The sequence below is a fragment of the Lactuca virosa genome, chromosome 7 (assembly GCF_052849685.1).
Source record: "Lactuca virosa cultivar CGN04683 chromosome 7, Lactuca_virosa_CGN04683_v6, whole genome shotgun sequence".
Lineage (NCBI taxonomy): Eukaryota > Viridiplantae > Streptophyta > Magnoliopsida > Asterales > Asteraceae > Lactuca > Lactuca virosa.
In genome coordinates, this window is record NC_136432.1 from 210,707,532 (window position 1) to 210,779,620 (window position 72,089).

Sequence of the window (72,089 nt, forward strand, 5' to 3'; positions counted from 1 at the left end):
CTACAACAAAAGCTATCATTCCAGCATTGACGCCCCGCGTTTCGAGCTGTTGTATGGGCGGATATGTCGCACCCCGGTTTGTTGGGGTGAGGTCGGACACAAGGTGATGGGACGGACGGAGGTAGTCTTGCAGACTACCGAGAAGATTCAACAGATTAGGCAGCGACTGTAGACTGCTCAGAGTCGGCATAAGAGTTACGCCGACAGACGCCGATCTGAGTTAGAGTTCCAGGTGGGTGATATGGTACTCCTGAAGGTCTCACCCTGGAAGGGTGTGATCCGCTTCAGGAAGAGGGGAAAATTGGGTCCCCGTTACATTGGGCCGTTCAGGATCGTTGCCAGGGTTGGCAAGGTGGCATACAGGGTAGAGCTACCGGAGGAGCTTAGTCGGATCCACAACACTTTCCACGTCTCGCAATTGCGAAATTGCATTATGGATCAGGAGGCAGTGGTGTCTTTGGATGATATTTAGGTCGATGATCGCCTGAATTATGTGGAGATGCATGTGGCCATACTAGAGAGGAAGAAGAAGGTTCTACAGAACAAGGAGATACCTTTGGTGAAGGTACAGTGGGAACATCGGAGGGGATCCGAGTGGACGTGGGAGCCCGAGTATGAGATGCGGGAGCATTACCCGGATCTTTTTGCCGCAACAGACTTCGAGGAAGAAGTCTAAGTCAAGTGGGGGAGAATTGTAACATCCCGAGAATTGGCAGGTATTCCCGAACCCTCTTTTATCATTAACTTGTCATTTATAGTCCTTGGGGTTGGAAGTGAAGAGCCAAGATAAGTTTAAAGGTCAAGTTTGCAAATTTGGGCCAAGAGGGAGTACGTTGCGCGTACATAAGAGTACACTAAGCGTATTAAGGTCTGCCTTAGTACGCTGGGCATACTAATGTCAGGGTGAAACCCTAATATTTAGGGTTTGGGGCCTATATAAGCAACATTATGAGCACCAAAACCTCTCTTACCTCAGCCTCCACAGATTACATTCGTCCTCCCCAAACCCTAGCCTTTCCTTTGTGTGTTTAAGCTTATTTGGTGTGTTCTTGAGTGCTTTAAGAGGAAGGTATTGTTGGATAAGGTGTCTAAGTCCATAACTATATTTAGTATGTACTGGACCCGATTTGGCATGGTCCACTTGGGTTGCATGGCATCATAATAATTGGATAGACAAAATGAGAAAAGGACACTTATGGTTTGTTAATATATTATAAGTTCTAATATATTAATATGAAATCATATTATTTAATTAGTATTGATCAAGAATTAATTTGGAATTAATTTTGTGATAAAAAAGAGACTAATTAAATATATGGGGTTTGATTTGTAAATCACTCATTCTTATATAGTGGGTTTATGGTCCATGATTCACTAGATTGGGCTAGGACCCATTGGGTGCTCCATGGAGGTTAAAACCCATGGATCATGGGGGAAATGAAAAGCCATGCACATTTAGTATTGATCAAGAATTAATTTGGAATTAATTTTGTGATAAAAAAGAGACTAATTAAATATATGGGGTTTGATTTGTAAATCACTCATTCTTATATAGTGGGCTTATGGTCCATGATTCACTAGATTTGGCTAGGACCCATTGGGTGCTCCATGGATGCTCCATGGAGGTTAAAACCCATGGATCATGGGGGAAATGAAAAGCCATCACATTAGGGTTTACATGGTGTAACCCTACATGTGACACACTATATAAGCAACCTCATAAGGAGCAAAATCGGCCACCAAGACAAGAACAAGAGGGCTAGCCGATTTTGTGATCAAAGTGTTCCTCTCTCAAGTTATTCCAAGAGTTGTGGTGTTGTGTGAAACATTTGAGGCATCACATTTGGGGTGCTAGGCTCACAAAGTTCTTAAGGAATCCAAGCAACTACAAAGGTATGTCATTCTACTAGTTTTTATATTACAAGTACCCCATGCCATGCTAGTTAGGATGAGAACCTTGGAAAATTCTTATTTGCATGAATAGTAGAGAAAACATAGATCCAAGGTTTCTAGGGTTGCATCTACACCATAGGAGTGTTAGAATGCTCAAAACCCTTCAGTGGTATCAGAGCCTAGGCTTGTTTTCTTGATATTTGATGCAAACTGCTTGAAAAAATCGTTTTTTCTGTCCACTGTTCAGTGGACTCGCCGAGTCCATGGGGGGACTCGACGAGTCCAAGTGAAAAAGCATCCTACTCGTCGAGTAGGTTCTTGCACTCGGCGAGTAGGAGCCCCTGTGTGAAGAATTTCGAGTTTTGCTGCTGGAAATGGACTAGAATCATTAACCTAAACTGTTTTGGACTTGTAAAACCTGTTTTTGGTTTGGTAATGATTATGCTAATCAATTTTCAATGATTATTATCAAAATTTCAACTTTTATATGTGTTTATATGATTCTTGAAATTGTTTATATGAATGTTCATACACTTATGAGTTTGGTAGATCATAGGAATTATTTGCAAATTGTTTGTTAGTTTAATTCTTGATCTAAATGTTTTAATGGAGTCCATAATTTGTCCTCAAGTTATGAATTACTAAAAGTCTTTTATTTTAAAGTCCATTAAAGAAAACGTAGGTTACATAAAATGAAGAGTCTTCATTTTAATAAACCATTAACTCATAAGTTATGAAGTTGAAAAGTTTTGAATAGTTACAAAACTTGACCTCAAGTTTTGGAACATGAAAAGTCACTTTAGAAAACTTTAGTTCTAACCCCTAGAATTTTAAAAGTTAAAATTCAACCCATATACTTTATAGTATTATAAGTTAATAATATATATGTATAAGATCAAGTCGTTTTACCGTTAGTAGGCCTCATTCACGAAGCCGGTCTATAAGGGGGTATAAGGTTGTTGCCTATAAAATGACAGCTTAATGGGTGTCCACTCTCACCCACCGCTTCCTTGACTGGTGGAGGGTCGTTAGCCGAACGGGTAGGACAATGACTTCAATTCTCATTAAAAGTATAATGATTTTTATAAAGTAACTAAATGTTTTATAAATTCCCAATCTTAGTTACTTTAGGAAAATGTGAATTTGGTGCTAACCCATGAAATTACACTTTGCACATTGCTTAAGTCGTTAGTGGAGCGTGTGTGGTTAACCGGCACACTAACTTGGATTTAACAAGGTTGGCAAAGGGTGGCTTAAGGTTTATCATAGATCGGTGGAGCGTGTGTGGTTAACCGGCACATCGATTAGGTGATAAAATTAAGAGTACCAAGTAAATTTGCATGGTTATTCACACCTTGTTTGTGATCCTCGGCATCCCAGTCACAAACTTGAGAGGGAACAATCGAGATTTAAACATGCAATTGAAAAGTTCAATGAATCTCAAAAGATCTAGGAGTTTCAATCCAATTAAAACCTAATTCCCTTTTCGTTTTTCATGGTGGAAACTGGTGAATCGTCATTCGCCTACTTTCAAATATTTTATAGCTTGGATTACGACATCCCTCTTCCAAGTTATAAAATATTGTGTTGGGTCCTATCCTTAATATTTCATATTGGGTGTTGTATTAAGGACTTAAATCAACTAACTTGAATTTCTCCCATTGTAGATGTCTAGATCGGACAACTATGGTCTTCCCAAATCTCTTGGAACAAGCTTTCCTAAAGAAGATGATGTCCCGCGATTGGATCATGGAAATCATAATTCTCTTCCTCCACCTTCTCAAATTATTCTCCCTGACCCACAAGCTCAAAGACTTGAAAAATTCAAGGTCACTCAAGCCCTACTTGCAATGAAACATGAATATGGAAGGCCTGTATGTTCTCACGTCTTAGAGATGAAGTCACATATCGATAGGATGAGAGTGTTGGGTGTCGAAGTCTCAAGGAAATTGGCTGTTGACTGGGTTCTTCAATCACTTCCAGAGTCATATAGTGAGTTCATTAAGAACTACTATGTGACAGACCACGACATGACCCTTATTGATCTTACTTATTTGCTTGTTGCTGCTGAATCAGAAATGTTTTGGCGCACTGGAAAAGTAAAATTGGGTGGAAGATCTACTTCTCAAACTTCCATGGACATTGACAATGGTAACATTGGAAGTCCGGAAAAGCTTTCTCTTCCCAATGGAAAAGGATCGGCCTTAGTCAACCCGGTTGACCAAAAGGTAAAGGGAAAGGCTAAGTCTGTGATAGTCCCGTGTACCATTCCCAAAGAGTCTATATGTTTTTATTGTAAAGAGAAAGGGCATTTGTTGCGAAGCTGCCCTGACTAACTGAAAGATCTGAGAGAAGGAAGAATCAAAAAGTTTGACTCTGCTTCAGGTAAGTACACTATCTAACTCTGTTAAGTTTCTAATTGTTGATTCTTAATACATGATATGACTAGGTTGCATTTTGATGTTTGGCAGGATCAAGCAAAGGGACGAAACTTAAATAAAGAGTATGCTGAATCTGATCGCGAAGATGGATTTCAATCGCAAGGTTCGAAGATCGGATTTTTGAGCTGCTGCTTAGGAATTATGATAGATTGTTAGGAAATATGTAATAGCAAATTTTTCATTTAAAGTTGCATTGTAAGGAAAAAGTTTTTTCCGCATTTTATAAATAAATAAAATTTTGTTTTATTTTATTATATCTCCTTGCAATGGCATTTATGAAAAATTAATGTTTGTATGTTTCTAGCAATATTGGAAATATGAATTTGATTCTTTCTTTTATGGTAGTGTCTAAATTTACCAAATAAGGAAAGATTCTCGTCACCCAAGTTTCAATTGGACAGAAACTTGGAATCATGCAAGTTGTATTGTATGATGAATGAGAATTTTCATCTTTGAAAATTAAGACTAATTCCTTGTTCACATGTATATGTGAGTCAAGTGAAGGACTAAGTGACCGAGTACACATTCTTGTGCACTGGTCAAGTCCACCACAAAGATCGATAAGACTATTCGTCATGATTTACTAAAGTTTAGTAAATATGGTTATACTTACAAGTTTAAATATAATTCTGAAATATTGGAGAAGTTTCAATGTATGGCAGAACGAATGAGAAGAATCAAATTAGGCAGAAAGATAAAAGTTTCTCAAATCTAAAAAGATGGGAGAGTACTTTAGTATCATGTTTTATGATCATCTTAATGATTATGAAACCATATCACAATTGATCCTCTAAGGACATCTTAGTGCATTCTTATGGCTAAGAAGAGGAGTCATGAATTATTGAAATGGTTAAATCAAGAAGATGAGTCATACTTCGTTCCAAAACAATTCTTAGAGTCATACTCTAAGATTGTAACTTGAGTGACATATTTTAAAGAAGGTTTATAGCACTTGACAAATGTAGAGTAAAATATTTTCTGCTCTTGTACATTTGAAATTGGTAAGTTGTGATGTTTTGGATAAAACAGAGACCAACTAAGGCCAATTATGTGAAGTGTTTGTCGTGATAAGAATCCGCACTATCTATTGAATATTTGTTTGTCAAGGATTGGTTCTTGGCAAGAGAGTCTTATATGTCAAGAGGACAGTGGGAGTCTTAAAGATCCTGAAAGAGTTTCAAGAACTAATCAAGAATAAAACCTGTAGTTTATCACTAGCACACGACTTGAGGTTTATAGCCTATCGTGTTGACATATTCTAGTTTTGTGCCCTTTACAGTTAAAAGTTGACTTTGCATATGAGTTCTGAGAGTTCTCAATTGGTTACATAACAACCTAGAAGCAATGGTAGGCCTTGTGCTGCCAGGTGACAAGAAATTAAGAATGAACAAGTTCAGTCCATATGAGTTTCAATTTGTCACTAACCTTGTCTTGTGATTATGGTTTTGACAAATTCACATGGATAGGAACACATACACCATAAAATCTAAGTGTCATTAGGTTTCACTCCGATTCATGAAAATGATGGTGAGGAAACGCTTTCACTAAGTAGATTTTAAGCAGATAGCAATTGTGATATTTGCATTCTCAAAGTCGTTAGTAGAGCGTGTGTGGTTAACCGGCACACTAACATGGACTTGTGAGAAATGGCAAAGGTCTAAAGAATTGAGACTATAATTACGACATCCCTTTTCATAGTTCTAAAATTGCTTAGACACACATGTGAGCTATTTAAGGAAAGGTGTATGATTTTGATAAAGTTTTATCAAAACATCTTGTATCAGAAATCTGAACTTTGGTAAGAAAGTCAATAAAGTATTGATTTGTAGAAGTCCAGCTAATTTCTGAGTACATGTCAAAGCTAGTGGGAGCATAATTGTTATTCTAGTAATTATTATGCTAGTGGGAGCATAATCAATTATGATAAGTGTTGCAAGTTAGCAATGTTAGTTATAGAAAAAAAAGGTTTCAATTGGGAAAAGATGTTTTGCTATAATTAAGGGAGAGGAAATTATACTTCATTTCAATTCTAAAAGCTTAGATTTAGATTTTAATCATATTTAGTCAAGAATATATATATATATATATATATATATATATATATATATATATATATATATATATATATATATATATATATATATATATGAATTTTATGTTGGAATGGTTCAACATAAGGAAATGTATATATATTGTGTTCTCAAAAGTCGATTATGATTACGGCATCCCTCTTCATAGTCGAATTTTGAAAACATGGCAAATAAAAAATATTGTAGCAAAAGGCTGGTCTAGGATCATGTCTTTATGTGAGACATCATGAATCATGTCCCATATGCTTCAGATATAGGATCGATTACATGTGCTATAATATTCATCCGTTCTAAATCTTCCAAATGCCTAGAGCATTAAAAGGGAAAAAGTACTAGAACTGGATATGACTAAAATGATTAAGCAATTGTCAAGGACAATACGAGGTTTACCAAAGATTGGTTGCTCATGGACAGTTGGAAGTATAGTATTGATTGTTGAAAGGACCATATTGACAGATTCTGAAAGGAGGCAACTCTTGTTTAGAAGTGATCGTCAAAATGGAATATGGAAATGTTTCCCATAGGTGGAAGTTATTCATTAAATCTGTGTAAGATTAGAGAAACTTAAAGCAGGAAGGATGTTCAAAGGAATGTACTTTGAATTTGAGACTTCATTTCCATGGAATTGATCTCCATTGGAATACTTTGTAATGTATATTGACAAGTCTTTGTGACTTTGTGCATAGTCATTACAAGAGGATCAATGCATATAAGTTTAGAATCTAACAGATTTCAGTAAATGGTAGGAATTTGGAATTCTTACATTTACGATAAGGATTTGGATTGTGAAATGAGCATCATTGGAATCATGTTCAATTGGTCTATTTCACAAAGTAAGGATCATGGACAAACATAGTGTGCATAGTTGGAGTATGGCATAACTATTGTTTGGACAACCATAGTGTGCATGCTTGGAGCATGGCATGACTATTGTTTTAATTCAAGTATTAGATTGATGAATCGAAACATTATACAATGAATAATGTGTAATTAATATGGTGTTTAAATAAAAGCTGTTTTATGTACTCTCAAAGGTGCTTGGGGCCATATAGGATTAATATTATTCTTGTGTTTCACTTTGCATGTTTTGACTTCCCGAATAACTAGATTATTCAAACTCTCCACAGTCAGTCATATGTTGGCAGTAGGTATGAATCAAGACTGTCATGAATTGGGCTTGTAGAGGTCTAAGATGTTAGACATAGCAAAAGTTGCTACAACATTCATGAGTGCTCATAAGTTCTGAGTATTGGATTCAACCCACGCTCACTTGTATCACTTCATGGAATTTATCTCGAGTGATCGTGAGACGGTAATATCATATAAGTCTTCAAACCTAGAGATATGAGTTGTTGATTATGAGTTGGTTGTGCATTGATTGTACGAAACCGCATCAGTAACTCGATGTTAGAAAACGTACTTTTGTGTATGATTCAACAAGTAGTTAGTACAAGCATATGAGTCGAAGTTTATCTATTCCTTCTAGTCCTTGGAGGATTAGAAGCGATATCTGGGCCCCTCGATGATTTTGTTTTGACCTATGTACCGGGCCCGATCAGAAGCAAATTGATGTGTTCAGTTTAGTTCTATGTCAAACAAATCGGAAATCGGGAAACAAACTGCTGGACAATAAGTACGACATTATTCCATGTATCTGTCCGGCTGATATCTAGAACAGAGGATTATATGATCACTTATCTTAAATGGCGCATCATCATCTTAGTTCCGCGAGACTTTGAAAGAGTTACGATTGCTGGTCGGTTCTTGAAGTCATACCTATAGTTATTAGACTTATCCAAGTGGGAGACTGTTGGATAAGGTGTCTAAGTCCATAAGTATATTTAGTATGTACTTAACCCGATTTGGCATGGTCCATTTGGGTTGCATGACATCATAACAACTGGATAGATAAAATGAGAAAAGGACACTTATGGTTTGTTAATATATTATAAGTTCTAATATATTAATATGAAATAATATTATTTAATTAGTATTGATCAAGAATTAATTTGGAATTAATTTTGTGATAAAAAAGAGACTAATTAAATAAATGGGGTTTGATTTGTAAATCACTCATTCTTATATAGTGGGCTTATTGTCCATGATTCACTAGATTGGGCTAGGACCCATTGGGTGCTCCATGGAGGTTAAAACCCATGGATCATGGGGGAAATGAAAAGCCATGCAAATTAGGGTTTACATGGTGTAACCCTACATGTGGCACACTATATAAGCAACCTCATTAGGAGCAAAATCGGCCACTAAGACAAGAACAAAAGGGCTAGCCGATTTTGTGATCAAAGTGTTCTTCTCTCAAGTTATTCCAAGAGTTGTGGTGTTGTGTGAAACATTTGAGGCATCACATTTGGGGTGCTAGGCTCACGAAGTTCTTAAGGAATCCAAGCAACTACAAAGGTATGTCATTCTACTAGTTTTTATATTACAAGTACCCCATGCCATGCTAGTTAGGATGAGAACCTTGGAAAATTATTATTTGCATGAATATTAGAGAAAACATAGATCCAAGGTTTCTAGGGTTGCATGTACACCATAGGAGTGTTAGAATGCTCAAAACCCTTCAGATGTATTGCATCAAAGTGTTGGAGAAGAAGATCTAGCTTGTAGATCTGAAGTTAGCTTGTGCTCAAGAAGCTCAAGAAGGTATAAAGTTCCAAACTTTATGCATATATGCATAGATCTCATCATTTTACTTTATTAGAAGCATTTCTTGTCCCAAAAGCCATAAGGTGGTGCATGTTGTGATCTGGACGAAAAGGGCTGTCCTTCTAGACTCTTGAAGGGGCCTTGAGTGATAAAAATTAGGTCCCATTAGCTGTATGTGTCCCATGCTTGGAGAAATAAGGTCTTAATGGATTAAGACGAAGCATTAAGAACTTTATGGACGTCCAAAGTGATAAAGTTCATGACTTTATGGATCCTAGTGTCACACCCCCAAACCAAACGGCGGAGACGTCCGGGGGTGGATGACTTTATTTGTAGTATCACAACACATGCATAATAGTAATCAAAGTACAAACAACCACTGTATTTAAAAAGTATAAGTATTTACATGTGTTTCATCATTTTACATATATTGAAACCAAAATAGTTATACACAAGAAGACAAGACTCAAATAGCTCCATCTTCTCAAAGGCTCGAGGAGTACCTGTTTAGTGATTCCCTGAGAATACAAGTAATTTGAAAAGAGAGTATCAACATAAAGTTGAGTGAGCGCATAAGTACTTATGTTTGAAAGTATATTTCTGTTTCTTGAATATGTATACTGTTCTAGAAAATCCTATATTTTCTGCTATATATATGAAAGTAGTTTTAATCTCATAAAACCGTTCTGTTTATATACCAATGTTCTGTATTTGTATTCCTTTATGTAAAACTTGTATCTATGTGTGTGCCTGGTTCCACCAACTGTTATTGTATACTGTAATGTAATACTGTAAATTGTATCTTGTAAAACTAGTACTTTGGATATGTACTTAAGTTTAGTTAATTATACACTAACGTATTGTTAATATCTTTTTAATGAGTTATTATAACCATACTGAGACTAGATGGCCTGACCCAACGCATTGAAGGCGTTGAAAGCTGTTGATAACAACTGTCACTCATAGGCATGTATGCCTGACTGTAGCTAGCAGTCTGAGTGCGGGGTTGTCAATCCCAATATAGATCTATACACACATTGTTTCGATCCCCGGCTGGAGATTCTGGTTATAATGTCAGGACTTTAACTATGTTGTTTAAATGAATTAAACAACCTGTATCAAATGACTCATAAAAAGCATATAAACGTTACATGTATAATAGTTACGAAAACCCAATCATTCTGAAATAAATGATTGACAGTATGTTCTTGAATTAGTATTCTTAACATGTATATGAAAGATGTATACTCTTGATTAGTTTTGAATCAAACCTTTGTTCTTGTAAACACAATGTACTTTAGTATACTTGAATCGTGAATTCATGTTCTGTGAATCGTAAATTATACCTATTATAATTTATATGTACTTTCTGAATTGATGCTGAGTATTCATGAATGCAACCCCTTGCTCAACATGTTACAAAGGGTATTTGAACTGAATGAAATAACTTTTATACTTATATACATATACAATTATATATAAGTGAAATTTAAATGACATTTGGACAAATAACCGATACTTATAATCCCACATCCAAACAAGGAAAAGGAACCAAAGTGGATTATCAGTCCTAAACCTTTTAAATAATATATATATATATATATATATATATATATATATATATATATATATATATATGTGATTTCTGGAGGAAAGTATAAGTTTATAAAACATTTAAAAGAAATTTAATATTTTGAAATACTTTTGGTGACTTGAAGTCATTTTATCACAATCTCTGAAAAACCATTTGGTTTGATGATAATTGAAATTCATTTTGATAAGATATTTGAAACGATTTGTTTATAACACAATTTCTTTGTGTTAGACTTGTAATCCCCCCTTAAAACAGTAAAAACTATGAAAATACGGGGTTATGAACTCACCTGTAGTGAGTGATTCGAGTGAAAGATTGATATAGGATGCTAAGTGTCAAGCGAAGTCTCGAGCACAAACGGATCCTATTAAGCATATAAAGACACATATATGGATATAATTAGTGTATAAAACAACTAATCATGAATTGGAACCACCATAGGGACTAGGAAACACTTGGAATGAAGTGTTACAATCACATGTGATTGTTGTAAAGGGGTTAACGGCCACACACAAGGGTGTGTTTACGACTTAGGGTGTTAACGGCCATGATGTTTACGGCCATGGAGTATACGGCCAAGGAGTATGCAGCCGTACACTCCTGGAAGAAACATGAAAAAGAGGTGTTTTACGACCCTATCTAGCATCCATTAAGTGTTCATGATCCTATGTTGGGTCATAAGATGAGTTTGAGGCCAAGACATGCACCAAACAAGGGTTTACGGCCAAGCGAGATGCTCATGGCCATAAAATCTTGGAGTTCTTGCATTAGATGATGATTCAAGGCTATGAATCAAGTGTTTCTCAAGCTTAACTAGAAGATAGAAGAGATACTCACACTTTTGAGGGTTCCTATGGAGTTCACGGCCCAAGAACTAGTGGGTGTTCTTGGTGTTCTTGAAGATCTAATCAAAAGAGATGATTTCATGGATGAAATCATAGGGTTTCACTAGATTAAGAAGGTTATCAAGTAACAAATGGAAGAATCACTTACACTTTGGAAGATTAGGATGAAAAACCTTGATGATACTTGAGAGAGAGTTGACTTTCTTGACTTGGATGGGTTAGAAATGAAGGAAAATGAATGAATATCATATATGTGGGCATGAGTTCACGGCCAACTTGAGTTTACGGCCGTACACTCATGTTTACGGCCGTAAACTCCTCTTGATGGAGTTCTTGGCTCGAAAACAACACGATGAACTTATGTTGACTCATGCCTAAACCCAAACCTTGAATGTACTAGGCATAGAACACTCAAACAGACCCTAAACAATGCTAAAAGATAGCAGAAACGAGTCTGACTTTGATTGAATTGAATGGTTTTACAAGATAGAAATTTCGGGTTGTCACACCTAGGCATGTTAGGTCTCTGGATCTAAAGTTTGGGCTTAAGTGCTTAAGCCATTAAGCACTTAATAAGGTTTTGGAAAACTGTTGAGTACACCCACCGTAAATCCAGTATGCCCAGCGTACTAGGTTAACCAACCCGATGGTGGTCAACATCTGGACGAGTAGGCCCCGCGTACCAGAGGAGTACGCCCCGCGTATGTCCTCTGTTGGGCCTTTATTAATGGGCTTCAGATTTTGGGCTGTTTATGGACTAAATGGAATTGGGCCTTTGCTGGACATTGTAAATAAGATATTTTGGGCCTGGTAGTGATAGTGGATCATAGGGTGAGGCCCAATTAGGAGGTTGGGCCCAATTTAGTAAATTTGGCCGATAATAGGCTTTATATGTGGACTTTCAAGTCAAGGACTGGGTATTTGGGCCTTGGCCTAACAAAGAAATGGACTTAATGAATGGTGTGGACATTTAGTCAAGAAGGCTATTTCGGGTATTAACTTGGTGTTTATTGTATAATAGTTTGGGATTCCCGACGAGTCAGCAGTCAGAGATTTACAGTATTTCAGCACTACTTGCGAGGTGAGTTGTCCTCACTATATCAACAGGGTCTAAGGCACCAAGGCCGTCCCTTTATGGATTTTATTCGGTTATGGTATGATATGTTGATGGGTTTGCATCCTTGTAGTTAGGATGAGGTTATGTTTATGCCTAGTGACCTGGTAGGGTTGGTGTCCTGGTTATAGGATGATGCTATGCTATATGATCTGTTAGATCAGTTTGATTGTTATATATGTATGCTAGTGTATGGTAGTTATGTGCACATGTTTGTTTTGTTTTGGGATGGGTTGAGGCGGTCTTGCTTTGTGCTGAAGACCAACATACCGAGGGCAGACCGGATAGAGTACAAACCCGAAAGGGTATGGTAGTCAGACCGAAGGCTTGGCGAGCGGTCCGGATAGGCTGAAGGCCTTGCGAGGTGGTCTAGACGTGCCAAAGGCTCGAAGAGCGGTCCAGATAGACTGAAGGCCTGCAAGGCGGTCCAGTCAGGCTGAAGGCTCATTATGCATGCTGATCTGTATTTGTTGATATGATATGATTATGGTTATATGAGGTTGGTATTTTGGGGGTAGCTCACTAAGCTTTCGGGCTTACAGTTTCAGTGTGTTGTTTCAGGTACTTCTGGTGATCGCGGGAAAGAGAAGGCATGATCGTACCGCTCCTCCTGCTGTTATGATTTGATGATTTGATACTGGGATACTCTGATAACTATTATTTTGAAAACAAACTATGTAATGTTAAGTGGTTTTAAGTGTTTTGAAAAAGTTTAAATTCGGCATGTTTTTTTGGGTGTTACATTGTACTTGTAAAATTGTAGTTGATTATAGCAATGAAATTTTGATGTATGTGATGGTGATCAGGTAGAGTAATGAAAATTTGGTTGATCATTTGAAATTGATTGAAACCAAATAACTTTTTGCATTGCCTTCACCTTCTATTCTTAATTTCAAGTTCTTCTACATAGAAGAATTATAAATAAGAAGTTGGCAGAAGCAATGTGGTAGTAATTAATAAAAAAAAGACATGCACTACATGTGGGAAAAGTATGATGTTATATTGGACAAACAAATCAAAGTGAATTGTTATTTTTTTATTTTAATCAATCAGGAGCTAAATAAATGAATAAGTGATGTAATTTCTTTTTTTCTAATATAGCATCTAACTTCTATTTCTATTTCTTTTTTAAAATTTAAATTTAATTTGTTTACTTATTAAACCATTGTAATTCAAAAGAACAATGCTATAACTGTTTCCACATATACATACACATACCTACAGCATTAAACTTTTGAAGTATGAGAGTTAAATAAAAAACATACAATTAAAAAAAAGTTACGAACATAAATGAAATTAAGATGCTATAGTGGAAGCCCAACCGAAATAAAAGGTAAGAAATAGATGAAGCTGTACCTGAAATTGAGGCAGAAGAAACAATAAAGGGAGACTCTGATGCACAAAATCTAATAAAACATTGTGTTGCTTCTGATCCAAATATTTGGAATGTCGTTATAAAGAAGCAAGGTCCATCCAAGTTTAATTTAGGCCAACACTTGATGACAATATTTATGTACTCTTGTTAACCTAATCTAAAATATACAGTATATTTGGCCATTATGGTAAAAGATAGCTCTAACACAACGGAACTGTTAATCCTTGGCTGTAATGAAGGGTAATTAAGTAATTTTACATTGAAGAGATGTAGCAAATTTGATGTACCTTCCATGTTTAATCTGAGGTTGTTTGTAGTGACTTCAAGGAACCTTTTGAGTTATCCTTTCCAATTCTTCCTATAGTGAAATAACATAAGTTTTATGTTAAAAAGATTTGTAGGAAAACTAACTAAAAAATTGTGTAAAAAAAGCACCTTAGATAGCTAATTACCCTTGAACGGAAGCATCCTTAGTTTTCTTTTGGCTCACCAGACCACATGAGACAGTTTTTCCAAAACACAATACATGTTTGGTTGTTTTTCTCCAAGAAAGGTGGAGTACTGGTTGACCAATTTGACTTCCATGCATTCTTTGAAATGCTTCTTTAACAAATGTCCTACAAACAATCTACCCTTAACAGTTTTTTCATGTATCAAGTTTGTATTTTGACAAAAATAACACTTATCTATTGACAAACTGAAGAAAGCTGCATCCTCCCCTGCAGCACCAGGGTCAAGATTGCCAATATAAATCTATGACAACATTAAGAAAGAAGTAAGTTATCAAGAAAATGGGCAGAAGTGTATAATTCAAAGTATCTAAACTTACAGTTGTGTTTGTTAGATCAGTGTCCACAAGAATAATAAAGTTATTAATTAACTATATAAATTACATATTAGAGCTTATTGTCAACCAATTATCACTTCATGAGGTCATATCGTTCATTCATTTTATGAAAATTTGAATGGACTAATAATTACCGATTCCACTTTGTTCCTTTTGTTAAATTTGTAATAATCACCATCTTGCATTTCTTTTTGTAGCAAAACTATGACAACCCTTTATTTTCATTAGTGTAAAAGTCAACCAAAGTCAAACATGTGTCAACTAAAGTCAACCTTATTGTTTTGATTTACTTATTAAGGTTAGATTAATAACCTATATGTGTTTAAAAGCCTTTTATTAGAAGTATTTCTTAAATTAGAAGTGAAGTACCCAAAATCTGAGAAGGCTCGCAGGAACCGTAAACCCTCGGTTCGCAGCCGAGAACTCACTTCGGACCGCAAACCCTCGGTTTGCAGCCGAGAACCCACTTCTGACCGCAAACTTCAATTCTGACCGCAAACTTCGGTCTTATCCTTTCGGATCGCAAACCAACGAACATGTACTATCATCGATTCGGCCCTATACATATGGGGGGACCGAAATCACTTCCTCACTTCTACACTTCTAACCGAAAACACTAGTTTTTCTCTCAAGTTCGTCAACCGAAAACCCATGTTTCTCTCTCAAGTATCATCCAAAATCCTTCGAATCTCCTTCAGATCTTGATAAGAATACTAAGTTTTCTTCATTTCTTCAAGCAATCGCCTTCCTTTTTGGTGATCTTTGGGCCGAAAACCCTTGAATCTCCTTAATTTCACCAAGAACACCAAGATCTTCATTTGGCCGAAAATCCAAGGGCTGGCCGAAAACTCATTGCAGCCTTCCAAAATCACTTCAAACACTCTTATTTGTAAGTGAAACTTACAAATTAATCCATTTCCTTATCACACTTGCGATTATATTCACTAATAGTATACATATATTACGTGAAATGCTTTTAGGACTCGTTTTTATCTCGAGATCTAACTTGTGGAAAAACATCCTATATCGAACTTTCAGACGAATCACTCATGTAAAGTGAGTTCATACCCCTACAATTTACCCTTTTCAATGTTTTTAGGGGGGATACAAGCTAAACACAATTTAATTGTGTTAACACTTACTTGTGAAAACAAACAAACAAAGGATTTCTTATGCTTATAAATATTATTTAAAATCATTTTCAAACTCTTTTAAACTATTTTAGATTTCTGTTTATTATCAAAATCATATTCATTTGCATATTTATGTATAATCATGCTTTAACGAACTTAGGACTATTGCTAAATACCGTAACTCATGTTCCTTGTTTTTGTTGTGGGCTTAGGGTAGGATCACTAGTCCGACTGTCGGCTAAATCATAACTATACATTTTAAATATATGTTACAGTTCAAACAAACATACTAGTAAACTATAATAGGTATAGTTTAGAGAAACAATTCTTACTATTGTCTAGATCAGAGAAACAGTACATGAATCAATGCATACATACTATTACTTTTCATTGCAAAGTACATTATTCACTTACAGGAACAAGAAACATATACATAATATACGTAAACAAGTTAACTAGAATGTGAAATACTACTTCATGGTACTTAGAAACATTCTTGCTAAGTCATGTTTTATAACCAGAGTCTCCTGGAGGGAGAGCGTGAGTTTGTGTATAGATCTATACGGGACTAACAATCCCGCACCTTGGCTGTTAGCTACAGTTGGGACCGGCAGGTCTACGGGTGACAAATGTCATACCTTTTTCAACGCCTGAAGAACGTCGTGTTTATACTAGTCAATTTAGTATGGTTATAACCTCATTCACATTAAGTATTAACTAAACAATTCGGTTTACAAGACAAACATTTGTTCGGTGGTTTTATTTTAAACAAAACTACTAAAAGATATTATCTTCCATTCCATGCATACAATGATGTTCACACATGAACAAGGCATACTGTTTTTCTAGTAAAGATAGTTACAAACATGGAAAACATACAGTTATACTATATCGAGTACAAACATACATTGATACTATTTCAAGTACAAACATACATTTTACACTATTTCTAGAGGACAAAATATACAAACAGTTGGGTCTTGGGTAAAAGACTACTATTCATTTTAAGCAGAAAATATAGGATTTTCTGGGAAGTATACTAACATTTTCATGAAACAAATACAAACATTAGACACTAAATACTTATGAACTCACCAAATTAAATATTGATACTCTCTTTCAAAATAACTTGTATTCTCAGGGAACTAGTAGACAGGTACACTAGCACATGTTTTTGAGAAGACGGAGCATGTTCAAGACTCGTGTTTTATTTTTGCTATACATTTTTGGTGTCATACAACTATACAATGAACACACATGTATTAACTATATTATTAATGCAATGGATGTTGTTTCTTGTTTTACTATTGTGCATTGTTATGATACTGTACATGACGTCCTCCACCCCCGAAAGTTTCCGCCATCTCGGTTTGGGGGTGTGACAGATTGGTATCAGAGCATTGTTTATATTGAACTAAGTATATCAACCCATAAAAGATATACAACTATAAATACAATGGGATTAAAACACTCTGACTAAGAGTTATACTTTTTAAATATAACAAATATTTTACTAAAGTATACATACATGCATACATACCATATCAGTGTTATACTAGAACATAACAAAAGTATTGTGATTGTTGAACAACACAAGTAGGCTTGGGGATATATAATCAGGTTTGGGATTTATATAGCCTGATCAACTATATCTATCCGAGAAGTGATTAGCATATTCCTAGGAATGGTCGTGGTGTTGCAAAAAGTCTAAAAACTTACCAACTCTTACTACAATGAAACACTAGAACATAACATAAACTAAAAAAATACTATAGGAGTATTTTGTGGTACTATAATTAACTTATGTGAAACTAAAAGGATCTTTACTAGTAGGTCTATAGTTGCTGAGTGGATACGCTAAGGTTATATATGACTGAGATGCTATGGAATGAGAATCTGTGATCTTCGCTTTACTTCCTATTCCTTTTTTGGTTGTGGTCTTAGAGTTGGCTCACTTATTCGAAGGTCTATTCTATCTTAATTATATATAACTGGTATGCACTACGTAAGTATAGAAGTAACTGGTAAGGATCATCTTATAAATCTCTTTAGTAATACATTTATTATATGCTTCTTACACCCATATTCTCGCTTAGATAACATGGCTGGATTTCATCTGTCGGGAGACCCGTACTTTCCAAATCAAGGGAACGGTGGATGGCTCGAAGCTGAACCAGAAGGAGATGACCCTATGGTCTCAATAGAAGAAGACCCCGAGGAGAGTTCTGAGGAAGAGAACGAAGTGGAAGTTCAAGAAGACTCCGACTCAGAACCCGAGGTCTATAACCCACCCCAAGTTGCCCAAAATCCTAACCCTCGATAGGATTTTCAAGGCCCGAGTGGGCAGTAAACTTGGGAAGGTGGAGTCACGAACAGGGACAACCACCTCCTTATAATGGGGACCGAAGCTTCTACAACCTGAACGAGGGAGGTTCAGCTGACAGAGTCCTCCCTATCTTGGTTCGGCCTGTTGCTTGAAATGTTGAACAAGGAAGAGCGGCCATCGACCAAGTCATGGAGATTAGAGCTAACTCAGGAGTCAACAAAGTTCGCCTTCGCCACCTGGGCCAAGACCTGGAGTTAACAAGGACTCACACTGATGCACTACAGAGGGAGCTAACTGCCAGCCGATCCGAAGTTAGAGAACTTCGTCAGAGCCAAGTGGCATTGGAAAGGCGTGTGTGGGAAACGGAACACCAGTTGGCTGAATCCAGGGCAAAATCTAGTAGTAATCAGAACAACACTCCTCGCGAGTAGAGAATACTCTACTCACTCTTTTGGATATAACTTAAATCTATGTGTATACACTAGTATTACTATTTCATGTTTAGGATCCGACCTCGAAATTTCGGTTTCAATAGGTCTTTATGCTGTCAAAGTTTTCTCTAAGTTGGTATGTTGTAGATCTATTGCAAGGTCTAATTTTCCCGAACTCTATTCATCTCTAATACCAATGGAATTGATAGGCATTAAATTCTACTGAAAGGTTTATATCCAAATTCATTCACTTTCTAATGATAGACTTCTATTGCAAACACTTAAAAACTATTACATGTTGAACTAGGGTAAAGTAGTTCAAGGACCACTCACATTATAATCACTATTGGCATCTTACCATTATCTTTATTTTTATAAACTTATAGTTAAAAGATGCCTCCTCATAAATCAAACAGACACTATCCACCAATAATTCCAACTCAACCACCACCACCACCTCCTCCACAATTCGACCCTGTAGTTTTTCAAGCTGTAGTGACCGCGGCTGTGACGGTAGCCTTAACTTAGATCAACACTAGCAGTACTAGTGGGGGTGGAGGGGGTATTAACTCTACCCAACGTGATAGTCATGGGCACCCTAGGGAGTGTTCATACAAAGACTTCACTAACTGCAAACCCAAAACCTTTAACGGTACCGGTGGAATCATTGCTCTATCACAATGGTTTGAGAAAACGGAGTCTATCTTCAAGATCTGCTCCTGCCTAGAAGGAAGCAAAGTGAAATTTGTTGCATGCACCTTCTCCGACAGGGCCCTCACATGGTGGAATATCCATGTCAAGTCACTTACTCTCATAGTGGCTAACTCAATGGGATGGGATACACTGAAGGATCTGATGATTGAGGAATACTGCCCGAGGGCGACATTCAGAAACTAGAACAAGAACTTTGGAGCCTTACTATGAAAGGCTATGACATAGTAGCTTATACAACTAGGTTTAGTGATCTAGTGGCTCTATGTCCGGGGATAGTCCCTACAGAGAGCAAGAAGATTGAGAGGTAAATCTGGGGACTGGTACCTCCATTTCAGGGGAACGTATTGTCTTCGAACCCCTTTACATTTGATAGTGCCAAACGCTTGGCACAGAGACACATTGACCATGGAGTCCGTCCGCAAGAAACAACCCCTGTCCCAGAACCAGACAAAATGACCGACAACAAGAGAAAGTTTTGGGACAGAAAGAAGAACAAATCAACACATGACCCCGCCAAGAAACAAAAGATTGTGGCTGTTCATGCCGCAACGACCCCTGTTGTCCCTACACCAGCAAAGCAGTATGCTGGAAGTCTTCCGAAATCTAGCAAGTGCAACTTCCATCACAACGGACCTTGCCGGGAGATGCAGTGTGCTAACTGCAATAGGAAAGGGCACACGACCTATTTGTGTAAGGCACTGGCAAGACCAATCACCCAGGTCCTTGGTATTGGAGTAGGCCAGGCCTGCTACAGGTGTGGTGAAGTTGGACACTACAAAGGGAACTATCCAAAAGCAGGGAATACTGGCGGAGTAGGGAGAATTTTGGCGATAGGAAATGAAGAAGCCGTGGCAGACCCTACGGTGGTCACGGGTACGTTTCTGCTCAATAACTCTTATGCATGCATACTATTTGATAGTGGAGCGGAGAGGAGTTTCGTGAATCAAAAATTTAAACACATACTTAAACAACCCCACAAGCACTAAAGAAACGTTCATCGTAGAAATGGCTAACGGGAAGACTGAGAGCACTAACGATATATAAATAGGATGCACCCTCACTTTAGATAGTTATTCATTTCAAATCGACCTCATGCCTGTCTCAATTAAAAGTTTCGACATCATCGTCAGCATTTATTGGTTGAGTCTCCATCGTGCTGATATCCTGTGTTTTGAAAAAGCCGTTCGTCTTAATCTACCGAATAGCGAAACCCTAGTTATCTATGGCGACAAACCAGGCACGAACCTTCGAATCATCTTGAGTATTCAAGCCCGGAAGTACTTACGAAAGGAATATCATGCGTTCCTTGCTCACGTAGTTGATGTGAAACAAAAGGTGAAAGACATAAAGAACATCCCAGAAGTCCGCAACTTTCCTGACCTCTTTCCCGAAGATCTTCCAGGAGTGCCACCAGAACGCCAAGTCGAGTTCAGAATCGACTTAATTCCGGGAGCTACCCCTGTAGCCAAATCGCCCTATCGACTAGCACCAGCTGAGATGCAGGAACTATCCAGTGAACTGAACGAACTACTCAACAAAGGATTTATCAGACCAAGCTTCTCACCCTGGGGAGCACCGGTCTTGTTCGTGAAGAAGAAGGATGGATCGTTCCATATGTGCATCGACTATCGCGAGCTAAACAAACTGACCATTAAGAACCGATATCCTCTACCGCGTATCGACGACTTGTTCGACCAACTCCAAGTAGCAAACTACTTTTCAAATATTGACTTAAGATCCAGGTATCACCAGTTACGAGTTTTAGAGGAAGATGTTCCCAAAACAGCCTTTCGAACTCGTTATGGTCACTACGAGTTTGTAGTGATGCCTTTCGGATTAACCAATACGCCCGCAGTGTTCTTGGACTTAATGAACCGGGTGTTCCGTCCTTACTTAGATAAGTTCATGATAGTATTCATTGATGACATACTTATCTACTCACGAAGTAAGGAGGAACATAGTCAGCACTTACGACAGATCTTGGAAACACTATGAGCGGAGAAGCTTTATGCGAAGTTCTCAAAGTGTGAATTTTGGATTCGGAGAGTCGAATCCCTGGGTCACATGGTAAGCGAAGAGGGAATTCACGTGGACCCTTCCAAAATCAAAGCCATCGAGAACTGGTCAGCACCAAGGACGCCTACAGAAATTCATCAATTACTAGGCCTCGCTGGCTACTATCGCAGGTTCATTCAGAACTTTTCAAAGATTGCGAAACCACTTACAACCTTGACCCAGAAGGGTGTGACCTTTAACTGGGAAGAGAAACAAGAAAAGGCGTTCCAAACGCTGAAGCAAGCCTTATGCAACGCACCGATATTATCCCTCCCAGAAGGGATAGAAGATTTCGTGGTATACTGCGATGCATCCAACCAAGGGCTTGGCTGTGTTCTTATGCAACGAGGAAAGGTTATCGCCTATGCCTCAAGACAGCTTAAGACACACGAAGTCAACTACACTACTCATCTTCAGTTAGGAGCAGTAGTATTTGCTCTGAAGATCTGGAGACACTACCTATATGGTACGAAAAGCACTATCTTTATAGATCACAAAAGCCTTCAACATATATTCGATCAGAAGGAGCTCAACATGAGGCAACGACGGTGGGTCGAGCTACTAAATGACTACGAATGCGAAATTCATTATCATCCCGGTAAAGCCAATGTAGTAGGTGACGCTCTAAGTTGGAAGGAGTACTCAGGTCGAAGAGTCAAAGGATTGACTATGACAATCCTTTCACATTTGTCCACACAAATTAAGGAGGCTCAACAGGAAGCCTTGAAACCTGAAAATGTGGCAGGTGAAACCCTAAGAGGAATGGATAAGAATTTAGAAGTCAAGGGTGACGGAGCCTTTTACCTCATGGATCAGATCTGGACACCGAAGCTCGGTGGTTTCAGAGATGTTGTCATGAACGAAGCACACAATACTCGATACTCTGTTCATCCAGGTTCAGACAAGATGTATCTGGACCTCAAAAAGTTATATTGGTGGCCTAACATGAAAGCAGAGATTGCTACCTTTGTGGGCAAGTGTCTTACTTGTGCCAAGGTTAAGGTAGAATACCAAAAGCCCTCAGGTTTACTACAATAACTAGAGATACCTGAGTGGAGGTGGGAGCAGATTACAATGCATTTCATAACCAAGTTTCCCAAGACAACGTCGACAGATTAACCAAGTCCTCACACTTCCTACCAATTAAAGAAACTAACAAGATGGAGAAACTGACCAGAACTTACAGTAGAGAGATTGTACGACTGAATGGTGTGCCCATATCTATTATATCTGATAGAGATAGTTGATTCACCTCAAGGTTCTGGCAGTAACTACAAAAATATCTAGGAACTAGGCTGGACATGAGTACAGCCTACCACCCACAAACTGATGGACAGAGTGAGAGAAATATACAAACGCTGGAAGACATGCTGAGAGCTTGTGTGATCAACTTTGGTAAAGTGTGTGATATTCATTTACCATTGGTCGAGTTTTCATACAACAACAGCTACCATACCAGTATCAAAGTTGCTCCATTTGAATCCCTCTATGGCCGGAAGTGCAGATCCCCTCTGTACTGGGTTGAAGTGGGTGACACGCAACTAGCTAAAGGACAAGTTCCTAAAAACACTCTCACTGGTCCGGAGATCATCCGGGAAACGACAAAAAAGATTGTACGAATCCGTGAGCGACTAAAAGCCTCTAGAGATCGACAGAAAAGCTACGCTGACAAAAGACGGAAACCCTTGGAATTTCAGGTTGGTGACGTTGTGCTATTAAAGGTATCACCCTGGAAGGGCATGATACGCTTCAGAAAGAGTAGCAAACTAACTCCAAGGTACATTGGGCCTTTCGAGATTCTCGCTAGAATCGGCCCGGTAGCTTACAAACTCCGACTACCTCAAGAAGTTAGTAACGTACACCATACTTTCCACGTATCCAACCTAAAGAAGTGTCTATCTGATGAGACTCTTGTTATCCCACTCGATGAAATTGAGATCAAAGAGAGCCTTAACTTCGTGGAAGAACCAGTAGAAATCATGGATAAAGAAGTCAAGCAAACCAAACAGAGCCGTATCCCGATAGTGAAGGTTCGCTGGAATGCAAAACGGGGACCTGAATTCACTTGGGAGCGTGAGGATCAAATGAAACATAAGTATCCGCATCTTTTCCCTTAGTCCATGTGTATCACGTTAGATTTAATTTCGGGAAGAAATTCCCTTTAACAGGGGGATGATGTGACAACCCGTTATTTTCATTAGTGTAAAAGTCAACCAAAGTCAAACATGGGTCAACTAAAGTCAAACTTATTATTTTGATTTACTTATTAAGGTTAGATTAATATCCTATATGTGTTTAAAAGCCTTTTATTATAAGTATTGCTTAAATTAGAAGTGAAGTACCCAAAATCCGAGAAGGCTCATAGGAACCGCAAACCCTCGGTTCGCAGCCGAGAACTCACTTCGGACCGCAAACCCTCGGTTCGCAGCCGAGAACCCACTTTTGACCGCAAACTTCACTTCTGACCGCAAACTTCGGTCTTATCCTTTCGGATCGCAAACCAACGAACATGTCCCATCATCGATTCGGCCCTATACATATGGGGGGACATAAATCACTTCCTCACTTCTACACTTCTAACCGAAAACACTAGTTTTTCTCTCAAGTTCATCAACCAAAAACCCATTTTTCTCTGTCAAGTATCATCCAAAATCCTTTGAATCTCCTTCAGATCTTGATAAGAACACCATGTGTTCTTCATTTGTTCAAGCAATCGCCTTCCTTTTTGGTGATCTTTGGACCGAAAACCGTTGAATCTCCTTAATTTCACCAAGAACACCAAGATCTTTATTGGGTCGAAAACCCAAGGGCTGGCCGAAAACTCATTGCAGCCTTCCAAAATCACTTCAAACACTCTTATTTGTAAGTGAAACTTACAAATTAGTCAATTTCCTTATCACACTTGCGATTATATTCACTAATAGTATACATATATATTACGTGAAATGCTTTGAGGACTCGTTTTTATCTCGGGATCTAACTTGTGGAAAAACATCCTATATCGAACTTTCAAATGAATCACTCACTTAATGTGAGTTCATACCCCTACAATTTACCTTTTTCAATGTTTTTAGGGGGGGGGGGGATACAAGCTAAACACAATTTAATTGTGTTAACACTTACTTGTGAAAACAAACAAACAAAGGATTTCTTATGCTTATAAATATTGTTAAAAATCATTTTCAAACTATTTTAAACTACTTTAGATTTCTGTTTATTATTAAAATCATATTTATTTGCATATTTATGTATAATCATGCTTTAACGGAATTAGGACTATTGCTAAATACCGTAACTCCTGCTCCTTGTTTGGTTGTAGGCTTAGGATAGGATCATTAGTCCGACTATCGGCTAAATCATAACTATACATGTTAAATATATACATGAATATTAAATCTCATTTTCAAAGAACATACTTAACTCAATTGCATATGTTGGGCAAATGAGACTTTTCTCCAAATCATTTACAGTTCAAACAAACATACTAGTAAACTATAATATGTATAGTTTAGAGAGACAATTCTTACTATTGTCTAGATCACAGAAACAATACATGAATCAATGCATACATACTATTACTTTTCATTCCAAAGTACATTAGTCATTTACAAGAACAAGAAACATATACATAATATACGTAAACAAGTTAACTAGAATGTGAAATACTACTTCATGGTACTTAGAAACATTCTTGCTAAGTCATGTTTTATAACCAGAGTCTCCTGGAGGGAGAGCGTGAGTTTGTGTATAGATCTATACGGGACTAACAATCCCGCACCTTGGCTGTTAGCTACAGTTGGGACCGGCAGGTCTACGGGTGACAAATGTCATACCTTTTTCAACGCCTGAAGAACGTCGTGTTTATACTAGTCAATTTAGTATGGTTATAACCTCATTCACATTAAGTATTAACTAAACAATTCGGTTTACAAGACAAACATTTGTTCGGTGGTTTTATTTTAAACAAAACTACTAAAAGATATTATCTTCCATTCCATGCATACAATGATGTTCACACATGAACAAGGCATACTATTTTTCTAGTAAAGATAGTTATAAACATGGAAACATACAGTTATACTATGTCGAGTACAAACATACATTCATACTATTTCAAGTACAAACATACCTTTTACACTATTTCAAGAGGACAAAACATAAAAACAGTTGGGTCTTGGGTAAAAGACTACTATTCATTTTAAGCAGAAAATATAGGATTTTCTGGGAAGTATACTAACATTTTCATGAGACAAATACAAACATTAGACACTAAATACTTATGAACTCACCAACTTAAATGTTGATACTCTCTTTCAAAATAACTTGTATTCTCAGGGAACCAGTAGACAGGTACATTAGCACAAGTTTTTGAGAAGATGGAGGATGTTCAAGACTCGTCTTTTATTTTTGCTATACATTTTTGGTGTCATACAACTATACAATGAACACACATGTATTAACTATATTATTAATACAATGAATGTTGTTGCTTGTTTTACTATTGTGCATTGTTATGAAATTGGTTGAAAATGTTTTTCAACCCTTTGACCTAAAACTGCTCAAAATGCAAAATCACTTGCGTCACACATGAGCTCAAAAGGGAGGTTCTATTTGGGGAAACCATGATGGGGGCGTTTGTCAAGTTCTCTTTTAAAGTTTCAAAAGCTTCTAATTAATCATTAGAAAAATTAAAGTCCACATCTTTTAAAAGCAATTGGGTCAAAGGTCTCGTTATTTTTGTGAAATCTTTAATGAATTGACGGTAAAATCCTGCGTGACCTAAAAAGCTTCACACCCCTTTGACATTTTTTGGGGGTGGTTATTTGGCAATGGTGTCGATCTTTGCACGATTTACCTCAATCCCAGCCTTGGAAACCTTGTGACCTAACATAATTCCCTCTTTGACCATAAAAGTGGCACTTCTCCCAGTTCAAGACCATATTGGTCTTTTCATACCTAGCAAGCATCAAATCTAGGTAGCCAAACAATCATCAAAATAAGAACCAAAAAGACTGAAAAATCATCCATGAAAACTTCCACGAAAATTTCCACCATATCGTGAAAAATGGCGGTCATACATCTCTGAAACATGGTTAGTGCATTGCACAATCCAAATGACATTCTTCTATAAGAAAATGTTCTGCTAGGACATGTGAATGTCATCTCTTCTTGGTCTCATGGATCTATTGGAATCTGGAAATATCTTGAAAATCTATCTAGAAAACAGTAATAGAGGTGACTAGATAAACGCTCAAGCATTTGATCATTAAATGGTAAAGGAAAGTGCTTTTGCAAGTGGCATCATTTAACTTGCGATAACCAATGCACACTCTCCAACCGGTTACTGCCCGCGTTGGGATGAGCTCGTATTTCTCGTTCACCACTACCATCGTTCCTCCTTTCTTTGGCACCATGTGAATTGGACTCGCCCATGGACTATCCGAAATGGAGTATATGATTCCTGCGTCCATCAACTTTATTATCTGCTTTTTGACTACCTTTTGCATGTTGGGATTCAATTTTCTCTGAGGTTGCAATATAGGTTTGGCCCCTTCTTCCAGATTGATTTTATGTGAGTAATACGAGGGACTAATGCCTTTGATGTTGGTGATCTTCCAAGCAATAGCGTTTTTGCTTTTATTCAAAACCTCGACCAAGCTCTCTTTGCCTTTAAGCTCTAGATCAACTTCAATTATAATAGGCTTCTGCTCACTCTCTTCCAAAAATACATACTCCAAATGCTTGGGCAAGGCTTTCAATTCCAATTCCAGGTTCTGTTCAGTTGCCACGGCGTAGGCATCTAACCATCATGCCGTGGTATTTTCCATTTGAGTGGCCACGTCGTGGCGGGTCTTCAGAATGTTTTCTAACTTCTTCAAACTCACTTTCTTCCAAAAGCCTCTCCATTTCTGCAAGATCATGTTTAGCATCAAACTCACTTTCTTTCAAAGGCATTTATCCTTCCAAATCATTATTCTTCTATCTTTCCAATTCTTTCTCCAACAATGTATCCACAAGGTCCATCGAGAAAACTGAGTTGTCACTAATCTTTGAATGTTTCATTGACCTATTAACTCCAAAGGTTATGTTTTCTTCTCCAACACGAAGAGAGAGCTTTGACTCTCTAATATCTACCAAGTCTCGTGCGGTGCTTAGGAAAGGCCTTCTAAGAATGATTGGAACTTGGTTGTCTTCTTCCATATCTAAAACGAAAAAATACACGGGAAATACAAACTTGTCAATTTTAACTAACAAATCCTCACATATACCTCTTGGAAAAGTTATTGTCTTGTTAGCTAGGTGAATAGCCATGAAAATTGGCCTTGGCTCCGGAAAATTCAATTTCTTGAAGAAGGAATAGGGCATAAGATTCATGCTAGCTCCCGAATTGGCAAGGGCGTGACTTGTAGCTAAATTCCCGAATTGGCATGGAAGTGTCAAACTCCCCGGATCACCCATATTCTTTGGAAGCTTGTTTAGCGTGGCGGCTAAGAAATTTTCATTTAGAATGACATTATATGCCTCCTCCATCTTCTTTGTATTTGTGAGTAAATCCTTCAAGAACTTGGCAAATTTTTTGCATTTGAGCTACCACTTCTATAAAGGAAATATTGATTTTAAAGGATTTAATATGCTCTAGGAACTTCATGAAGTCTTCTGATTGCTTATCTTCTTTTGCTCTGCTTGGGAATGGAAGTGGTGGTTGATAGGCCTTGACACGGGGGTCATTTTTTTTACAGGAGTTGTGTAACAACCGGAATCTAGAAGGCCAATTATGGAAATATTTTTTTAAGGCCAACTCTTCGAGTTTATGGCATAAACTCGATGTGTTAGAAGCTTTTGGGGCGCGTGTTTTTAAGGACCAACTCGTCGAGTTGGTGAAGGCAACTTGACGAGTTGGACGCTGTTTGAGAAACCCTAGTTTCGGGATTTTGCACCCTATTTAAACACCTTAAGTCCTAGGTGTTGGCCTCATTTCCAACCTCTTCCATCTTCTTTCTATTTGTGAGTAAATACTTCATGAACTTGGCATATTTTGGCATTTGAGCTACCACTTCTATAAAGGGAATATTGATTTGAAAGGCTTTAATATGCTCCAGGAACTTCTTGTAGTCTTCTGATTGCTTATCTTCTTTTGCTAGCCTTAGGAATGGAAGAGGTGGTTGATAGGCCTTGACAGGGGGGGCTCATTTTTCTTTACAGGAGTTGTGTAACATCCGAAATCTAAAAGGCCAATTATGGAAATAAATTCTTTTTTTAGGCCAACTCGTTGAGTTTATGACATAAAATTGACGTGTTGGAAGCATTTGGGGTGCGTGTTTTTCAGGACTAACTCGTTGAGTGTGAAGGGAAGTCGACGAGTTGGACGCTGTTTGAGAAACCCTAGTTTCAGGATTTTGTACCCTATTTAAACACCTTAAGTCTCAGGTGTTTGCCTCATTTCCATCCCCCATAGCCCCTAACCCTAATCTCGAAACCCTAGAGCCTCCAAGAGTGTTGTGAGTCCATTGTGTGTGTTTTGGTGTGTGTTTGAAGCTCATTCAAGGAGGGGAAGCTTGGTACAAGGTGGTGGTTCAAGAAGGAGCTCATAGATCTTGATTCTCTGCTCCATTTCGATATAAAGTTCTAACCTTGCTTAATATTTACTTAGATCTCTTATTTGGTTAAATTGCATGTCTTAGCCATGGATGGATGATTATTGGGGAAGTAGAAGTCCCAAGTGCTTACTCTTTCAGATCTATGATCTTCATGAGTTCTTTTGGCATAAAGGCGCCAACTTTATGGTCTTAAGGGCTTCATGCATCTATTAAGTTCTTCTTTTCGTCTCTTATGAGCTTTTGAGCCCCTCCTAGCCATGCATGGGTGTAAAGTTGGAAGCTTTACCTGACCATGTAACCTTTAAGGACCATATTAGTATTTTGGGGCTTTGTCTTGGTGGTTAAGTGATTATTGATTAAGCCCTTAACCTTTTAAGCCTAGGATTTGGGTGTTGAGCAACTTGGTTGGTTCCTATGGGTAAAGTTGGAAACTTTACCCTTCTAGACGCTATTTCAGTGAAGATCTGAGTGAGGAAGCTGTTAGTTTTGATTATGTAATCTCAATGGATTAAGCTGTTTGGTCTCGGGTGAACTTAACGAGTTGGATGGTCAACTCAACGAGTTGTTTTGTTTTTTCTCCGTTTCTGAGTTTGTGTGGGTCAACTCGGCGAGTTGATTAGACAACTTGATGAGTTGGATCGATTTCTTCCAGACTTTGTGGTTGTCAGAGGAACTCGACGAGTTGAAGGACAACTCGGCGAGTTGGGTCAAGTTGGACCATTGACTTTGACTTTTGACGAATGTCTTTGACTAAGTTTGTCCCTAGGGGCGTTTGTGATAACCTGATTTGGTTGTAAGGAAAATATGCGCTTAGGATAAGACCCATATGGGGTTGGGCCCAGTACGGAAAATTGGGCCATTAGTGGGTATTCGTGGATCTTTTGGTTTTGAGCCTAAATTTTGGGTCATGTTGGGTTCGGGGTAAAATGGTCATTTTAACCCAAGTATGGATTATGGATTATAGCATGGGACCCAATTGCTAATTGGATGTGTTGTTGGTTTTGATATCTCGGAAGCCGGCAGGGCAGCAACTAAGGACTTTCTTTCGGGGAGCTTCTGCATTCGATGTGAGTTTTCCTCACTGTACTTTCGGGTTGAAGGCACTAAGGCCGGCCCTTTGGTTTGATAACCTGATATTTTGATATGGCGAGTATGAAATAGATATGCATGCTAGTCTGGTTATGCTAGTGTTGATATGTTAGTCTGGTAGATATGTAGGACTACCTGTGATACTGTCTATTTATCTTTATATGATATTATCTGTTATATGTCGACATATTGTGTGGATTGGTTTGAGGTTGTACTGCTTTGTGTTGTAGCCAACAAACCCTGGAGTATGCCAGATATGAGCTGAGGGCCAGGGAGGGCATGCCAGACTCATACTGAGGGCTCATTAGCATTCTAGATACGAGATGAGAACCAGGTGGTAAGCCAGACTCGTACTGAGGGCTACTCATTGGTATTCCAGTCCAAGGACTGAGGGAGCAAGCCAAACATAAGCTGTGGGCCTAAGGGGAAGCCAGACTTATGCTGTGGGCTCGAGAGTAAGCCAGATATGAGATGTGGGTTTGATAGGCAAGCCAGACTCATACTGTGGGCTCAGGGGGTAATCCAGTCTTTTAGCTGTGGACCCAATACATGTTGTTATTAGTATATGTTATCTGTTTGGGTGTTGGTATTTTGAGGGAACTTACTAAGCTTCATGCTTATAGTTTTGGTTTATGGTTTCAGGTACTTCAGTGGATTGTTTCAAGGTGAATTCGTGACCGTACACATCCTCGCATTTTAGACTTATGATTTCTAGGAAACTATGATAATGTGAATGTTTTGAAAACTATGTTGAAAGAGATTCTGATTTCAAATATTGTTTTCGGAACAATGGTTTTTGTAAATGCTTCTATAGAAAAAGGGTTGTTTTGAAAAGTTTAAATTTTATGAAATTTTATGGATGTTAGAAGTTGGTATCAGAGCCTTGGTTTGAATGAATTGGAGGAACACTCGTGTGAATCCAGTCTTAAACTAAGGAAAAAGATTTTCAAAATACTCAAGGAGGATGCGATGTATACAATCAACTGCAGCCAGTAAGTAGACCCCAAAATACGATACTGTTATTTGATATTGTGATATGTTAGAACAAAATGCTAGTGATAGGCTAGAGATCTTCAGGAATTTTATGGTAGAATTGCCAGATAGCCTAGGATCCTTCTTTATATGAAATTGACATCATTACTATAGTTGCTTAGTGTATGCATCGTAGTTGTACATAACTAAGATTCTATATCCTGAGAATGTTTGGTTTGGCCTTATTTCCTGTTCTTGTTTGATGAAGTCCTGAGGGTAGGATAAGGTATTCGAATGTCTATAGGATCCAACGTTATGTATGGTTAGCATACACAAGTGCTGCAGGGTTGGTCTAAGTTTCATGAGTGGGTGCAATGTTTAGAGAGTCAACACGATGAATTATTAGACACTCTGGGGGAGAGTGAGAGTAGGGTGAAGGTGCATCCGTGGCGTTGGGAGTTTGAGATCAAGGATTTTGTAGGAGGATCTGTCGGATTTTATTGCATTTTAGTGCCGGTCGACTCCTCTACACGAATGGTGCTTGATTTGTGCTTTGTGGAACTCATGAGTAATGTAAGTTAGCTTTTGGGTGAATATGTCAAGTCACATGTGAAAGGGGTTGGATAATCTCAAAGTGACGAATTTGACTCTACTGCGCAACTCCCGTTTGAGTCCAACCGTTGTAGGGATGAGTTTGTTACTCGAAGGATGATCTGAGCTTTGTTGCATGTGATTGTACTCATGGAATAGCCAATTGACATTGTGAGGAGTTCTTCAGCAGCTGATGGCAGAGAAGTGTAGAACCCTCAGATAGCCTAGGGAGGATTCTAGTGCAGTTGTTTTGCTGTCGAGCAGGTTTCAGGAGTATTGAGTTACTAGGTCTTAGAAGACCCGAGATGATTCTTGAGGAAAGTATGGATAGGTGTGGAAGGTAGTATTAGGCCTGTACTACTTGAAGAACAGGATCCATACTGGATTCAAGGATGATTTTGGGGATTCTAAGGACTGGTCAGGAAAGATAACATGGTTCGAGGCTACGATTCCATATCTGTCGGTCTTTTGGCTTAGGCTTCTCAGGCGAGGATGGGTTTTGTGTTTGTTCAGGCCCCTGTGGCAATTTTGATGTGGGTTGAGTGGTTCAGACCCAGATGAGTATGTCGATTTGAAGTATCGAGGATTTTGTTAGAGGTTGTGCCTTGGACCTCGAGACACGGGGAGGAAGTGGTTGTCATGATCGACTTGGAAATCACATCTAGGATTTAAGTGGTGGATTGTCGTATTGGCTTGTCATTATATGTGGCAAGGATCTTCCTATTCTGTTTTTTTCGAGTTAGAAGGAGTGGGCAGGCATGTGATCTCCCGAGTTAGGTTGGATTCTCAGCTTAGGGTCTGTTGGCCGCAGTAGTTGGTGACAGTGCATCAGCACCGGGGTGCGCAGATGGATTGACGTGGCATGAGTGCCTTGGCGATGCGAGCAAGGGCCGTATTCTTGGGAGATAGGAAAGTTAGGTGCCAGATTGTTGTGTGTGTTGCACGTAGGGGTGTATGTTTAGATCGTAAATCAATAGTTGCTTATGATTTGTAAGTGGTTATTATGGGAAGTTCCGAGGTTTTCAGCTGTAATTCTGGTTTCTCGTGGGGATCGTTCAATCCGTATTTGGAGGACCATTCTATGGATGATATTCATTTCACGGTCAAGTATGGTTGTACATGGATGGACTGCTTGGGTTATGTTTTGGTTCATCACTAGTGGGCGGTGGTTTTCGAGTTTTAAGTAGGGAAGAATTGGGATTGCAAGGTTGAACGTCAGCCATTGAGGGTTCTGTCAATTCGCTGGTTGGTTTGCTGCTTTCAGATTTGTTGGGCAGATGTTGGTTGGTGGACCCTTTTCAGAAGCAGGCATGTTCAGCTCTAGGTGGGTTATGGTTTCTCTGGTTTGGGTGTCAAGGTATTCGAGACCATTGGTCGTTGAGTTCGTTTTTCATCAAGAATTCTATGAAGGATTTAAGTGGTTCCAGTTAAAGGTCAAGGAATGCGTCATCTACCCTCATGTTCGGTATATTATAAGTCCCTTCGGTCTTCAGGTGTGCTTACCCTCAATGGCAGAGTTGGAGCTTGGTTCATAGCAGACTCAGGTTTTGGTAACCTTCAGGATCATCTTGGAGGCTTTCTCGAGCTAGTGGTGTAGTGATGGAATCCGTTCAGTCTTAGTCCAGTAGGGGGTCTTGTTTTGACCTGATCATGAAGATGTTTTTCTGTTTTGATTAAAGTGGCATTTCGATTATCTCTGGTGTTTCTTTTCTCTTCGGATGAGATTTTGGGTCTCTTAAGTATGTGTATAGGGGTATGCCATGTGAGCTGGGAAAGATGGCTATGGGGCTCTTGGTTCGAGTTTTTTGCAAGGTTATTTTGGGTTTTAGCTTCTGATTTGGACCAAGAGTGCAACCTTTATCATATTCGCGAATTATGTGCGACTTTGTTTTCGTAAGGTTCTGCTTAGTAGCTATTTTGTGGTGCTTAGTTGGCATTGTAAGGGAGTTGTTTAGGTCCGTTCAAGGTAATGAAATGATGTGGGTATCTTCAGGCCCGGAGTGTTGGGCCAATGATGCAAGGACGACAGTGTCGGTAAGTTATCGGGAGCGTTCCAGTCATAGGCTGAGGGCTAGGGGAGCATACCATACTCATGCTGTGGGCCCAGAGGAAATCCAAACCTATGTTGACGACCTTGTAGGGGTATTCTAGTCATAGGCTATGGGCCTAATGATCATGATGGTTCATTTCTTCTGCTTGTAGTGTTTTCGGAGTTGACATGCTGATGGGAATCGAATGAGCCACAAATTTGTTGGTTAAGTAAAGGGAGCAGTAAGGTTTGGGTGGAGTATTAGGCAGGTATCATAAAGTCTCAGAAGGTTGTATGCAATAATTCCAGTTGTTCGCAAGCACACTACTAGAAAACAGCCATTTAATGACGCGCAAACAATGACACACACTGATAGAGGACGCGCATTTGTGCGTTCCCTAAAAAATAATGACACTTTTGCAAAATTTGAAGGATAGAGGACACGCATTTGTGCGTGCCCTAAAATTATTGTCCCATAAAAAAATTACAAACACGGAGGGCGCTTGTGCGTCCTCTGTGAATGTCGCTTTATAAACTTTTACTCAAAACGCACGTTCTGAAATGAAATCCTTTAAAATTCTAATTTTGAAATACCCCGCTTCAAGATATCCCTTCACTCTCTTCTTCACTCTCTTCTTCCCTTCTGTGTACAAACCCTAATCACCATACCATCTCTGCTTCAAGGCATGTACGTGACCTTATATTTCTCCACAACCTTCAACATGTTTTCGAAATAAAACTTCTCCATGAGAACCACCGTCTCGCCAACCGATGCCGCCCTGATCAGTATAAAGAATCTGAAAACATGAAATTGAAGGGACGATTCTAGGGCTTTTTTCAAGAACACACACTTATGGCTACCTCTTTCTCTATTTCTATCTCTCTCTCTCTCTCTCTCTCTCTCAAACACACATACACAAAATCGAAGGGACGATTCTAGGGCTTTTTTTTCAATAACTATTCAAAACGTAAAGACCATATGGACACCTCACAAAATTGTCCAGAGAGATCCAACGACTCCTCTCACTCACAACGTCGCAAATTAAGAGTTCTGTGGCTCCTTAGTCTCATACTTCTCTCCTTGTTGTTGTTGTATTACGCCCTCCCTCATTGTCTCCTTCTATCTCTGTCCTACTTCTCCCCTGCACATTATCAAAAGTAGCAATAAAGGTATTTGATTTAGCTTATTGATTTTGATTTATCATGTGAATAAAGGTACACGAACAAGGGCGGCTTTTGTTTTCATCATAGGTTTCTGGATGCTGGATCTTGCTAATAACACCGTTCAGGTAACAATTTATAAAAAAATTTCCTTTTTTTTTAAAAAAAACTTGTGTTTTAAACCAGTATTTTAAATTCAAGCAACAATTTTAATAATTTCAGGGCCCCGCTCGAGCTCTCTTGGCTGATTTAGCAGGTATGTGCCAAGTTTTCTGAATTCCTCAATCTTAATTTAGATCAAAACCCTAAACCCAAATCTATTAATAGTTTCACCTTATGATGTTTATGTTATATCTCTAGAAATGCTAATAATAATATTTATTCATTTATTTGATAGGCCATGATCAGAGGAACTCAGCAAATGCTATGTTTTGTTCATGGATGTCGATTGGAAACATCTTAGGGTTTCTATCTGGTTCTAGTGGAAATTGGCACAAGTAAATTATCTATTGGAAGTCTTCTTATTATATTGTATGGTTTTATTTGACTTTTTTTCATTGTTTTTTCTAATTAATTTGATCGTTCTCCATGACAGGTGGTTTCCTTTCTTTAAAAGTAGAGCTTGTTGTGAGGCATGTGGAAATCTGAAGGCAACTTTTTTAGTTGCAGCGGTGAGTTTTTAATAGCTAAATATAACTATATCCTAAAATTGATAAATTGACAAACAACAAGCCTTCTAATGTTTCTAACTGACAAAAGGAAAATTGGAAGATTAAATAATACAAAACATATTGGCATGTTTGCTGATTTTTCTTACATTTTGCACACTGGTTACACTCTACTTTGCAAAAGAGATCCCTTTAGCACCAAAACAACATAAAAAATTATCAGATTCTGCTCCTCTTCTTCACAATCATCAGCAGACTGGGTCTGAAAGTTCAGACTCAAAACCCCTGACAAATTCTGGTAAATCATCTGAGGTTGAAGAAGAAGATCAAGTTGAAACTTTTAATGATAATCCATGGGCAGTTTTGGTCAACTTGTTGACCAGCTTATGCCATTTACCAGTAGGGATGCATTCAATGCTTATTGTCATGGCTCTCACATGGGTAAGTTTTTAAAATGAAACTAAGGGTAAAATGGTCATTTTGCTTTTGTTTACTTTTTTATATATGCACATCACATGTGCAGTTGTCATGGTTCCCTTTTTTTCTTTTTGATACGGATTGGATGGGGAGAGAGGTTTATCATGGGGACCCAAAAGGAGATGCTGCCAAAGTTGAAGCTTATGATGAAGGTGTTAGAGAAGGTGCTATTGGTTTGCTATTGAATTCAGTAAGAACAAGAGTTTTGCATTTTTATTTCCTTTTTCAAATTCTAAATAATCACTAAATTCATTTCTATAATCATTTCTCTGACCATAATAAGTATTGGGCAGGTGGTTCTTGGTATCAGCTCTTTCCTGATTGAGCCAATGTGTCAGTGGATGGGTTCAAGGTTAGTCTGGGCGTTTAGCAACTTTGTTGTGTTTGCCAGCATGGCCGGGACAGCTGTCATTACCTTAATTTCTGTTAAACAAGAATTTTTTTAAACATGTAATTTTGCAGCCTTAATAGCTGCTTAGACAAACTGTGGTGACTGTCAAGCATATTATAACCATGGGAGGATAATTGATTTCTTAATTCGAAACAAATAGGATAGTAGCAAGAAATGGAAATGCTAGTAATTTTACTGGACGACATGTTTTTGTGCAGAGAAAATTTGAACTACAATGTAACTTGTGAATGGTGACACAGTTAATGTCAAATACTATGATACTTGTATGCTCTATCATCCTCCAAGAGCCTCATATTGCTCTGTCTGCAACAATTGTGTGTTTAAAGATTTGACCATCATTGTCCATGGGTTGCTCAATGCATTGGACTAGTAAGTCAATGTTTCTAAGATTTCTTAATTTGATGCTTCAGTTGAAACAATGGGTTTCTTTCTTCATCTGGCGCTTAGGGATGGAGGTATGTTAGGTTTTGTGTTTAGTAAATTTAATTTCTTTTTATCCATTTATTTATTTGTTTATCTTTTTATTTACTATTGGGTTATTAAATACACACAAACACTTGGAGCAAGGGCATACTTAGTTTTCAGTTTTGACCTTGTTTTTTTTAATAAATTACAGGTGGTTCCATTGTTAATGAAAGCTATTGGATGGCAAGGAGGAAGTATACTAGCCCTTGAGACACTAAAACGTGTGGTGGTTGCTGGAAATAGGGCATGGGATGCACTTGTTGCACAAGGTCTTAGGTTAGTAATCATGTTTGTGTATCTAAAATCCAATCGTCGCCATCGATCCAAGTCGACCTCGATCTAGATCAAGGTCACCTGTTAGTTTTATAGGAATGTATAACCCATGTTAGCAATGTATTATTTTTGTTTAACATTTGAATGATTATTTGTATGACATATTATAATTTGGGCAATTTATTTTATTTTTTGCGTATGAAATTTTATTTTATATTATGAGACATTAAATGTGTGATGTAATTTGAAAATTAGTAAATTTACAAAAAATATATATTTTTAAATCATTTAAATTTTATGACACACAAAAACGTGTGTCGTCTTTTTTTTATGACATGGGCGTTAATGATATGCAATGCAAGTCGTAAATGTGCATCGTTTACGACACGCGAATGCGTATCATCTTCTTAATGACAGGGCCTTCCTTGACACGCATTACGCGTTGTAAAAGCGCATCGTAAATGCGCGTCGTAAGGTTACGACGTGCAAAAGCGTGTTGTCTCTCGTTATGATAGGGCCTTCCTTGACACGCATTTGCGCGTCGTCTGAACGTTTTACGACACCCATTGCGTGTCGTAAAAGGCTGTTTTTCTAGTAGTGGCGGTTGTTAGAGTTGTGATTCTCAGGTTGGAAAGTTCTATGCAGTCGTAAGTCATAAAATTCTTGGTGATTGTATCGAGTGGGTGCCATGGTGGGAGTACACCGGAGTCAGTAAGGGTTGGATGTATCGCAAAAGTTCATGGTTGGATCGTAGTTGCTCGTTAAACAATGGTCGGTAATGGCATAACTTAGAGTCAAGGGTGTGAAGATTTTGGGTTCTTCGTATGGTTTGGTTTTGGGATAAGTTCGCGGTCATTATGTTTTGAGGATTATTCTTCATGGTTCTGGTAATGCCCCAGTTAGGGACTGGGGTAGATTCAAATGCATGGTTCTACCATTGTGAAGGTTGGGCTAGTGAGGAGGTGTCAGGCTCCTAGCATCAGTGTTTTGGGCAGCATCAGTGTTTCAGGCTGTATTAGTAACGTGGGGTTCCACGTGTGTGTGGAGTATCTGGGACTTTGGGAAATGATAAATAACTCGCAACAGGATTAAATAATCTTAGAGTAATTGGTTTGACCCTGTTGCGCAACTCTCGTCTGACTCTAACCAATGCAGGGATGAATCTTCTACTCGAAGGATTATCTGAGCCTTCTGTCGAGTATAAGTGTTATGTCGCTATATATATGGTCGGTGACTTTGTTTTCCTTTGAAGCAGCAATGTGATCAGGGGTTTGAAGCATTTTGTTTTGTACGAGACTCTATGAGATTGGCTTGGTGACAGTTCGGTGGGGGAGGTCTGACAGGGAGTCAGACCATTGAGACTTTAGGTTTCAAATCTCAGGGGAGGTAAGATTGGTTTTTATTCAAAATATTGAGGATTCGTTCTTCTACGAGCTTGAAGAACTATTCTAGGGATGGTTTCAGTAAATTTGGATAAGCCGTGGTATATTGAGAATTGGAAGCGTTATGTTTGGTTGGTTATTCGTTGAGAGTTGGGCATGAAGTTGTTTCAGCAGGAGCGCTCTGCAAGGGAATCAAACCATTATAGATTTCAGGTCCCAGAAAGGTAGACGTGGTTTGCAGGGGTTGAAGGTTTGATTGTTGTCGTCAGGATAGAAGTTTCGGTTTGGGTTCCGGTTGTCTTGGGAATATTATCTTATGCTCAGAATTTCGTGTGTGTCCCTCCAGTGGATTGTTTTGTTACGAGTGGCAGTAAGAAGTGATTTCGAGGACGAAATCTAATTTAAGTGGGGGAGAGTTGTAACATCCAGAATATAGAAGGCCAATTATGGAAATAAATTCTTTTTTAGGCCAACTTGCCGAGTTTATGGCATAAAATCGACGTGTTGGAAGCTTTTGGGGCGCGTGTTTATAAAGACCAACTCGTTGAGTTGGTGAAGGGAACTCGACGAGTTGGACGCTGTTTGAGAAATCCTAGTTTGGGGATTTTGCACCCTATTTAAACACCCTAAGTCCCAGGTGTTGGCCTCATTTCTAGCACCCATAGCCGCTAACCCTAATCTCGAAACCCTAGAGCCTCCAAGAGTGTTGTGAGTCCATTGTGTGTTTTTGAAGCTCATTCAAGGAGGGGAAGCTTGGTGCAAGGTGGTGGTTCAAGAAGGAGCTCATAGATCTTGATTCTCTGCTCCATTTCCAGCACATTTTAGATATAAAGTTCTAACCTTGCTTAATATTTACTTAGATCTCTTATTTGGTTAAGTTGCATGTTTTAGCCATGGATGGATGATTATTGGGGAAGTAGAAGTCCCAAGTGCTTACTCTTTCAGATCTATGATCTTCATGAGTTCTTTTGCATAAAGGTGCCAACTTTATTGTCTTAAGGGCTTCATGCATCTATTAAGCTCTTCTTTTAGTCTCTTATGAGCTTTTTAGCCCCTCCTACCCATGCATGGGTGTAAAGTTAGAAGCTTTACGTGACCATGCAACCTTTAAGGACCATATTAGTATTTTTGTGGCTTTGTCTTGGTGGTTAAGTGATTATTGATTAAGCCCTTAACCTTTTCAACCTAGGATTTAGGTTTTGAGCAACTTGGTTGGTTCCAAGGGGTAAAGTTGGAAACTTTACCCTTCTAGACGCTATTTCATTGAAGATTTGAGTGGGAAAGTTGTTAGTTCCGATTATGTCATCTCAATAGATTAAGCTGTTTGGTCTCGGGTGAACTCGACGAGTTGTTTTGGGTTTTCCCCGTTTCTGAGTTGGTGTGGGTCAACTCGGCGAGTTGATTAGACAACTCGATGAGTTGGATCGATTTCTTCCTGACTTTGCGGTTGTCAGAGGAACTCGGCGAGTTGAAGGACAACTCGGGGAGTTGGGTCAAGTTGGACCGTTGACTTTGATTTTTGACGAATGTGTTTGACTAAGTTTGTCCCTAGGGGCGTTTGTGATAACCTGATTTGGATTTAAGGAAAATATGGGCTTAGGATAAGACCCATATGGGGTTGGGCCCAGTTCGGAAAATTGGGCCATTAGTGGGCATTCGTGGATCTTTTGGTTTTGAGCCTCAGTTTTGGGTCATGTTGGGTTAGGGGTAAAATGGCCATTTTACCCGAAGTATGGATTATGGATTATAGCATGGGACCCAATTGCTAATTGGGTGTGTTGTTGGTTTTGATAGCTCGGAAGCTGGCAGGGCAGCAACTAAGGACTTTCTTTCGGGGAGCTTCTGTCTTCGAGGTGAGTTTTCCTCACTATACTTTCGGGTCGAAGGCATCAAGGTCGGCCCTTTGGTTTGATAACCTGATATTGTTGATATGCCAAGGATGGAATAGATATGCATGCTAGTCTGGTTATGCTAGTCTTGATATGTTAGTCTGGCAGATCTGTAGGACTACCTGTGATACTATCTGTTTATCTGTATATGATATTATCTCTTATAGGTCGACATATTGTGCTTTTTGGGTTGAGGTTGTACTGGTTTGTGTTGTAGCCAACAAACCTTGGAGTATGCCAGATATGAGCTGAGGGCCAGGGAGGGCATGCCAGACTCATACTGAGGGATCATTAGCATTCCAGATATGAGTTGAGGACCGGCTGGTAAGCCAGACTCGTACTGAGGGCTACTTATCGGTATTCCAGTCCAAGGACTGAGGGAGCAAGCCAAACATAAGCTGTGGGCCTAAGGAGAAGCCAGACTTACGCTATGGGCTCGAGAGCAAGCCAAATATGAGATGTGGGTTTGATAGGCATGCCAAACTCACACTGTGGGCTTAAGGGGTAATCCAGTGTTTTAGTTGTGGACCCAATACATCCTGTTATTTGTATATGTTATCTGTTTAGGTGTTGGTATTTTGGGGGAACTCACTAAGCTTCGTGCTTATAGTTCTGGTTTATGGTTTCAGGTACTTCAGTGGATGTGGCAAGGTGAAGGCGTGACTGTACACATCCTCGCATTTTGGACTTATGATTTCTGGGAAACTCTGATAATGTGAATGTTATGAAAAGTATGTTGAAAGATATTATGATTTTCAAATATTCTTTTGGGAACAACGGTTTTTGTAAACGCTTCCATAGAAAAAAGGTTGTTTTGAAAATTTAAAATTTTATGGATGTTACAAGTTGGCCACACCGTGGCTGCTAATCATAAGCCTTCCTTCGGTTTTCTTCTTCAGTTTCCTACACTTCATTTGAATTTTCATTAGTTAATGGAACTAAAGGGTTGATGATTTTACCACTCCTTGTATTCACGGCCTTGATATTCGCCTTTAGATTTTGTTCAGTGTTACTCGGAAGTGTGTCCGGTAACCGTTCGTTGAATTGCCTTGAGAGTTGACAGATTTGTTTGCTCAATATTACGGATCGAGGCTTGCTAATTATGAAGGACAACATCTGGTTCACCGTGTCTCTTTTCTGATGCAACATCAAATTGGGCGAGCATAGCTTCAAAGTCGTTCTTCTTTTCGGGAGTCGGTTGCTCATTTTGATAAACTATGCGACCTTGTTACCTATACGTCTCCTCTTTCTCCTTTTGATAGTCATCATAGGTTTGCCGCTCCTTCCTTGGTTTCTTCCAGTTTACATCATATCTATCTCCACTTGAATAGCACGCTTGAACCTTTCGATTTCCGTTCTCGTCGAGCTCACATTTTTTAGTCAAATGTGGTCCACCACAATTGTCACACCCAACACTAATTGCATGGATGGATTGATCCATCTTTGTCATCATTTGGTCTATTGAATCTAACTTCACCAAAACCACAACTATATCTTCAGAACCTCCACTTCCATGTTTGTAGCCTCTTGTCTTGTCTTCTCGAGGGTTGTGATACTCCCTTGAGTGCTTGGAGAACTCTTCAATTAACTACTTAATTGTTGCTGGTGACTTCTTCGTTAACGGTTCTTGAGAGTCAAGGGGTTGTGAAGTCATCACGTTCACCCCATCATAAAATATTGAGACCTCTTGTTGCACATTGAGGTCATGTTATGGTCAATTTTTCAGTAACCCCTTGTACCTCTTCCACACTTCATACAATGAATCTCCATATTGTTGCTCGAAATTAGCGATGTTTTTCTTCAACTTTGCAACTTTTGATGGTGGGCTGAACTATTGGATAAATTCTTCCCGGAGTCTTGGCCATGCGGTTATAGCCTCGGGCGTAAGTGCTTTGAGCCAATTCTTAGCCGCCCCTCTAAAAGTGACCGGAAGCATCCACAACAACATTGTTTCACGAGAAACATTAGGAACATTGAATTAGTTTGCAATGTCGTTCATGTCGTCGATGTGTTTGTAGGCATCTTCGTGATCCTTCCCGTAGAATGGGATATCCTTCAACATACCAAGTATGTGCCGTTTTAGCTTGAAATTGGTAGTGTTCAGAATTTTGGGCTGCACAAGATCGGGCCCGTAATCTCGCATCCACTTCTTGTACTCCTCCATGTAGATGCCTGTAATGTCGGCCATCTCGTTTTCTGGTTTGAGTTCTTTTTCAGATTCTTAATCAGTCACATACTCGCTCTCTACTTCGTTCGGTTTTACTTCTCCTTTGGGATCGTCTTTTTCTTTTCTTCTTTCTTTGTTGCTTTTATGAATGATAGAATCATGATCCTTCAAGACTGGTACTATAGTATATGAAGATGCTCGGTTCATAAACTTACTACAACAAAACATAAAACAAAAACGTAAAAAGAACAGAGACAATAAAAATCTAAACTGTCTGAATGTTGGCCATGGCATGGGAAAGTATGCCACGACGTGGTCACTGTAAGGACAAAAAATTAAAAACAGAAGAATTTAACACGAAATAAATGTAACTTTATGTGAAATAAATTCCACACAAAGGGTCGAGAACAAATAGCAGATAAAGGCAACTAAAATTAAGCTGATCCCCGACAATGGCGCCAAAAACTTCATGTGTGAAATGAGTACTAGTTTTAAACCAACTAATCTAGACTAACCAAGACAAATAGGCAATGTACCTAATCAATTAATAAGATAGTTCAGGTAAGCCAGGTATCAAACACAGGGAACGAAAATAACAGCTAAAATATATCTACTAAAGTTATCTAAGTAAAATAAGCAAGTAAAGGGACTTTCGTTTAGATGTGATTCTAGAAACTTAAAAACAACTAGCAAATAAATACTTTAGACTAAAGAATAAACAATAAAACAATTTTAATTCAAGATATTAAAGAGACTTTCCTTTAGATGTGATTCACTTGCTCCCATGGTTTATTTCGTGGAAAGTGCAATGGATTATATAGTGGTTGTTTACCGATTCATAGATTAATTAGAATTATGATCAAAACACTAAACCTTTAGTTTAACAAACTCATTCATTTAGTGATCAAGTGAACAAATTAATAAGAAAAGTAGTGCGAAGTTCGAATTAAGGAAGACTAGTAACTTTGATTGACATAAATGGCTTATAAACATCAATACAATATATGATTCGTCTTTATATATTAAATTTCATATAAATTTACCAACTTTTATATCTAATCCTAGGTTTTGGTCAAAACACTAGTCCTATAACCTTGTTACTCACAAAATCATAAGATTCAAGTCAACTAAGAAAGATAGTTCATCAAATCTCAATTAAACTCAACAATAAATAGAGAAGAAGTTTTCATTAACATAAATGGTTCTTTCAATAAGCAACCATAATAAATAAGCAATTAACTACACTCCAAATCCACTCAATCAACACATAGTATGCAAGATCATCTATTCTAAATGAAAGTTAGGGTATTTATCCCATAACTATGCGAAGCAAACAAGTAAAAATGAAAATCACTTTGACAAACATGATTAAATCTAAGCAATAGAGTAATTAACAGTAGTTTTCCTTTAGATCTCTTTAAAATCAAGCTTCAAATCGATTTCTGCATTCCAGAACCTCCAAGGGATGTTTCTGGCCTCCAAACGTCGTCCAAAAATTCCAGCATAAGTTAGGGTTAAGAGCCAAAATGAAGTATAAATAGTTACAAAAAATCACCTCCCATGCCGTGGCGAATAGGCTCCATGACGTGGTGACTGCTTAAAACACATATCCAACTAGGCATCATCAGATTGGGAAAAACCAACACCCCACGGCGTGGCTATAGATCCCATGTCGTGGTCTTCAGATTTCTTGATGTCTTTTGACTTTGATTGACTAGGCCAAAATTCTAGCTTCCAGCTCAACAATTGCTTCCTTTTCATACCGAGCATTTCTTTACTGCCACAAAACATAATTTAAACAAATTAATTACCTTTTGTCCTATACTGAGCATAAATGTAGCAAAAAGTATTAAGAAAATAAACAAATTATATGATTAAATATGAATATATCAATCAACTAAGTTTTGTTAAGATCGAACAAACTCAACATAAATGATACCATGAGTAATGAGCTCACGTACCATGATGTGACTAACACCCAAATGTCATGAATTTTCATTATACACTTTACTGTATGCTTTTGCCAAGGTGGCAACACTATCATAGTGCATAGAAATAGGTGATATAGGTTTTGGTCATAAAGGAATTTCATAGATCAAATTCCTCAACCATTCCGGTTCTTTTCCAACAGCTACACGAGTTACAAATTCAGATTCCATAGTTGAATTTGTGATAAATGTTTGTTTCCTAGAAGCCCATGAAATGGCACCTCCACCAAGAAGAAACACCCAACCACTTGTTGAAGAGTGGTCCTCAACATTAGTAAAACAATTAGCATTTGAATATCCTTCAATGACCAAAGGAAACCCTACATAAGTCAAACCAAAGCCCATGGTTTTCTTAAGATACTTTAACACCCTCCTTACTGCTTGCCAGTGATGAGTACTAGGATTTCTGGTAAACCTACTTAGCTTTCCTACAACAAATGCAATATTAGGCCTTGTGCTGGTCATAACATACATCAAACACCTCAATAAACTTTGAATACTCAAGTTGTGAAACGGCTTCACTAATATTTGGCATAAGTTTCATACTTGGATCAAAAGGAGTACTTACAGGAGAACAATCAGAACAATTGAAATTCTTAAGCACTTTCTCAATGTGATGAGACTGTGAAATTGAGATTCCTTAATGTTCATCCTTGATTCTTATTCCAAGAATCACTTCTGGCTCCCCCATATCATTCATGGAGAACTCATATGATAAAATGAAAGGTCCAGTTAATGTGGTTTGGTCTAGGCTTTCAATGTAATAGTTCAGTATGAGTCTGTAATACATTTTGAGAGTTGTTTAGGTGTTTACTGTTGGAAAGTGTGTTTACGACCGTAAACTGAGTTTACGGTCGTAAACCCTGTTTACGGTCGTAAACCCAGTTTGCGGTCCAGTCTAGTATAAATAGCAGAGGTGTAGGTCATTGTGCTGTTGTTGATGCCATTACATTTACAGAGTGTTCCATCGAGTTGTACCTGACGTTTTTCAGAATATAAACGTGTGCAAGCTCGATTTCTTTTCTTCTTCCTCTTCAATTGTGATTGTTTGTTGCTTGGTCATTGGTAAAAATCCTTTTCAGGACCTTACAATTGGTATCAGAGCAAAAACCGATGTCAAAGCTTCATTCAATCGAGATTTGGGGTGCTTAAACTGATATTCTTATTGATCGAAGATTGGTTTTAGTGTTTTAGTGGTTAAAGGAACTGAATCTACTGCAAAAACGTGTTTTTGAAGGCTTTCTGGGAGTTTACTGCCAACCGTAAACCCTTTTTACGGTTGTAAACTCAAGATCTTCAACAACCGTAAACTGTGAATCTTCAAAACCCGTAAACCAAGCTTCGTTAACCGTAAACGCTTAAACCGTAAACGCTTAAACCGTAAACGTATAAACCGTAAACTCATCAACCGTAAACGTAGTTTACGGTCGTAAACAGCTCAACCATAAACCCAGTTTACGGTCGTAATCACATAAACCGTAAACCAAGTTTACGGTCGTAAACTCTTCAACCGTAAACCCAGTTTACGGTCGTAATCATCATCAACCTTAAACTTTTTTGTGACTTTAATCTGCTTTAATTTTAAATGGAATCTCAAAGTCAAAATCATTTTCACGAACTTGATACTGTCATGGGCACTACTACGCGTATTCCAAGATTAATGTCTGTAGATGGTTTTCCTGAGTGGAAGTACAGAATTGAAAAATACATTAAGATGAAGGATTTCAAAGTCTGGAAAAGCATTCTTAGAGGCCCTGTTAGAATCACTATGACAGTCGGAGGCCAAGTGATTGACAAGGCTGTTGAAAACTACACTGATGAGGAGTTTGAGAAAGTTGAAGAGCAGGAAAGGGCTTTAGCCACTCTAACCATGGCAATATCTCCTGATATTGCTCAAGGGTTCCGAAAGTACACTTCAGCTAAAGATTTGTGGGAAGCCCTAATTGAGGTATATGAGGGCAATGAAGATATGAAGGAGAGTCGCCAGGACATGTTGAGACAAAAGTTTAATATGTTCAACTACATTCCAGGAGAGACTCTTGACGCTCAGCTGCAACGGTTCACCACTCTCACCACTGACATGAACATATATGGGATTTTCTTGAACAAGTCAGAGATTAACAAGAAGCTTCTAAATGCTCTTTCCAGATCATGGGACATGAATGTTGCTGTGATTAAGAAGACCAAGGATCTAAATCGCTTCACTCTTGCTGAAATCATGGCGATCGTCAAAGCTTGTGATATTGATGACAAACAGAGAGAAATAAACCATGTGAACTCGTACTCTACTGCAAACCTTGGAATCTCATCCAACAATGCTCTCTCATCAATCATGACTTCCTCAGGTCAAGTGTTTGCTGCTCAACAACCTCAGATTCAAACCTTTGCTGCTGCATCATCCATTCCACAAAGCCAGCCATTTATCACTCCACAAGTTGTTCCCTCTCCAAATGTGCCCGTTGTAGCCTCTTCCTCAAACACTAAAGACACTGATGAAAATCTGGCTCTAGCCACTGGGCTTGTTAACTGCTACAATGCCTTTGTAGCTGGAGAGCTTCCACCTCAATTGTCATTTGCCGACCTGGATCAGATTCATCCTGAAGATGCGGAAGAGATGGACATTACATGGCAGATTGCTATGGCTGTTTTCAGGGCCAAGCAGTTTGCTAAGAAGACAGGGAAGAGCAACTGGGGCATGAATCCTGACAAGAAGGTGGGATTCAACAAGGGCATGCTGCGATGTTTCAACTGCCACGAGCCGGGTCATTTTGCTCGTGAGTGTCCAAAACCAGATCGTAGGACGAACAACAACAGGACGATGGTTGTAGTGGGAAACAACCGTGCAGGTGGTGCAGTTAATGGTGAAACTGCTATGGTCGCTCAGTCTTTTGACTGGGAGGACCAGATTCAGGCTTTGAATATCTCAGGGCCAGAAAATGCTCACCTAGCTCAGATTGATGATTCTTCCTTGAAGAATAATGCCGCTGATCCCGAAGAAGAAATGATGGAGCTGTAGTTTGCTCTAATGGTGTCTTCTACTTCCGAGCCCAGGAAAAGTGAGGTAAATCTACCGTCTTGTTCTCATGCTTGTAATGAATATGTTAAACTTCTTCATGATGAAATTCAATTATTACGTAGAGAAGTAGAGGATCTTAGATATGAGGGTTATCAGCTTAGGAAAGGACATAAACCCGTTAAGGCCCAGCTAGAAACAAAAATAAAGGACTTTAAGAGAATTCAAACAGAATATAGTGAAAAATGTGAACTGTATGATCATATTAAAAGACAACTTGATGCTGTAACTGAAGAACTTGACGCTTTGAAAATTAAATGTGGAAAACCAGATGTTAGTTTCAAAAATTATACTGCGTCAAGTAAGAAAGTCGAGTCCTTATTTGAAACTCAATTGCAGTTCAAACGAAATCAGTCAAAGGGTTTAGGATATGATAGTGTACCTCCTCCTTATAATCATACATATCAGTATCAACCCATATCCAAGGATGAGATTGCCAATGAACCGTTTATGGTTTATGGCAAGCCATCTGGTTTCGTTACAGGCGGATTTATTAATGTTGAAAGTACTAACATTTCTACTTCCCCTGCAGATCAATCATTAGATCAGGCAAAGCGTGAAGCTGGAGATTCTGTTTCTGTTTCTAATTCTGATATTTTTGTTTCAAATGAAAATGTTTGTGATTCTGATGTTAAGACTGATAATGTTTCGTGTGATGTTTCTACTTCTGCTAATGTTGAACTTAATTTCTTTGATATGTTTGATGAATTGTTTGGTAATGCTGATGCTTGTGATTCTCATGAAAACCCATCAATTCCACAAGTCACACCATCTGAGGCACCCTCACTTATCTCACAACTTATTTCTCATGCATGTTCTTTTGAGAAGAGTAAGAGTATCTGTGAAGAAAATGAATCTGAGAAATGTAGTACAAGTTCAAATAATAAACAGATTTGTTTTAATTGTGGTGTTGGTGGTCATATAGCTAGGAATTATCAAAATAGGATCTTTGTGAGCTATATGTCACCAAGAGGAGAGAATGAATCTCGAGGAAGGTCTTTAATTAGAAAATCCTCAAGAACTCGTTCTCGAAATGATGATTAGAAAGATGATCGAAGCATAAAAAGGGCTGTTTTTCAAAAGAATAAAAAGGTTTTTACTAACAAAGCTCAAAATAGTTTGCCAAAACCGAACAAGGCTCCGCCTAGATCGGTTTCGTCAAAAAGCAATTCTGGATCTTCAACCACTTCGAGTAGAACATCCAGAGGCTCTGTGCAAACTCATAAGAAACCTATTTCAAAACCACCTGAGAATGTTGTAAAACCTAAATATCATTGGATGCCCAAATCAATTTCCAATCCATCATCTCCATCCTCTAAAGTGATTAGAAACGAGGATCCTAATTTGAAATCTTTAAAAGATAAATCAGAGAAAGTGAAAAGGAAACCCATGACAGTGATGACCTGGGTTCCCAAATCTAAATGATCCCGCTCATTTTGCAGGGACAGTTGCGGAGGAATGTCGTCCGTCCTTGGTACGTCGACATCGGCTGCTCCCGACATATGACTGGAGACATCTCCCAATTGAACGACATTCAATCTTTTAATGGGGGGTATGTTTCCTTCGCGGGCGGAGATGGTGGAAAGATCACTCAAAGAGGAACTGTTACAAATGGAGTGCTAATCTTTGAGAATGTCAACTTTGCTCCCGAGTTAAAGCACAGCTTGTTGAGTGTTTCCCAAATTTGCGACAAAGGCTATTCTATCCATTTTACCGATAAAGAATGCATGATTCTCAAGCCAGGCATTGTCATCCCGGAAGAGTGGATTCTCGTCAAATCTAAGCGGGATGGGAATGCTTACATTATTGACATGAACAGCAACATCCCTGAACAAGTCACTTGCCTATTTTCAAAAGTTTCCGAACAAAACGCAATGCTGTGGCACCGACGACTCGGTCATGCTAACGCGAAAAACCTGAATCGCCTTGCTAATAATGAGATGGTCCGAGGCTTACCTGTCAGAGACTTTATTACATTTGAGAAGTGTGTGTCCTGTGCCCAAGGAAAGCATCATAGAAAACCACACCTGCCCAATCAAGTCAACTCAATCAGTCAGGTGCTCCAACTATTGCATATTGACTTATTTGGTCCGGTCAATGTCCTGAGCATCAACAGAAGCTCGTACTGTCTAGTTGTGACTGATGATTTCTCTCGTTTCACGTGGGTCTTCTTCTTATCCAACAAAGCAGGGGTTACTGATTTGATAAAGAAGTTCATTGTGATGATTGAGAAACAAACCAACAACCAGGTGAAGGCGCTTCGTACCGACAATGGAACTGAGTTCAAGAATGCGGTTCTTGACCATTTTTGCGTAGAAAAGGGGATCGTGCGTCAATACAGCTCTGCTCACACGCCTCAACAAAATGGCGTTGCTGAAAGGAGAAATAGAACTTTAAAAGACGCTGCAAGGACAATGCTTTGTGATTCAAAATTACCTGTTTTCTTTTGGGCCGAGGCGATTAACACTGCTTTCTACGTGCAAAATCGTGTTCTAATCAACAAAGCACAGATGAAGACACCGTACGAGATTCTCTATGGACACAAGCCTTCAGTCAGCCATTTCCGTGTATTTGGCTGCCGTTGCACCCTTATTCACTTGGAATCCAACCCTAAATTCAATGCCAAAGCCGATGATTGTTACTTTATAGGATATGCTGCGCGCACCGCGTATAGGGTTTACAACAAGAAGACTAAGCAGATTGTTGAATCCTATGATGTGCGCTGGTTGGAGGAGAATGAAACAGACGCTCGAGTGGGTCCTGACTGGTTATTTGATTACACATCGCTTTTCAAATCCTTAAATGTGTCTTCAGATGGCTCAAATGGATCCTCTTCTGGTTCGAAGATTGTTTCTGAAGACGAAGACGAAGAAGTTGTTTACAGACCTCCAACGGTTGAGGGGAGTCCTCTGCTCCATCTGAGGGGGAGTCCTCTGCTCCACCTGAGGGGGAGTCATCTAACCAACCTGATAGTCCAGAGTCTAAAGTTCAAGATGGAACTCCTGATGCTGATGCTACACCTCTTACCCCTATTGAAAGAGAGTTCATGTCTAGAGATGCTTCCGCTGTCAATCCAACTTTTATGGAACTACTCTTTCCTGAAGAAATTGCTAATGAGTTTGTAGTAGATCCATCTAATGTGGATCAATCAGCAAATGATGGAGGTTTCAAGATTCACACTCTTCCTGTTTCACTCAATGATATCAGCCAAGACATTCCTTCAAGAATTCAACGTGATCATCCGATCGATAACGTCATTGGCCAGCTGGGTGACAGAGTTAAAACTAGAAGTCAGAGTGGAGATGTCAATGCATGTCTCTATTCTTGCTTTATATCTCAAATAGAGCCGAAGAACGTTGACATGGCTTTGAATGAGCCCAGCTGGGTAGATGCGATGCATGAAGAGCTAAATCAGTTTGAAAAGCTCGGGGTTTGGAAGTTGGTTGAGTTACCGAAGGGCAAAAGGTCTCTTGACACGCGTTGGGTCTATCGTAACAAGCAAGACGATTCTTGTGTAATAGTGCGCAATAAAGCAAGGTTGGTGGTTCGCGGGTTTCGACAAGTTGAGGGTCTTGACTATACTGAGGTTTATGCTCCCGTGGCTCGATTGGAGGCTATTCGTATCTTTCTCGCATATGCTTCCTACATGAACTTCACGGTCTACCAAATAGATGTCAAGACTGCCTTCTTGTATGGCAAGGTGAAGGAAGAAATTTATGTTGATCAACCCCCTAGGTTCGTTAACTCCAAGTTTCCTAATCATGTCTACAAGTTGGACAAGGCATTGTATGGGTTACATCAAGCTCCTCGAGCATGGTATGCGACTCTAACAAAGCATTTGCTCGAGCACGCGACACTATTGATCAAACTTTATTCATCAAACATGTTGGTAATGATCAGATACTAGTCCAGATCTACGTTGACGACATTATCTTCGGGTCTACCAGTCCACAGCTTTGTGAAGAGTTTGAAGGCGTGATGAAGAAGCGGTTTGAGATGAGTTCACTGGGTGAAATGATCATGTTTTTGGGGCTTCAGGTCAAACAAAATTCAACCGGAATCCTGCTATATCAAGCTAAGTATGTGGAGGATATTCTTGAGAAGTTCGGGTTTCAAGATGCGAAACCTGCATCGACACCAATTGCTGAAAGACCCCTGCTGAATCCAGATATTGATGGCGAATCCGTAGATCAGACACACTACAGATCGATGATCGGATCGTTGATGTATCTTACTGCAAGTCGTCCCGACATCATGTTTGCAGTTTGTCAATGTGCTCGCTATCAGGCTAATCCTAAACTCTCTCATCTTATTGCTGTCAAAAGAATTTTTCGGTATATCAACGGCAGCCCAAAATTGGGTCTTTGGTATCCGAAGAATTCTGAATTTGATTTATATGCTTTTGCTGACAGTAATTATGGAGGATGTGAGCTTGACAGGAAATCAACATCAGGAGGGTGCCAATTCCTTGGCGATAGGCTGGTGTCGTGGCAGTGCAAGAAACAGCATACCGTCTCTACCTCAACAACAGAAGCAGAATACGTTGCTGCATCTGCCTGCTGTTCTCAAGTTATCTGGATCCAACATCAGCTGTTGGACTACGGTTTGAATTATCTAGAAACCCCAATTCACTGTGATAATGAGGCCGCAATTCAAATAACTAAAAAGCCTGTCCAACACTCCAAAACCAAGCACATTGATATCAAAATTCACTTTATCAGAGATTGTTATGAGCGCTCGCTCATTAGGCTAGAACAGTTTCCCACTGCCAATAATGTGGCGGATTTGTTCACCAAGCCTTTTAACAAAGCTCGATTCGATGTGCTTGTGGGATTTTTAAAAATGATTCGTTTTGAGGATTAAATTTTTGTTATTCATTAGGTTAGTTTAAATTTGCGCATTTTTAGTGTTTTCATTCTCACCCATCCACAAATTTAGGGGGAGAAATAAACAAAAATCAAACAAAAATTGAGAAATTAAAAAAAATCCAAAAACATCTTGTTTCTGTTTTATTTTTTTTCAGAAAACATTCAAAAATCCAAAAACATTAAAAATTCAGAAAAATCAAAAATATTGTCGCTTTCAGTTTTGCTTGTTGATATAGTATTCGGAAGTGATATTATCAAGTGATAACAGGCAATCTGAGTCTGCGTAACGTACCCTAAGTTGAAGGGTCTATGCTCTGGGTTCGATGCGCTGGTAGGCACGAAAGATTCTAAATGGACATGACTAGGCAAAGTTGAACTTAAGGAATTCATAGACTTGACAAATCTTGACCTAGTTAGATCCGTTTAGCCTGACAATACGACGCTTGGATAGGTTGAGCAGGGAGATATATATCGGAATCTACTGGTCACATTAAAGAACCTGTACTTGGAACCGTGGATTAACTTTTCCTCGATGTGCGGATTCTGTCCTTAATTCCGGTATTGATGGGGTGACTGGTGAATTCCGATAAAGTAGGTCTGTAGAAAATTATTTTCTTGCTTTCCTTCTGTTAGTCATATGTTGCCTCCTCTGCGTGATTGAAATACATCCGACCTGGACTGCAACATATGCAACTCTATTTCTATGCATCTTCCATTTATGCAATTCTTTCTATCTGTTAGCCATATACTGTCTCCTTTGCGTGACTCACAATCTGACCTGCTACACAGTATATGCATCATTCTTTTTCTTAATCCCTCTAAAACTTCAGTCAGTCATATGTTTCACCCTCTGCGTGATTGGAAGAGATCCGACTTGGGTGTATAGCATATGCATTCTAAATCTGACTTCTCTCTTAATAATTGTCTGCTCACCCGATGTAAGGAGTATTCTGGAAGTCCTTGATTACTGGAGCATATTAGGAAGCGGGAACCATGTTCCAGTACAATTAAAAATTGAACACTCACAGATTGTCTATAGATCTCGCTGCTCAATTTAGGTGGACAACAATATCCCTGGTCGTCGTCAGCTGAATGGTCCTTAAGATATAGTATCTAAGAACTTAGAATCACTTTGTCTTGTAACTAATAGTATGTCCTAAATCTGTCACAATTTTTCGTGTTTAAGTGGACCACAATACCGGCGATCAACCAGATAAAGACGTGAAGATTGACGGTACCGACAAGTGGAGTAAGGCTGTCTAACAACTTTGATCCCAGTATCACAAGATAATTTTCAGTGAATTTTGAGATAAATTTTGTCTGTGTTTATTCTAATTTTATTTTATTTTTATAATTGTCAAAAATTTAATTTTTAAATCTTTTAATTCTTAAATTTTAGAAATTAGTTTATTTTATTTTTAGTTTAATTTTAATTTTACTTTTATTTTAATATCCTCAAAAGTTTTATTTTTGAAAATTTAATCGGGATTTGGACTGTGCCTTACACTGTGTGGGAGACAGATAAACTTCAAGGGAGGTATAAAAGGTGGAGTTTACTGCTGTAAACCATTTTCACCTTCTCTTTTCTCTTTGCGGTCGTAATCTCTCTCTACTCTCTCTCATCCTCAAATTTTTTTGTGAGATTTTGCGAAATCAGTTAGTCCACTTCGAAGGTATGCTAAAACCGACTGGGGAAAAGCTATTGGTTCATCGATTCGACTGAAACTGGAGGATTAATCATCGTTTATGTGTTCGTCGGCGTTTACGGTTTGGGGAGGGTTTACGGTTTAGGGAGATTCAAGAATCGTAAACTCCTTCTGGGCTTACGACCGTAAACTCCTTCTGGGCTTACGACCGTAAACTCCTTTTGGGCTTACGATCGTAAACTCCTCTGAGTTTACGACCGTAAACTCAGTTTACGGTCAGGTGACCATTGCAATGGGTTTACGGCCGTAAACCCACTTTGGACCGTAAACTCTTGTTTGACCAATATTGACCGTAAAGTCAATTTTTTTTTTCAAAATAATTTTTTTAAGGCCAAAATAAAATTGTTTAATTAAGAAAACTTAAAGCTTTAATTGTTTAAATACTTTGTTTTCTTACTTGGCCTGGTTTAGTGCAGATCAATGGCGAGTCTTAAGTTTGCTGACATACATAACCTGGCAATTGTGTTGGATGAACCTCCTGTTGCTCATGGAGATTTCAGATCAATGATCTACAGACTAAGAGAATGCTGCCTGGCTTGTGCCATCACTGTGAATCCAATAATTTATCAGAACATTGTCAGGGAGTTCTGGCAGACGGCCAAGATGTCAAAAGACAATGGTGCGTTCGCTGTTAAAGTTGTGGTTAAAGGATGCAAGATCATAATCACTGAGCAGTATATCAGAGAAACATTGCTGATCAATGATCTACCCGATTTTCCTACTGAAATTGGGATTGATGATGTTCAAAAGGTTCTCAAAAGGATGTGATATGAGGGCATCTACCCTCCCACGGTGAAGAAGCTTCTGCCTCCCTACTGGAGATTTTTGGCGCATGTGTTCGTGAGCTGTATCTCGGGAAGGAGATCAGGAGCTGATGAAATCTCTCCCAGGAACACAGGGGCAATCGTTTCACTAGCTGCTGGCATCAAATTCAACTTCTCGAAGTTCATTTTGGATGAGTTCTTGGTAAATATCAATTCTATAAACCGGCAGACCAGAGATGCATTCTTGCTATATCCGAGATTTATTCAGATGTTCATCGACAACCAATTCCCAGAGATGATCAAAGATGGTGACAAGCTGGATATAAAGTCATTAGGCTCGCACACGATTGGTCTCATTAAGCAGAAGCGAAAGGGCAAAGTCGTCTTCCAAGGCTTACATCCTCTCGTGAAATTCGGGAAATTAGCTGAAATAGATGAATCTTCCGAATCTCATGGAACGTCTGACAAGATGTATTCTGAGCCCACTTCCTTCGAGAGAGTTGTTTCTGAAGATGTCATCACTGTTTCAGATCATGATGAAGAAGAAACTCCAGCTGCTAATGATCAAGTAGCTGAGGAACACGAATTGACATCTGTTTAGGTACAAGGAGATTACAATGAGGGGTATGGAACGGAGACTGATTTGTACGAAGGCCTCGACCTCACAGGATTCGATAACGATGAAATTCCTCTCAACTTCGGTAGCAATGAAGATTTCATGACCGTCGTAAACCTCAACACACTGCTTGAAGATATCAATGAAGTTGCTCATCCAGCAACGGAGATAAGGGAAAAAGAAGACGTTCTCGAAGCCACGCCTCCTCCTACCAATCCAACGGCGGAAATGGCAATTCCTATGGTGACAGTATTAGGGATTCCTCCCCTTGATGTTGTTTTACCTACATCTGAGCCATTGGAAAATGATCACCCAACCACACAGGCCTCTCCACCTCCTACAAAAAGACGAAGACTTGACCCTAGACAGGGAATTCTTGACTCGGATACACTTCAAAGTTTTATAGCTCCACCAACAACAACTCCAGTTATCGTCTCATTTGAACCTATCAGTGAAGGTCCTAGTACCTTCTATGAAGCTGGTGGCTCTTCCTTCCCCACAGATTTCTCTCCTCCCAGGCCAGAGCATGATGCTGCCTCGGTTAAGTTAGCCAGGCTTTTGGCCAGAGAACAACTCATAACGCCTCCCTCACGCGGCAAAGGAATTTCTATTGGGGGTGGCAGCTCAGGAGAAGAGAATCCTTCACTTCTTGGACTCCAGAAAGAGATCGATGCTCTGAATCAGAAAAATGTTGATTTAGATCAGAGAAATATTGAGCTGGATATCAAGGTCGCAGACCTTCAGACTGAAAATACAAAGCTCAATATTCAAGTCGCTGAACTTATTGAAGACAAAGCTCTGAAGTCAAAGCAAATTACGGATCTTCAGACACATTTTGGCTTACTGACCGCCAGCTACTACGATCTAAAGAAGAAGCTGGAAGAAGAATTTGGCGACAAATTCAAATCATCCGTTGACGAGCCAAAGATCTATCTTCCCGACCAAGATGTTGCCATAGCTCTACGACCTACAAGAACAACCACCGTTGTTGACCGTTTTGAAAAAGAACCGGCTCAGGCTCCAAGTGTAATTGCATTAAAACGCGCTAAATTGGCCAAGTCAGCTGAAAAGGGTCAACTTTTATTCAAAAGGAGCTCAGAACATAATGCCCCATGGGATCAACAAAAGATCACCGTTACGGATCTGGGCGAACATCGTTTCAGAGACGTTTATGGTGATAGGTCAGGAATCATCTCGTGGGGATTCCATGACACTATGAATATGTTTATGGTGAGAAGAAAGAGCAGCAACACCGAATTATACAAAGATGCTCATGATTTTCATTCCTTTACTAGGATTGATCTTACGGAGCTGTCTAAAGCTCCTTTCTCAAATCCATCAAACAATCCCAGGGCGACTCAGTTCAAATCATTTTTGGAAGATCAAGTAGCTAAGGGTTTCCCTTCAATGAAGACTGCAGAGTCTATTATCAAGATTTATCCTAGTGTCATTGATCCCAAAACAAGTCAGCCACTTTGATCAGTGATGTGGCCCGCTACTGCTCAAGTAAATCAGGTTCCCGTTCTTCAAAATTATCCAGATGGATCTCTCGCATCCATGCAATACTGGGTGTTTGATGAATCTACTGCTGCTGCTGTCATCAAGCTTAAAGACGATTGTATCCGCTTGTATGACAAGAGGGATTTGCTTTAATTTGGCAAGTGGGACATACATCAGCTCTCCATTCATCAGATCAAGGTGGCTGAAGACATTTTTGAGCCCGTTGCAAAGGAATACACTTCGATGGTTGCTGAGATTATCGAGAAGGAGATGTGGAACGGAGCTATGGGAAAATCTGATGTGCTGGTGGTCGACAAAAGCTGAGTCCAAGCTAGCACCAAACCAAGGGGGAGATTGAAAGGTCCAGTTAATGTGGTTTGGTCTAGGCTTTCAATGTAATAGTTCAGTATGAGTCTGTAATACATTTTGAGAGTTGTTTAGGTGTTTACTGTTGGAAAGTGTGGTTACGACCGTAAACATGTGTTTACGGTCGTAAACCCAGTTTGTGGTCCAGTCTAGTATAAATAGCAGAGGTGTAGGTCATTGTGCTGTGGTTGATGCCATTACGTTTACAGAGTGTTCCATCGAGTTGTACCTGACGTTTTTCTGAATATAAACGTGTGCAAGCTCGATTTCTTTTCTTCTTCCTCTTCTATTGTGATTGTTTGTTGCTTGATCATTGGTAAAGATCCTTTTCAGGACCTTACATAAAAACTCATTGGTCATATCAACTTGCCTTTGATCGGTACCAAAGATTAACATATCATCTACATACAAGCATATGATCACTCCTTTGCCAGACTCACTAAACTTGCTATATACATACTTTTATGATTGACTCAACTTGAAACCATGAGACAAGACAACATCATCAAATTTTTGATGCCACTATTTTGGTGCTTTCTTCAGCCTATACAATGATTTAACCAACTTGCACACCCTATGCTCATTTCCATGCATAATAAAACCCTCAGGTTGTTTCATATATACCTCTTCCTAAAAATCACCATTTTAGAATGCTATTTTAACATTCATTTGGTGAATCACCAAATTATGAATTGCTGCTAAGACAACCAACAGTCTAATGGTTGATATACAACCAAATGGAGCATAAGTGTTGAAATATTCAATGCCAGGTTTTTGTCTAAAACCTTTAATAACCAATTGAGCCTTAAAAAAGTCAATTGATCCATCCACTTTCATCTTCCTTTTGAATATCCACTTGCAACCCAAAGGTTTGCATCTAGGAGGAAGATCAGACACTCCCAAGTATTATTCCCCATGATGGAATCCATCTCATCATTATTGCTTCTTTCCAGAATGCAACATATTCATATTTCATCGCTTCATAAAATGTTTTAGGATCTTCCTCAAGACTAAATAATATGAATATTGATTTGCAATTTCACCTATAGAACCCTCAACTAGGTAAAGCTGAAAATCATCACCAAATGATTTAGCTTTCCTTTGACGTTTGCTTCTTCTGAGCTCAGGTGACTCATTTGAATCAGGTACAACTTCCTTGGTTGTTCAAATGGAACTAGAAACCAAGTTCTGTGGTCTAGGTATGGATGGAAATCGATTTTAATCAAATATTGCATCTCTAGAGTCTATAACAGTGATAACTGAAATAGAAGCATTAGGTTTTATAACATAAACCCTATAAGCCTTGGAATGCACAACATATCCAATAACGATGCAATCAATGCGTCTTTGACCCAAGGTCTTCAAATCTTGTTCAGTCAGCCTCACAATAGCCCGAAAACCCCAAACTTTAAGATATCCCAAGTTTGGTTTCTTTTTGTACCAAAGTTAATAGGAGGTTATCTTATTCATTTTCTTTGGAACTCTATTTAAAAGATAACATGCAGTTAGCATAGCTTCTCCCTAGAAACCATCACTCAAACCTGAGTAAGACAACATAGAGTTCACCATTTCCTTTAGAACTCTATTTTTACTTTCAGAAATCCCATTTTGTTGAGGAGTATATGGGGCAGTTATTTCATGTATCATACCAACAGATTGGAAATAACTAGGATCATAATATGTCACACCCCCAAACCAGAACGGCGGAAACGTCTGGGGGCCGATGGAGTGACTTCATGTATAGTATCATAACAATTGAATAGTAATGAAACATAGCAACCCAAACATTCATACATTGATAACACAAGTTTACATTGTTTGCAACACTTTGTTTGTTCAAAAGTTACATATAAATAACTGAAAAGTAGATAAACATAAGATGATGACGCCGACCCTCGGGAGGGGTTGAGTACCTGTCTATGGGGTTCCTGAGAATACAAGTGATTTTGAAAAGTGTCAACAATTAAGTTGGTGAGTTCTTAAGCATTTTTTCATAAAAGGGTTTGTAACTGTTTTTGCGAAAAGATGGTTCCGTGTATTTCCAGAAAATCCGATATTTTCTGAAGTATAAACTAAAATCGTAAGTAATTCCTTTGTATCATTTCCTTATAAAGTAATAAAGTATATTCCTAGAAAATCCAATATTTTCGTAATATGAACTGAAGTTGAAAGTAATTCCTTTGTATCTTTTCCTTGTACAGTAATAATGTATTTTTCCAGAAAATCCAATATTTTCTTAAAGGTGAACTGTGGTCTTAAACCCTACGACTAAGAGGGAGTGAATATCATACATAAAATAGTTTATAGTCTCATTTCTTTCAATAAAACTAACAAAGTATAAGCTTCCCGTAAACCAAAATCATTCTGTTAATCCCTACGTGAGTCGCTATAACCATGCTTGATACGACTAAAATGCCTGTCATGACGTTCTTCAGGCGTCGGTTTTGGTAAAATATTTGTCACCCTAGACTGGCACGTCTAGCTGTAGCGAATAGGTCATGTGTGGGGGTGTCAACCCCGTATAGATGTATACACAATTACCCTGCTCTCCCTCCAAGAGACTCTGGTTATAACTACAGGACTTACAATGTATACTAGGTAGGTACGACGAAGGGAAGTCTCACATGAGCATTAACATATTTACTTGAACTATGACTCCTTTTACTTGTAAAATAAGATAATTATACTTATCTACGAAAGGTGTGGTTTGTGACTCCCAAACTATACCAACTATAGTTTATCTGGTTGGTTTGAAACTGTTTATATAATATTTTATATAAAAATAAATGTGTATTCTAGCATGAAAATATGAAATCAAAACATAGTATTTTGGTGTTAAAACCCACTAGATTTGTGATTGACTATAATATACCATTTTTGCTAGTAAAGCTATCTTTTAATAAAAGTTACCAAAAGCCATGTAGTTTTACAAATCATAACTTTTCTTATGATTTTATAACATAGATTATGTTTGTTTTAGCTATATGTAAATCCCAAGTATTTATACCAAAAACCAGTATAAATCATAACTTAAGTAAATAATATTTTATCTTAACATAACATGAAAAACATGAAATTATTTATGGGATAAATAAAGTTTAACTTGTATTCCCCCCCCCCTTATAACATGGAAAAACTTGAAAAATATGGGGGTATGAACTCACCTTGAGTGGTTGATGTGTGTAGTTTGAAGTGGTGCGATGAAGATTTCGCGCCTAGGATCTTAGATGGAGATGATGAACTTTCTTGGAGATGGCTTTATCCTAAGGGTTTAACACATTTTAATGTAAAGAGAGTGAAATCAACATAAAATGTATAAATTTACTAGGAATCTCGAAAATACTTAAAAAGATCTAAGGATGTCTTGAAAGGGTTTTGAACTTGCAAACTTGGAAAGTTTGCTCTTTGGAGGAAACGAGGTTTTACTCGAAGTTTAATATTGGAAGTAAGGAAGATCCTAAGTGTGATTTTGTTTATTATAAAGAAAGGTGGTGATAGGACATTTACTTGGAAGTATGGAGGTTAAAGCGTTGATATATGATGGGTAATACGTGGGTTACTGTGATTGTGTTGGAAATGGGGGATTACATCAAGTCATAAAGTCAAACCCTCTTATCTACTTTATTTGGCCAAATCAATTTATGATTTAAAATAATATCTTTATATATCTTAAATATTATTTTATGTAAATGTGTTTTAAATATTCAAATTTGGCATAAAATAGGGGTTTAAGGGGTCTGGGTTATGAAAAATACGAGTTTGGTGGGATTCCCGACGTCAAAATCTCTTAAAATGAAGAGAAGGTCCGAAATGGACAAAAATCCGGTGTGGAGTCCTGAATCTGCGAGGGTCCGAAGTGGGTCAGGAAGTTCCGGAGCCAAATCAGTAGTTTCCGGAGTGACTGGTGCTTCCGAGGGGGTTCAGTTTCAGAGTGCCTTCTTCCGAGGTGCAAAGGAGTCCGGGTGCGAGATGGTTCAATGGTTGATCCTTTCGGAGTGATGCGAAGCTTTCCGAAGTCAGAAGTCCCGGATCAGCAATTATCCGGAGCGAGATTGTCTGGGTGAGAGGGTCCAAAGTCAACTCAGGAGGTTCCGAAACAGGAGGTGTTCCGGACCAAGAGGGTTCCGGACCAAGAAGAGAGGCTCCGAGAATGAATAGTGTATTCCAGAATGGGCTTGTTCTTTTGAGTTTTCTCCTTCCGTTTTTAGTTGTTTTCAACTAAGGAAGGGATAGGATGATGTTGGTGTTTATAAAAAAAATTGAAAGAGATTTGAGAGAGATTGGGAGAGACTTGGGAGAGATTTGAGGTAGAGAGAGATATTTGGGAGAGCTTTGAGATAGAGAGAGATATTTGGGAGAGATTTAAGATAGAGAGAGATATTTGGGAGAGATTTGAGATAGAGAGAGATATTTGGGAGAGATTTGAGATAGAGAGATATTTGGGAGAGATTTAAGGTAAAGAGTGATATGAGAGAGAGATATATACTTTGTATTATAATTGTAAGACATACATCAGGAAACATAGTTTTAAACCTTAATGTATTAGTACAAGTCGAGTTGACTGAGTTGACTTGTTGCCTTTGTTTGTCCTAAATTTTCCGGTTGTTACATCATCCCCCTGTTAGAGGGAATTTCGTCCTGAAATTAGCATCTTGGACGGCTCTGGCAGCTAGGAGGAGTTGCGGGTATCTCTGTTTCATCTGGCCTCTTCGTTCCTAGGGGAATTTGGGTCCTTGCTTGGTGTTTCAACGAACTTTTGCTATTGATATTTGACCTTGTTCTTTTGGTTTCTTCGCCCATGATCCCCACCTGTTTCTCTTTGGGGGTGTAGGTTCTTGTTCACTTGGATTTCGTCGAGTGGGATTATCAGAGCTTTGGTGATTAGATACTTATTAGGGTTGGACACGTGGAATGTGGGATGCATAATGTTGGGTTCTTGTGGTAATTGAGGTCTATAGGCTACCAAACCGATCTCGACGAAGATCTCAAATGGTCTAGTGATGTTTGTGTACTAGACTCCCTAGAGGTAGTGCTTCTAGACCTTACGGACAACACTATTTTTACTAAGGTTAAGGTTTCGGGTGGTGCAGCTGGCCCTATGAATCTTAGGCTATCTTGGGAGTTTCTTCCTACAGAATTCTGGGCTGGTGGTATGTCGACCCTTGCTTGTTTTCCTTGAGGTTGGTCGAACGAATCGTCGGTTCGGAATGGAGGATATTGGTCCTTGATGATGGGTTTGTTTGACTCTTGATAGTCAATGGTCCTATGAACAAATTTTCCCTTCCTCTTTACGAGTCGGACGGGTGCTCTCTGAGGTTAGAGGCTTGGTCTGGTAGTTTTCTTACTTATTAAGTCATTCCATTGACCGAACAATATTTGTTTTGGTTTGGTGCTAAGTGGTATTGGGGTTTGGCTATGGGAATGGCTACCAGAGTCGAGTCGATTCCAATCTTTATTTGGTGGTATCTCTTTGAAGGAACTTCTGGAAATCTTGGGGAGGTTATAAACCACTGGGACACCCTTGATGTCTTTTATTTCTTGTTTCCCATCTTTATTGTGGGGCTAGGAAGGAGCTTGGTATTTCTTACATAAGTACTCATGAGCCTAGATGCTAGAGATAGTTCGGGGATTTGTCATTATAGATTGAAAGGGTTTTGTTAATCAATCGAGTAAGGCGAAGGGTCTCTTCGTGGCACATGAAATTGGTATGGTGAGGATCAAGCCAGTCCATGTCAGATGCTAAGTCGATTTGTTTAGAATGACGGTGTGCTCTATGTTCATATTTCTAACGCTACGAGTTTCATTATCGTTATCACTGCTGCGACTATTTTGTACCGGATTTGGGGTGTTCTGGTAGTACGAGTAATTTTATATATAATGATGGAATTGCGTAGTCTGATTTATACTAGGTCCCTCTATGATAGTTTGATGTAACCTAGTCGTATATAATTTAGATTGAAAAGACAGTCGACTGAGTGACCCTGCCCTAAATCCACAACCAGACAAGGAACAAGAATTAATGCGGAATCACGCACTCTAAGTCTATAGAATATTAATTATACATGACCCTGCGTTTACACTAAGCCATCATAGCTCACCTACAAGGCTCTTAAATTTTTTTATTATTTTATTATTTTTTATTTTTACAAATGATATGAGTTGCTCGGATGAGGGAGCAATTTATGATTATGTTTTTAGTTGGCAAAAATTTTAGTGAAATTTGATGCTTAGTTATTGTTGTTTGGAAACGTACCGAAAATCCTAGTAGGGTTCCTCGTTGCTTCTTCATGTCCTGTTGTTAAACTCCACCCACTCCTCCGTTATTCCTCTCCATTGGACAATCTCTCTTGAAATGTCTTGTTTCACCGCACGTATGGCATACTGGGCTTACTTCAGCGTTGGGGGTTGGAGTGGTGTCTTGGGCCGAAGTCCTACAGAAACGGGCGATGTGCCCCTTCTTGTTGCACCTATTGCAATGCAACACACGACAGACTCCAAGATGATGGTAGTTGCACTTGTTGCAATTTGGAAGGTTTCCAGCATATGGTTTTCTCGGTGTGGAGGTAGTAGGGTCAGTGGGGGTATGAACTGCTACATCTTTTTCCTTTTGGTAGGCCCTTGAGTCGAACTGCCCCCTTTCTCGTTCTCGAACTTTTGTTTCATGTTCTTAGGTTTAGGGCTTGGGGTGTCTTGGTAAGTTGTCACTCGTTGGTTTCCTTGGTTGTTACTACGGTTGGAATTATCGACGATGTTTCCATTTTCGTTTGTGTTGTTGGCGTTGAGTTGCGTCATGACAGCTGTTACAACGGCTTGGAATGTAGCGGAGTCTATCCGTAGAATTGGGGTTTCGCCGGTGTGCTGGTTATTTCCATGGGAAGACATGATTCTGTTGCATGATGAGAAACGAGTTCGTAAGTAACTATGGTCATTTCTAATTGTATTCATCTATTTATATTTACATATAAATTTCACGTGTTGTTGTACGGTTCTCAATGTTTTGACCTACATCCGTAAGATGTATTTAGAGTAGAAATAGGTATTATATAGATATTACCCAAATAGATTATAGTTATCAAATCCTTATATTGGCTCGGGTTCTATAGGTTTTGGGAGGGCGTATCCTGCTTGATTTATTATTACTAGTTGCGATGATAAGCGATAAGCATACCACATAGTGTGAGTAGTGTAATCACTAACTCACTAAGCTATATATATTAATTCGTTAATTACTAGAGTGACGCATAAGGTGCTCTGCCACCTCGTACGCCTCATGAGTGGTTCTCTCTCCGCATCTCTATCCTTGTTATGATTATCCTAGTTTTAGCAGTAAAGTTTCGTTGTCTCCAGGCTTCCGTATGGTGTTCTTGTTCCTCGTAGATATGTTGAATCTTCGCTCCATCAGGCTTCGAGTTTTGTCACTGATCTCCATTACTTCATAATGGAGAGCCCGACTCTGGATGTTTCGAGCGAGCCACTTATGTCTGCTCTTGATAGGGTAAGGTTCCTTGATGATTTCCCCAGTCCCTTACTCTTCTGCTGACTGTTGTGGTGGAGTGGTTACTTCTACCTATGTTGTTCGTGCGAGATTGGGAAGGTCTAAAGAATCTATGAGATTAATAAGGGTATCTTTATTGAAATTTTTATGATGATCCTTACCGGGTCCTCGTATAGTTACATAGTGTATACAGATTATAAGACCTTAACGTATGCACTCAGTAATTATGGTGCCTAAAATACTCCTATAGTATTTTAATTATATGTTTGATTCTAATGTTCCTTTACATGTAGATTTGTTAAGTTTTAGACTTGCTGCAACACCACTACCACTCCCAAACACATGTTGGTTGTATCTCAAATAAATATAGTTGATCAGGCTATATTTATCCCAAATATAATTACATATCTGTCTAGGTTTGACTGTTGTCACACCCCAAAACCAAGAACGGCGGAAACGTTCTGGGGTGGAGGACGTCATGTACAATATCATAACGATGCAAAATAGTAAAGACAAGCAAACAACATCCATTGCATTAACATGTTAATTTAGATACAAGCGTGTTCTGAATAGTATGTAAGACACCAAAATGTATAATCAAAATAAAAGATGAGTCTTGTATGTGCTCCATCTTCTCAAAAGTTCCACCTGTACCTGTCTACTGATGACCTGAGAATACAAGTTATTTTGAAAGCGAGTATCAACATAAAGCTGGTGAGTTCATAAGTATTTAGTGTCTTTGCTTGTATAAAAATGTTTGTAACAATGTAATGTAGTAATTTATTTCAAATGTTTTGTAATAATATACTCCCTAGAAAGCCCTATGTTTTCCAGTAAAAAGGTAGTCTTCTACCAAGACCCGAGTGTTTGTATAATTGTTCTTTTGTAAAAGTAAGGGTTTTTCCCTAGTAAAACTATTAGTATAAAAATATAGTTTACTGAAACGAGTATGTGACAAAGTCACAAGGTAAAGAAATACAGACTCCAGGTGGTACTGAATGAACAATACGCCTCGAAAAGTCTATAGTAGTAATATGTAGACTCCAGGCGGTACGCCTTGAAAAGTCCAAAGTAGAAATGCGTAGAGTCCAGGCGGTACGCCTCGAAAAGTCTATTTTTGCCTTAAATCCTTATTTAGTTAATTTAAGGTTTGAATGTGAACTCGTATGTAACCATGCTGATCGACGGCTGAATAACTGATGACCCTCCAGGTCACACGTAGTATGGTGACATTTTGTCACCCCTAGGCCTTATCGGCTCGGACTGTAGCTAGCAGTCGGGATGTGGGAGTGTCTGTCCCGTATAGATCTATACACATAATGCCCGCTCTCCCTCCAGGAGACTCTGGTTACACGGTGATAGCACAATGAAGTGTCGTATCGAGAAGTAGTATGTCACAGTCTGTTTTAGTATTTAATGTTCGTATAGTGTATAGTATGTTCTCTTGTATAGTGTATAGTATGTTCTCTTGTATAGTGTATAGTATGTCCTGTTACTCAATGTAGTACTTATGTAGTGACTCATAAATGTACTAACTCTTGTATGGGTCGTTGTCATAGTAGTAGTAAGTAGTAATCCCTTAACTATACCTATAATAGTTAAATAGTAAGGTTGTTTGGATGCCTTTGTTACACAAAGGTACTGAACTGAAGTGAAAGCCTTTATATCTAACACACACACACACACATATATATATATATATATATATATATATATATATATATATATGATATATAACTAAGAATTCAACGACATTCGGACCGATAACAGAATACCCTAAGTCCACAACCAAACAAGGAACAGGAAGTAAGGTGAGCTATCAGTCCTAAGTCCTTCAAGTCTTACTTATATAAATATACGGGTGTAGATATTGATTTGAAAGTATTACAAATATAAAAGAGTTTGAAAACAGTTTTAGCATCAAAAGAGTTTAGTAAAAAGGTTTGAAAGCTTGAAAATCCATAAGTTTGATTAGCAATTTGAAAGTAGTAGTAAATCTTTCTGTTTATTCTAATTATTAATCACATGTGATTAAAGCAATAACTAGAATTGTTCAACTTGTATCCCCCCCCCATAAAAGCATTGAAAATCATTTAAAAGGTTAATTAAGGGGTATGAACTCACCTGCAGTGAGTAACTCGAATGGAAGATCGATATAGGATTGTTGGGTGTCAAACGGAGTCTCGAGCACAAACGGATCCTATTTAACATATAGTTACATATATGTGAATACATTTAGTAGATATAACCACTAATGGTGATAGGGACATGTCCTAAGGACATAAAAACACTTAGAATTAAGTGTTACCAACCCATATGGTTGCGCATAAGGAGTGTATGGCCCTATATTGGGGTGTAAGGCTACAAAAACATGGGTTTTGTATGTGTGCGGCCAGAGTGTGCGGCCATGCCTGTGTGCGCGCGCACACTCACTATGGAGTGTGTCAAAAACGTGGTTCCAAGCCTTTGGGATGTTCTAGTGAAGGTGTTTTGACCATTGCTTAACCGGATTGGGGGTTTGTTGTCATTTTAGACCCTTAAAAGGGTGTGTGCGGTTGCACATGGCGTGTGCGGCCAGGTGTGTGCGGCTAGGCCTGTGTGCGGCCGTACACACTCCTACAGATGTGTCCAAATCGATTTTCCAAGGATTTGTGATGATCCTAAAAAGGTGTTTTGGTCGATGCTAAGCTTGGATGGGTGTTTAAGTCCATTTTAGGACCAAAAGATGTGTGTGCGGTCACACATGGTGTGTGTGTGGCCGTACACACATGAAGATCATCTAAAATGATGATTTTCATGGATCAAACTCGAGGAAAAGGCTTTCAAACGTGTTGTAGTAATGATCTAAGGACGTTTACTTACTTGTTTTGATGATTGGAGAGGAAAACTTGAAGAACTCTTGAGAGAGAATGTTCCAGCTTTGAAGGAGTGGGAAAAGGGTGTATGGTTGACTTATGGTCCTTTATATAGGCTGGAGTGTGACGCTAGGAGGGTGTGCGGTTGGCTGTGTGCGGCTGGCTGGCCGCACACTCGGGTGTGCGGCCGCACACACCTTGCATGGTGTGTTTGGCCCGATTTTGTGATGCTACATACATTCCAACCCTCTCTAAGACTCATATCTTAATTATATTAAGCCTAAAGCACTTATATAGACCCAAAACTTTATTAAAAAATAGCCAAACGAGGCTAACTTTGATAAAAAGAAGAATGTATAAGTTAGAAATTTCGGGTTGTCACATCATCCCCCCGTTAGAGGGAATTTCGTCCCGAAATTAGAGTTCAAGCAACTAAGTTATTACAAATAACTAAGTAAAAAGATGAGGATATTTAAGCTTCATTTGATCCTCGCGGTCCCATGTGAATTCCGGTCCTCGCTTGGCGTTCCAGCGAACCTTCACGATTGGGATACGACTTTGTTTCGTTCGTTTGACCTCTCGGTCCATGATCTCTACAGGTTCTTCCACGAAGTTGAGGCTATCGTTGATCTCGATCTCGTCGAGTGGGATTACAAGAGTTTCATCGGATAGGCACATTTTCAAGTTCGAGACGTGGAAGGTAGGATGTACATTACTAAGTTCGCGGGGTAAGTTGAGTTTGTACGCTACGGGGCCGATTCTAGCGAGAATCTCGAAAGGCCCTATGTATCTTGGATTTAGCTTTCCATGCTTTCCGAAGCGTATCAAGCCCTTCCAGGGTGAGACTTTCAAAAGGACTCGGTCTCCCACCTGGAACTCCAAAGGTTTCCTTTATTTGTCTGTGTAGCTTTTCTGTCGGTCTCTAGAGGCTTTCAATCGTTCTCGAATCTGAACGATCTTCTCTGTCGTTTCCCGAATAATCTCCGGACCCATGAGAGTGCTGTCAGGAACTCATCCTTTAGCTAACTGAGTGTCACCCATCTCAGCCCAGCACAGAGGGGATCTGCACTTTCGGCCATAGAGGGCTTCAAATGGAGCAGCCTTGATGCTCGTGTGATAACTATTGTTGTAAGAGAATTCAACGAGGGGTAAGTGAGTATCCCACACCTTCCCAAAGTCGATCACACAGGCTCGCAACATATCTTCTAAGGTTTGGATAGTTCTCTCACTTTGTCCGTCGGTCTGTGGATGGTAGGCTGTACTCATGTCCAGCCTCGTTCCTAAGGAGATTTGTAATGACTGCCAGAACCTCGAAGTGAATCTACTATCTCTGTCGGAGATAATGGATATAGGAACACCATGTAGTCGTACTATCTCCCGAATGTATGTTCTTGTGAGCTTCTCCATCTTGTCGGTTTCTTTGATGGGTAGGAAGTGTGCGGACTTGGTTAATCTTTCGACGATGACCCAAATGGTATCAAGTCCACCCGTTGTCTTGGGCAATTTGGTTATGAAGTCCATATTGATCCGCTCCCACTTCCATTCAGGTATTTCCGGTTGTTGAAGTAAACCTGATGGCTTCTGGTACTCGACCTTGACCTTCGCGCAAGTAAGGCATTTACTTATGAAGGTAGCTGTAACATCCCGAAATTCAGGTACAACTATTTAACCCTTCTCTTTTGTCAAATTGTCAAGATTAGCCCTTGAGTGGAAATCGTAGCAAATGAGTACGCTGCGCGTACTCATGCGCTTATTTTGGACGCGGACTCGCCTAGGTACGCTGGGCGTAGTTGGCCCAGGTGCAAAACCCTAATTGTGGCTTGAGGGCAATAAAAGGAATGAGATGGTCTTGTCCCTAGCCACCATCCCTCAGATAGAAACCCTAGAAGAGCAACTTTATCGTTCTAAAGCTAGTGTGTGTGTTCTTGAGCAAGAAAGTGCCTTTGTGTGTTAGTAAAGAAGAAGAGGAGGTTCTTGTGGAGGCTAGAAGTTGGAGTACAAGCTTGGATCTGAGTTCTACAGAGGGAGGAGCTTCACTTGGAGGTATAAAGCTCAAAGCTTTCCTTGTTATTTTTTATTTGTGCTTTATGGACCATTTCTAGGGTTACAGTCCCAAAGGTGGAGACTTTATGAGCATAAAGGACTCCATGGACCTAGATCTGTCCCATTTCAGTGATATTTGTGTTATAGATCCATAAAGTTTCCATCTTGGTCGTTGATATGAGGTCATGCTTGAATTATGAGCTTTCTAGAGTTGGGAAATGGAATGTTATGGGTGTTAGTGACTTGTCCAGCCATGCAAAGGCTTAAAGTCACCAACTTTATGGATTAAGAGGCTTAGAAATGGTCAGATCTAAAAGTTGGACGTGGGTCTTAACTGTTTAAGACCTCAAGAGCTAAGGAGTCTGAAATTGGGAGTTACGCTGGGCGTAATCCCTATACGCGCGGCGTAGGGGGTCATGTTCCCCGTTTCTGTGAGGTCGCCGGGTACGCCCAACGTACAGGCTTGGTACGCGCAGCGTAACCCGGAGAGTTGACTTTTGTTGACTTTTAGGGTTTGGTCAACAATTGGACTTTTGGGACCATTGAGGGGTAAAATGGTCTTTTAACCTTCTGAGAGGACATAGGAAGGGATTAGTCTAGCCTTGAGAGCCGTTAATGATTTGAAATAATTACTTTATGTGATTAGGCGGGGCTAGGTCGTTGTTTCGAGATTCAGGGATATCGAGCACGTGAGTTACTAGACATAATACGAGGTGAGTCTTCTCACTATACTGTACCTGGAAGGGTACTTATGTGTGACCGGAAGGTCTTGTATGCTATGATGTATGTGCTATATGTGGTTATGTGATATGTATGTGCTATGTATGATTATGAATGATATGAACCGGAAGGTCAAGAGGTTACGGACCGGAAGGTCGATACGGGTAGGACCGGAAGGTCTACCGGGATTTGGGACGGCAGTCCCTTGAGACACATGGATCGGAAGATCCTACAGAGTTGTGACCTGGAAAGGCGTATATGTGGCATGTGGTATTTTGGGGAACTCACTAAGCATTTATGCTTACAGTTGTTATGATATGTGTTTCAGGTACTAGCGCGGACCGTGGGAAGGCGCCAACATGATCCGTACACACTTATGGAGTTTATGTTATTGAGATTCTGGGACATGTTTTTGTTATGACACAGTGACACATTATGTTTTGTGATTATCATGTGAATGAAAGTATGATTTAAAAATGAAAAATTGTTTTGAAAATTTACGTTGTTACAAGTTGGTATCAGAGCCTTGATTTGAGGGATTCGGGTGCATCTTTGGATGGATCTGAACTCAAACTGAGGAATTGAGAAAGTCTTTCATAAAATAAACAATTTTTCTAAAAGAGTAAAAGATTTTGAGAAAGGCAGAAGGAAGCAGTGTGTACGATCAGCCAGCGCCTGAACGGTGATTTCCCAAAATACCCTTACATTACGTGTTATGAGATATGTTATGATATGATATGCATGCTAGAGTTGGCTAGGTATTTATATTGGGACTAGAGTGGACTGATTTTGGGATGCCTTAGCCTAGGAAGATTTTTGCTGCTATGTGATGCTTGAGAGTGAGTAGATAGCAATGAGGAGCTTATAAGAGGTCTACCGAAGGGTAGCCTATGCCAGCGAGATGTAGGGTACTTGTGATCTGGGATCCATGGAAGAGGACTTAGAGTGAATGCTGATGCGGTGTGGACGGTAGTATAGGGCCCGTACTACTGAAGACACCGGAGCAGTGCGCACCCTAAGTAAGAATCCTTTGGGTACTAAGGAACAAGTAGGGTTGAGTTATCGAGTGCGAGTATGCTCGAGTGAGTCTCTGATATTATTATGTTGTATTTCAGAGACATCGTGGTTGGGACATGCCACAGACCTGAGGTGAGCGGTGTGAGTGACGAGGAGCTTCGTCAGATGATCCACGATGAGGTGGCAGCGGCGATTCGAGCCGAGATTCCGGAGATGTTTGGGTCTATCAAGACCACATTGATTAAGACGTTTGATGAGCGGTACGCAGCGGTGACTGAGGCTGCGGCTGCTGCAGCTACTGCAGCTGTGGCTACTGCCAGACCTCAGGGAGGTGACTCGTTGTTGCTTCGAGAATTCAGCAACACGAAGCCACCAGAGTTTGA

At 39.1% G+C, this 72,089-nt stretch overlaps 2 protein-coding genes and 1 non-coding gene across 3 annotated transcripts; 2 read left to right on the plus strand and 1 right to left on the minus strand.

Annotated features, from left to right (window-relative positions):
• Window positions 1–27,501: 27,501 nt before the first annotated feature.
• LOC145127510 (uncharacterized) lies at window positions 27,502–28,053 on the minus strand. Its single transcript, XM_079062696.1, has 2 exons — window positions 27,792–28,053; window positions 27,502–27,725 (listed from the first exon to the last, which is right to left on the minus strand). The coding sequence occupies exons 1-2, from the start codon at window positions 28,051–28,053 to the stop codon at window positions 27,502–27,504; spliced, it is 486 nt and encodes a 161-aa protein (XP_078918822.1).
• Window positions 28,054–35,018: 6,965 nt separating this feature from the next.
• On the plus strand, window positions 35,019–36,553 carry LOC145127511 (sucrose transport protein SUC3-like). Its single transcript, XM_079062697.1, has 7 exons — window positions 35,019–35,090; window positions 35,185–35,218; window positions 35,360–35,459; window positions 35,558–35,631; window positions 35,767–36,071; window positions 36,154–36,297; window positions 36,401–36,553. Exons 1-7 carry the CDS (start codon window positions 35,061–35,063, stop codon window positions 36,551–36,553), a joined length of 840 nt encoding a protein of 279 aa, XP_078918823.1. The 5' UTR covers window positions 35,019–35,060.
• Window positions 36,554–42,228: 5,675 nt separating this feature from the next.
• On the plus strand, window positions 42,229–42,335 carry LOC145127990 (small nucleolar RNA R71). Its single transcript, XR_013716593.1, has one exon. It is a non-coding gene; the product is annotated as a small nucleolar RNA R71 (small nucleolar RNA).
• The last annotated feature ends 29,754 nt before the right edge of the window (window positions 42,336–72,089 follow it).

What these genes read in the sequence shown, in the direction of transcription:
- LOC145127510 (XM_079062696.1), bottom strand. Translation starts at nt 28,053, where the DNA reads ATGGAGGAGGCATATAATGTCATTCTAAATGAAAATTTCTTAGCCGCC. An exon ending in GACAATAACTTTTCCAAGAG is followed by an intron (nt 27,726 to 27,791) that starts GTATATGTGAGG and finishes TTTTCGTTTTAG; the next exon opens with ATATGGAAGAAGACAACCAA.
- LOC145127511 (XM_079062697.1), top strand. Translation starts at nt 35,061, where the DNA reads ATGCTGGATCTTGCTAATAACACCGTTCAG. An exon ending in TCTCTTGGCTGATTTAGCAG is followed by an intron (nt 35,219 to 35,359) that starts GTATGTGCCAAG and finishes TTTATTTGATAG; the next exon opens with GCCATGATCAGAGGAACTCA. An exon ending in GGCAACTTTTTTAGTTGCAG is followed by an intron (nt 35,632 to 35,766) that starts CGGTGAGTTTTT and finishes TGGCATGTTTGC; the next exon opens with TGATTTTTCTTACATTTTGC.